Source organism: Phocoena sinus, chromosome 15 (genome assembly GCF_008692025.1).
Source record: "Phocoena sinus isolate mPhoSin1 chromosome 15, mPhoSin1.pri, whole genome shotgun sequence".
Taxonomy (NCBI): Eukaryota; Metazoa; Chordata; class Mammalia; order Artiodactyla; family Phocoenidae; genus Phocoena; species Phocoena sinus.
Window position 1 is genome coordinate 78,855,682 of NC_045777.1, and position 51,350 is coordinate 78,907,031.

The 51,350-nt window shown below is 55.4% G+C and overlaps 4 protein-coding genes and 1 non-coding gene across 14 annotated transcripts; 2 read left to right on the plus strand and 3 right to left on the minus strand.

Moving 5' to 3' along the window:
- The first annotated feature begins 10,074 nt into the window (after positions 1-10,074).
- On the plus strand, positions 10,075-26,729 carry STX1A (syntaxin 1A). 3 transcript variants are annotated; one of them, XR_004345776.1, is made up of 10 exons: positions 10,075-10,113; positions 17,878-17,955; positions 18,314-18,413; positions 21,233-21,307; positions 22,093-22,166; positions 22,264-22,372; positions 22,463-22,536; positions 23,041-23,178; positions 24,783-24,976; positions 25,289-26,729. XR_004345776.1 is itself a non-coding variant. In XM_032605149.1 (10 exons), exons 1-10 carry the CDS (start codon positions 10,084-10,086, stop codon positions 25,364-25,366), a joined length of 867 nt encoding a protein of 288 aa, XP_032461040.1. In that variant the 5' UTR covers positions 10,075-10,083; the 3' UTR covers positions 25,367-26,655. The 3 variants fall into 3 exon arrangements, 2 of the variants coding, with proteins under 2 accessions (XP_032461040.1, XP_032461039.1); XM_032605149.1 differs by having other exon boundaries at positions 24,866-24,976; positions 25,289-26,655; XM_032605148.1 differs by lacking the exon at positions 25,289-26,729 and having other exon boundaries at positions 10,081-10,113; positions 24,783-25,162.
- Positions 26,730-27,454: 725 nt separating this feature from the next.
- On the minus strand, positions 27,455-38,745 carry BUD23 (BUD23 rRNA methyltransferase and ribosome maturation factor). 8 transcript variants are annotated; one of them, XR_004345771.1, is made up of 14 exons: positions 38,613-38,745; positions 38,472-38,509; positions 37,025-37,120; positions 36,847-36,929; positions 36,655-36,751; positions 34,612-34,708; positions 33,334-33,384; positions 32,525-32,610; positions 32,247-32,292; positions 32,022-32,080; positions 30,002-31,441; positions 29,149-29,616; positions 27,915-28,004; positions 27,455-27,773 (listed from the first exon to the last, which is right to left on the minus strand). XR_004345771.1 is itself a non-coding variant. In XM_032605147.1 (12 exons), the coding sequence occupies exons 1-12, from the start codon at positions 38,658-38,660 to the stop codon at positions 27,719-27,721; spliced, it is 846 nt and encodes a 281-aa protein (XP_032461038.1). In that variant the 5' UTR covers positions 38,661-38,745; the 3' UTR covers positions 27,542-27,718. The 8 variants fall into 8 exon arrangements, 1 of the variants encoding a protein (XP_032461038.1); XR_004345772.1 differs by lacking the exon at positions 29,149-29,616 and having other exon boundaries at positions 31,200-31,441; XR_004345770.1 differs by lacking the exon at positions 29,149-29,616.
- On the minus strand, positions 28,408-28,539 carry LOC116741046. The gene has a single exon (XR_004346022.1).
- Positions 38,746-38,849: 104 nt separating the features above from the next.
- On the plus strand, positions 38,850-40,336 carry DNAJC30 (DnaJ heat shock protein family (Hsp40) member C30). The gene has a single exon (XM_032605151.1). The coding sequence runs from the start codon at positions 38,871-38,873 to the stop codon at positions 39,549-39,551; it is 681 nt and encodes a 226-aa protein (XP_032461042.1). The 5' UTR covers positions 38,850-38,870; the 3' UTR covers positions 39,552-40,336.
- Positions 40,337-46,648: 6,312 nt separating this feature from the next.
- On the minus strand, positions 46,649-50,594 carry VPS37D (VPS37D subunit of ESCRT-I). The gene is made up of 4 exons (XM_032605150.1): positions 50,353-50,594; positions 48,855-49,026; positions 48,299-48,381; positions 46,649-47,692 (listed from the first exon to the last, which is right to left on the minus strand). Exons 1-4 carry the CDS (start codon positions 50,488-50,490, stop codon positions 47,330-47,332), a joined length of 756 nt encoding a protein of 251 aa, XP_032461041.1. The 5' UTR covers positions 50,491-50,594; the 3' UTR covers positions 46,649-47,329.
- Between the last annotated feature and the right edge of the window lie 756 nt (positions 50,595-51,350).

The following is a 51,350-nucleotide window of genomic DNA, read 5'->3' on the forward strand; positions in this document are numbered from 1 at the left end:
TGTGGGTGGAGGTGCTGTGCTCTGAGGGGGGGCAGGCAGGGGAAGTCTCAGAATCTCAGTATCCCACACCCCCCCCTCGATGTGACCATTGAGCGCACAAGTAACCTCAAACGTGTAAGAGGGCCTCCCCATTGAGAGGCCTTTGCAGCAAGGTTCCATCTTGGGGATTAGACCCTCAACCCCACTCTAAATAGTACATACTTCCTCCAAGACCCCCCAGGAAGCTCCCTGCAGACATGACTCCTGGTTGTCTGGGTCCCACTCAGCTGGGTGCACCTCTAACAGCCAGACTCCAGTTTCTTTGGTTGAACCCAGGCAAAGAGGTGGAATTGAGCTGTACCCCCAAAAACCCCTTTTGTGGAGGAGATTCATTCATTGTGTTTCTGGAGGCTGGTGTATGTCATGATCCAGACAGGACCTCTGCTCTCGGATCTCTGGGGCTAGCAGGGATGAAGCACAGATATAATCAGAGAAGGGTGTCAGGGAGTCCAGGGACAGTGGGAGCGCAAAGGCCCCTCACATCCAGTCACGGGGGTTCCACAGGAGCTTGTCCAATAATGAATCCCGCAGGCCAGCAGGAGTCAGCCAGAAAGGTCTAACACTCAGGCCAGGCATTTCTTTTATCTTAACGTTTTACTTTGAAGCAATTTCAAACTGCTCTTCAATGTCAAAAAATACATATATATATATCCTTTTAGGGTTAAAGAAACTAATATGGTATCAAACATTGCACCCAGTTGTCACATCTCTCTGGTCTCCCTCAATCTAGAACAATTTGCAGCCTTTCTCTGAATTTTGACCTTGACATGTTTGAAAATTACAGGGAACTTATTTTGTAGATTGTCCTTCAATTTGGGTTTGTCCATTTCTTTCTCACAATTAGACCACTGTTATATATTTTGGGCAGAAATATCACAGAAACGATGCTGTGCTTTTTTTTTTTTTTTTTTTTTTTTTTTGGCCACGCCGCACAGCTTGCGGGATCTTAGTTCCCCGACCAGGGATTGAACCCAGGCCATGGCAGTGAAAGCGCTGAGTCCTAATCACTGGACCGCCAGGGAACTCCTGATGCTGTGTTCTTGTATTCAGTATCATTTGGAACCATGATGCCTGGTGCTGGTAATGTTGATCACTTGATCATAATTAGTAGGTATTGGGGAAGGGAGGTACTTTAAGACTATGAAACACCCTTTTCTTCATCCCACTTTCACCCATAGGTTTCAGCATCCATTGCTGTTTCTTGCCTGAATTAATTATTAATACAATGGTTTGCAAATGGTGATTTTCCAATTTTATCATTTCTTCTACATTTATTAGTTGGCCTTCTATTATAAAAAACTTTTTCTTCACCTCCATTTATTTATTCATTTACTTATCAGATGAACTTGTGATTTCCTATTTTATTCAATAGGTTATAATCCATTCCTGTCATTTATTTTGATGCTTAAATTGTCCCAGGATTGGTCAGCAGGTGCCCCTTGCTGACCTCTTGTCATTTTGATGTGTCGCATCATTCTTTGGACACGTCCATTCTTTTCTGGCTCAATAAGATATTCCAGGTTCATCTTGTTTTTCCCTGCCCCAGCCCTAGAATTAGCCATTTCAACAAGAATACCTGTTTCTTTTTGCTGGAGAATAATATTTAGAAACCAAGATCTGGGTGTTAGTTGTGCTCAATGCAATTAGGGTAACCTCTACTGCCAGGCCCACTCAGTAGACACGTTTATATACACACATAAACATACACATTTATACCTATGTTTATTCCTTTATCTGTGTGATGGTTAATTTTATACGTCAACCTTACTGAGCTGCTGGATGCCCAGATACCTGGTTAAATATTACCTCTGGGTGTGTCTGTGAGGGTGTTTCCAGAAGAGGTTAGCATTTGACTTGGTGGCCTGGGTAAAGCAGGTGGCCCTCCCCGATGTGGGCGGGCATCATCCAATTCATTGAGGGCCTGAATAGAACAAAAAGGCAGAGCAAGGTTGAATTCTCTCTTTCGGACTGTTGAGCTAGACTTGGTCTCCTCCTGCCCTTGAACTGGTACTTGCACCATTACAGCTCCCTGGTTCTCAGGCCTTCTGTCTGAGTCTGGAACTCCACCACCCTGCTTTCCAAGTCTCCAGCTTGCAGACGGCAGATTGTGAGACTTCTCAGCCTCCATAATTGCGTGAGTCAATCCCTCATAATAACACTCTTTCTCTATATTTATCCTATTGGTTCTGGTTCTCCGAAAACCCAAACTAATACAATTTCCATATATTGAAAAATAGTTTCCATTCAGACCTTAAATTCCAATGGCACAGGGTTCATCCTAGCTTTCCCCCTTTCCAGATTTTTACTTCCTTTTCCCCAATTGTCTTCAATATATTTTATAATTTGTTCAGTCTCCCTGTAGGTAGCTAATCCTCTGAGACAACAGGCTGCCCCCGACTTAGATGCCCTCCTTACATGGGGGTGGGTCTGGCAGGGCTGCCTTCCCATCCCACTCCAGTGCCATCTGCATGCATGGTCCTGGCTGCCACTGGGCTATCAAACATTTCTAAGACTTTTATATTCGTTCATTCTACAGATATTTATTGAGCACCTGCTATGCTTCAGGCATGTTTCCAAGTGACAGACATAAAACAGGAAGATAGACAAAGTTCCCTGACCACCGGAGCTCACATTCTAGGGAAGGGAGATAGACAATAAACAATAAATAAATGAGTATACCAGATGGTAAGAAGTGCTGTGAAGAAAAAGAAAGCAGGGCAAGAGAATGATAAAAGACTAGGAGATTGCTATTTTATATAATTCTGTACTACCCTAAGGAGATCACAAATATTAACCTACCACTGAGATGAAAGATAACCGTTCTCATGACTTGGAATAATTTTTCCAGCAACAGCATCACTCATGGATTCAAAAAGCTCTGGGTTCCCCTGATGGTTCAGTGATTAAGATTCCACGCTTCCACCTCAGGGGGCACGGGTTCAATCCCTGGTCGGGGAAGTTGCGCATGCCATGCAGTGCAGCCAAAAAAAAAAAAGAGTTCTGTATTTCCAAGCACAAGTGAAGATGACACATTCGAGAAAACTGTATTAGGGAACTCAAAGGAGATGCCAGGGATGACACATGACATGACAATGAGAAGCAGAAATACAAGTGAAGGGTTTGAATGAACTTTCACAAACTGTGAGCGTGGAAAAGAATTGTTTTGAAATAAAGTTATTTATAAATATATGTGATTTAAAGTATTTCCATTTTTAATGTTTTCACTAAATATTACTAGGGAGCCACTTACTTCATTTGCATCCCTAAATGTTTTAATTAGACTATTGAGCCACATTTCTTTTTTAAAAATCTTCTCATTGGGAAAAGGAGGGCAATGTATTCAGGTATATAGTCAATTCCATCACAAATACCTTAAATATCACACACTGAGCAGTGAGACTCATTCCCCAGCTGCCTACTGCCCGTATCTCCCTCCCCTGCTGCACCCCCAGGATGGCTGAGCCCAGGCCTCAAGACTGAGCTAGAAGATGGTGGGCTGGGGTTAGGGAGTCTGGAAGGGGGAAGGAGAGCTGCCTGCTGGGCAGGGCTGGACTTTGTGGTCAAAACAGCTTGGATTTGCAGGGCTAGGTGGCTTACAAACCATGTCACCCAACCTTCAGTACCTGGTTTGTGTTTACCTCTCTGAGCCTCATCGTCCTCATCTGTGAAATGGAACTAAAGGAGGGCCTTCCTGATAGGGTCACAGTAAGAGTGACCCTTACACAATGGCCAGCACTTTGTACAATAATGGGCCAGGGCCAGACTTCCCAGGGGAGGAGAAAGAGGGAGTAAATCTGCCAGAAAGCAGCAGAAAAGCCACAACAGGAGAACATCAACAACACACACGCACGCACGCACGCACGCACACACACGGACACGCACTCTCCCCAGCCTCGGAGCCTGGGTTGGCTGGCCCTTCCTGCTCTGAGCCCCTCACAACTCTGCCCCGGGGACAGAATTCCTGAATTCTACACTAGCTGCCTCCCCTTCCGCCTCCAGACCCCGAAAGCCCATATACTTCCACATCATTGTCTTGTCACTGTCAGGGTGTCTCTCACACCAGCCCGGGAGCTTCTGGAGGACAGATAGTGACTGTCATCATCCCGACCTGGGCACACAAGTGCTCAGCCGTGAGGGCGTGGGCAAGGCAACACCGGCCTTGCCCAGCAGGTGGCAGCAGTTCCCAATATTAGGGATCCCCACTCCCACCCTCCCAGCTGTTGGGATGGAAACCCCAAACTGTGCTGGGGCGAGGGTGCTCCCAGACGCCCAGCCTTTCCTTCAGTGCTCCTTTATAGGAACACGCCTCATTCAAGCATCCAAATGTTTACAGCTCAGTCTGCAAACACACTTTCTGTGCCAGCCCTGGGGAATCAACAAGAACGTGACCCCGTTCCTTCCCTTTATGTGTCCCCATCTAATGAGGGGACAGACACTTAACACACACTATATGCACACAGGACGATAGTGCTATAGTCGGGATAAATACAGGCCTTTGTGGGACCACGCAGAAGGAGTCCAAAGCTCATTCTTGGGTGGTCAGAGACAAATTCTTGGAGGAGGTGATGTCTAGCAGGGAAGGACTAGAAGTCATTGGCCAGCTGCATGGGGAGGAGAAAAGAGGGAGGAGAGGGCCCCAGGCGTGTGCAGGTCAGACATTAAGGCTGCTCACAGGGTGGGAGGGAAGGCGGCCTCCAAGAAGCGAGGCAGGGCCAGACCACAAAGGACCTGGAAAGCTATATTGTGGTACCAGCATTTCCCCGCTCCTCAAGGAAAAAAGGAAACCTGAACAAGTAGAGGGGTGCAGAATGCCAATGTTGGGGCACAGTGATGCCCCTTTAACGAGAGTGGGGAGAGGGCTCTACAGAACATTGCTCTGGACTGAATCTCCATCAATTAACCACATTAAAGAATGGGAGTGATGTGTGTTGTGGGGACTGCCTGGTTCCCACAGGGACGAAGCCCTGCTCTCTCACTGTCCATGTCCTTGTTCACAGTTTTGTCCCAGAATGCCCTTCCCCCATTCTCCACCTGGCCACCTCCTACTCATCCTTTAAGCCCCAAGTCAAATGCCCCACCTCTGCGAAGTGGTCCCTGATCCCAGGGAGGTGGCTGCTCGGGTACTCACGGCACCTTGTGCAGCAGCTTCTACTTTAGCTCCTGCCATGGTTCTGGCTCCTCTGTCTCTGGCCATCCCTCACCTGTCAGTTTCATCTTCAGCCCTTCACCTTCTTCCATAGACACAGACACACACACACAGACACACACATATGCACACACTTCCCTAGACTGTGGCCCACAACTTCCATTTCCACCCCAAGTCAGACTCCTCCTGCCTTCCAAGTCTCCAGCCTGTGTGCCACACTAACTCCTCATTGACTGTCTGCCTGTCTCCTCTGGATGTCAGGGCAGAAACCTTAAATAGTACACATCCTGGTCGAACCCCTCCCCCAGGTGCCGGTTCTGTCCTTATCTGCACATGGTCAGTCACAGGGCCTGTGGCTTCTAGTTCATAATATCTGTCACTGTTTTGTTTTGTTTTAAATAAATTTATGTATTTGTTGTTTTATTTTTGGCTGCATTGGGTCTTCATTGCTGCACATGGGCTTTCCTTTTAGTTGCAACGAGCGGGGACTACTCTTTGTTGCGGTGCACAGGCCTCTCATTGCGGTGGCTTCTCTTGCTGCGGAGCACAGGCTCTAGGCGCGCGGGCTTCAGTAGTTGTGGCACGTGGGCTCAGTAGTTGTGGCTCGCAGGCTCTAGAGCGCAGTCTCAGTAGTTGTGGCACACGGGCTTAGTTGCTCCACGGCATGTGGGATCTTCCCGGACCAGGGCTCGAACCCTCATCCCCTGCATTGGCAGGCGGATTCTTAACCACTGCCACCAGGGAAGCCTCTGTCACTGTTTTAATGTTTTACAACAAACATATTCTTTTCATAATTGAAATAAAGTGTAGTCGTATTAAATAAATATCTCTCTCTCTCTCTCTCTCTCTTTTTTTTTCTTGGCCACATGGCTTGCAGGATCTGAGTTCCCTGACCAGGGATCGAACCCGTGCCCCCTGCAGTGGAAGCACAGAGTCCTAACTATAGCTACTGGACCGCCAGGGAATTCCCTTAAATAAATCTCTTGAATGCCTTTGACCCTTCTCTCCAGCCAATGGGTCCTGCTCTTGTTCACACAGTCCCAGTCTCTCTCCTGGACAACGCAGCAGTCTTCCATCTGGCCTCCATGCTGCTATAGATGAGCCTCTTCCCTTGCTTTAAGACCATCTATGGTGGCCTCTTCCAGCCTGGACCTCTCCCACAAATTCCAGATTCCTATGGGCAGTGGCCTACTTGCCCTCCCTGGTGGGATGTCTAATGGGCCACTCAAACTTAAGGGTCCAAGCCCTGAATCCTATTACCACCTGCCACCCACCTGCCACCTGCTCCTTCTCTAGCTTTTCCTCCACCTTTGCAAATGGCAACACCATCTTTCCACGTATTCAGGGCAAAAAACTTGACTCCAGGCATCCTTGATGCCTCTCTTTCTCTCGGTTGGCTCTACCTTTAAAATGTATCCAGGGGAGCTCCCTGGTGGTCCAGTAGTTAGGGCTCGGCGCTTTTACTGCTGTGGCCCAGGTTCAATCCCTGGTTGGGGAACTAAGATCCTGCAAGCCACATGGCACAGCCATAAAATAAAATAAAATAAAATAAATAATAATAAAATGTATCCGGGATGTGACCACTTCTCATCACCACCATTGTATCACCTTTGGCCCAGCTGCCTGCGTGATCACAACTTCCTAAATACGTCCCCGCTTCCTCCCGTGTCCCCTTCCGTCTGTTCTCCACTCAGCAATCAGAGCAATCCTGCTGAAGCCCAAGATGGATCAGGTACCTTCTCTGTTCAAAACCCTCTGGGGCTCCCATCACCCTCAGAATCAAAGCCAAGGGACACACAGTCAATTCCAACGCCCCTCCCTCGAGTCCTCTGACTTCACCTCCTTGGAGCTCTTCTTCATCCACCACACTCCAGGCACCCTCACCTCCTTGCTGTCTCTCCGATATGCTAGGCACACTCCCTGCTCCTGGTCATTGCACTTGACGTTTCCTCTGCCCAGAATGCTCCTCCTCCAGAGACCTACATGCCTCACTCCCTCACCTCCTTTATTTATTTATTTAGAAAATCTTTTTTTTTTTTTTTTTTTTATTTTTGGCTGCATTGGGTCTTCATTGCTGTGCGCGGGCTTTCTCTAGTTGCGGCGAGTGGCGGTTACTCTTCATTGCCATGCGCGGGCTTCTCATTGCGGTGGCTTCTCTTGTTGCGGAGCACAGGCTCCAGGCGCGCGGGCTTCAGTAGTTGTGGCATGCGGGCTCTAGAGCGCAGGCTCAGTAGTTGTGGTGCACGGGCTTAGTTGCTCCGTGGCATGTGGGATCTTCCTAGACCAGGGCTCGAACCCATGTCCCCTGCATTGGCAGGTGGATTCTTAACCACTGCACCACCAGGGAAGCCCCCCTCACCTCCTTTATTATTATTTTTTTTGCGGTATGCGGACCTCTCACTGCTGCGGCCTCTCCCGTTGCGGAGCACAGGCTCCGGACGCGCAGGATCAGCGGCCATGGCTCACTGGCCCAGCCGCTCCGCGGCATGTGGGATCTTCCTGGACCAGGGCACGAACCCGGGGCACGAACCCGTGTCCCCTGCATCGGCAGGCGGACTCTCAACCACTGCACCACCAGGGCAGCCTTACCCCCTCACCTCCTTTAAATATGTACTCAAGTGGCACCTTCTCAGCAAGGCCCTCCTTGACCACCTGATTTAAAGCTGGAATCCTGCCTCAAACCCGGCACCCTACTCCTTCTGTCCTGCTTTATCTTCTTCATAATATATTATCACCGTCATGTATGTTATTTGCTTGTTTGTCATCTCTCTCCTCTACTAGAACCCATGGAGGGCAAGGACTTTGGTTTTCTGCCATGTCCCCAACGTCTAGAATAGTCAGCACATAGTAGATGCTTTTTGATTAAGGGAATGAAAGTCGGACCCTTGATTGCCTCCCCCCTTGTCTTCACAATGAAGTTTAACGTTCAAGGTCTCCCTCACTGGACTCATCTCCCACCCACGCTCATCCCCATACCTGAGCACTGCAGCAGGCTCCTGAGGTTCTCCAGTTGCTCTCCACCCTCACCCCAGCGTCTGGGCACACTCCTTCTGTCTAGAATGCCTGCACCACTGCCTGCTGCAATGCCACTCCTTCAGTATCCAGCTTGAATGTCACCGGCTCTGGGAAGCCACCCTGAATCCTTCACATATTGAAACCATGTCTGTCTCTCCCACCACTCTAGGAGCACCTTAAGTGCAGAACAGTATCCCCAGAACGTGCATTCCCAGGTAATGTTTGATGAATGAATGAATGAGAGTAAGACCTGTATCAGAAAGGCAGTTTAAGTTGAAGGGCACACATTCATTCTCTATTCATTTTTCACGCTACCATTTAATATTCATCTCAATAAGTGATGCTTGGCATGACACCAGGATTCTCTAAGGGCAGCAGCTGTGTCTCCCCTTCCTGCCCTCTCCCCACAGGGCCAGACACTGGGCTCTGGGGCTGCACCCATGGCTCACCCCACTGAGTCACCCTGCACAGAGGAAAGTACTCTGAACCAGGAATCAGCAGCTTCCCTGCCACCTGTTCCCTGTAACCCTGGGCAAGTCCCTCTAGCAGGTGAGTTCTGGTCTCGCATCTGTCAAATGGGGCACCACCAACACTTGCTCTGTGGGACACTCAAGGTTGAGGTCTGGACAAGTGGAAGGAGTGTGGCTGCCTCTCATGCTAGGCTACATCTGAGCTAGTCTTGGACCAGACTTTCCTGGGAAGGAGGGATGGCTGGAACAGTGTCTCCAGCCTGTCTGCCAGCCAGCTAACCTGTGCCCACAGTCTCGGAGAAGTGCTGGGCCTGGACATACTGGTCAGCAGGGGGCTGGCCCAGCTCCAGAGCAACACCTTGGCAGCCCTGGGGAAGGGAAGGGGGAGTGCTTGGCTTGAGGTCAGAGCATCTGGGCCAGGGCACAGAGGGTGCAGCTGGGGGGGTGTGTGTGTGGCTGCCGCTCAAGATGCTGGCAGGGACCAGAAAAGAAGCATCTGCTACTGACTAGCCCCCAGCCACCACCCCTCCACAGTATTGAGAAGACCTTCCCATTAGTCCAGAGGAGCTCGGCCCCTGCTTAGCTACTCCCAGCTTCTAGCTAGGAAGTAGGATCTCAGGCCCGGGGCTGGGATGCAGGACTGGGAATACAGGGAAAGGGGAAAGAGATGGGGCTATAACTTAGATCACCTTCCCCCAAAATAAAGGGGTGCCTGCATCTTGCTGGGAGTGGAAACTAAAGGAAAAGTGGTGGTCACTCAGCATCAGACTGTGAACTGAGGAATCCTGGGGAAAGAAAGGGCCAGAGCCTGAGTCTGGATGAGACGCTGGGAGAAGGCAGGAAGGGTAGGGGCTCAAAGGCTGGAACTCTAGAGGGTTTTGGCTCGAGGAGGCTTTTGGAGGGGGATGCTGGAGGTCCCAAGGCAATAAAATTAAGGAGGGAGGTGGGGTCTAACCTCTAGCAAATTCCCGGGGATATGAGGGGCCTTGGGGGTGAAGAGCCAGGGTCCAGAAGGAGGGATGCTGAGCGGCTGAGTCGAGGGATGGGAGGAGGGAGGACGGAGTTGGGACGGGAGGGAGCAGAGACTCTGGGAACCGACCCCAGGCAGGGATCAGGCGGGCGTCGAGAACGCAGGGGGATGAGGTCCCTGGGCTGTGACCCTTCGGAGGACCTGATTGGGTGTGGGGGAGGGTGGGCAGTGGGAGCGGGGAGCCAGAGTCCCAGAATTGGGCTCTAGGCTGGGACCCGCCAGGGCGGGGCGGGCGAGGGGCGGGGCCGGGCTGGGGGCTGGGGGCTGGGCCGGGGTCCCGGGGGCCGGGGCGGGGCCGGGCTGGCGCTGCGCAGCCGCGGGGCGGCCGCCGCGCATGCGGGGCTCACAGGGCTGCAGCCGGTGCCGCTGCCACTCCCGGGAGCATGAAGGACCGAACACAGGAGCTCCGCACGGTGAGTCCGGCCCCTGCGCGGCGCCCCTCGCCACCCGTGCCCAGCGGCCGGGCAGCTCCCCGACCACCTCTGGCGACCTCTGGGGCGGTAGTCCCTGCGTCCCTGGCCAGGGTAGGAGGGAGCAGTGCCGAGCCGGGGACCCCCATCCGGGTCCCGCCCCTTGGACCCTCTGGGGTCACGGGCTCGCGTGAGCTCGGCTCCGATGGTTCGCGGACTGACGACTGGAGCCCGGGGTCCTGGATAAACTTTTCGGCGCCCCCTTCTTTTCGGGGGTCGAAGGGGTATTCTGGAATACCGGTGGCGGGACCGAAGCCTGGCCTCTCGCTCGCCCCGCGGAGCAGGTCCCGACTCTCTCTCCCCACGGTGCCTCATCACTGACCCTTCTGCCCTCCCTCTGGTTTAGACCGACGGCGGGACCGGTGGGAAGGGGCCGCGGGCGGTCCGCTGTCCAGAGCCCCGCTGCAGGGCGCGCTGCGGAAATGGGGCGGTCGGGTGTGGCCGGGCTCCTCCGTTGGGCGCTGTCTCGCGGGGCGACCGCCGCCCCCATCACCTTCCATCACCTGTAGCTCCCGTCACCTGTGGCTCACCACCCGGTGGCGATCGGCATCTGCTGCCCGCCCTGGTCCGGGAGAGGTCAGACCCGCTCCCGGTCCACATTCCTGGCTTCCGGGCAGCCCGGGCCGGCGTTTCCAGACCCTTCCGGGGTTCCCTGGTCGGATTCCTACCTGAACCTATTTTTCCACCTGTGTTTCGGGGGCCCCTGGGGTGTGGCTTCTGGGGCGGGGTTCCGGTGGGGGAAGTAGAAGGATGCGCAAAGGTTCTCAGTCGGAGCCCGCCCTCTCCCAGCCCTGACAGAGACCCCTGCCGCCTGCTCCTCCTCGTCAAGGCCCCCCTCCCCTGGCCTCTGCTATTAACCAGGGTGTTCGCACCTCTCCCTTTAAAGATGGCAATCTTGGGGTGGGGGGGCTGGGGGGGGACAGAGAAGGAAGGGAAGCCTGCCTGTGGGGAGAGGGGCATCAGGGCTCTAGACCCAGTTGAGGCTCCTCTGATGCCCCGGCTGACCCCCGTACTGGCAGGCCCCCACCTGCTGATCTCTGTGGCGGGGGCGGGGCTAGCTCAGTGTCTCCCCAGAACACTTCCTGTGCTATCCACCTTAGAGCCAGAGACCTGGGTCCCCTTATATGGAAAGTTCCAAGGGTCCTTTGGACTTTTGATCCCGTGGCTTGTCCTCTCTGCCCATAGGTTCCCTGCATTTGTGCCTGGGTCTCCCACCCGTTGTACCAGTCTTGTCTCCTGGGCAGCATGGGGCTGGAACCTGTGCTCTCCTGCCTCCGTGTCCCCCTTGCTCTGGCTGCCAGCCCCCACTCTCCCGTCAGACCTGTGTTATTCCTGGCTGAGTGCCCAGACCCAGGAGTAAACCCCACGAGGTTTCAAAGGAAGAAGACGGTCCCTCATGTCGTGTATGGTGTCTGAACACTTCCCCCGCCAGCCCTTGTGGTTGCCCTCAAGTTTCCTGTGCTTGGTTGAGTCAGAAGGAGTGTGGTTATCTCGGTAATGAATGGCTGTGTGGTGCATTTGCTGGTGTTTGGGTGCCTGGTGGGTCAGGGGAGGGTGTATGTGGGAACCAGGTGATCAGGGAGAGCACAATCCTTTCCATCTGACATCCTCTCACTCATCAGCTTCCTTCCCTCTGCTGAAGGGAAAACTGAGGCACAAAAGAGATGTGGCTGGCCTGGAAGATGAAGTGGGATGGTAGAAAGCGGCTTCACCTAGTCCTAAAAATGGTCACACTCAGACCTGGCTGAGACCTAAGGCCTAAGAGATCTTGGGCTGTAGGAAGCTTGAAGCCAGCTCTTTGCTCTGGTGTGTCTGTGATTCCCCCCTTCCCCCCAGCCAGCACACATACACGCACACACACTAGCCAGAGTGGTCTTTAGGTGGTGAGGCCTGGCTTCTCTGAAAGAGTCTTCCTCTCCCGACAGGCCCCCGGTCCAGGCATTCAGCACCCATGAAGGCTGCTGTACTCATGGCTGGGTGGCTCTGCCCCTTGGGGGTTTCTAGCAGCCTTGAGGGTCCGCTGGCAGGAGCCCACACTGGGTGGGGTGGAACCATTAGTATGGGGCGCTGCCATTCCCACAGGTCTCCCTCTGGGCTGCATAGATTCCTATCTATGAAGCGGAGGTAGGAAAACCTAGAACCCAATTTCTCAGGGCAAGAGGGGTGGTCACAGGTCTCCTGACTCTGACTCCATATTTGGGGGAGACCTTGAACCCCAGGAGCCAGAACCCCCAGGAGCTGAGACTCCAGTGCTAGCTGGGCTGGACAGAGGGTGGCACTTGGGACAGCCACTTGCACCACAGCCAGCCTCCCTCCCTCCTCCTCCCCCCTCCTCCTCCTTCCCCACCACATTTGGAAGGAAGGCGAAGGGAGCTTATTTATAAAAGTCACACTTGGGGAAGGAGCTAGCACGTTTCCTCAGCGCTGCAAGCCAGGCCCAGCCCTCCAGCCTTCTCCAGCCCTCATCTCTTGTGGAGCTGATCCTCTCATGCAGAGGGAGGACGAAGGGGTCCTCGCGGGCCGGTGTGGGGACCTGAATGCTCTCCACAGCCCTCAGAGATCAGAAGGGCAGCCTGGAGGCCTAGGACGGGTGAAGACCTGGGTCACCAGAGTATACCGGGGAGAATTTGGGGACGAGGTGTCCCCAGGCAGCCCCGCCTGGCCTGCAGCTGCCTCCTTCCCCCAGTTCAGAGGCCTCCCTGGTTTTCTTTCCGAGAACTCCTTGGAGCCGACCCACCCCTCCCTGGGCCCAGAATGGTGTTTATCTACATTCTGGGCCATGTGAGACACAGGGGGGCCTGCGACAGTAAAGAGGAGGGAGAATGGGGTAGCCAGACCCAGGAAGAAACTTCCTGGAAGGAGAGGACTTGGGATGGCCCAGAAGGAGGAGTTGGATTTGAATGGGAGGAGGGAGTGTGGTCCATAAGAAGGGACCAGTGTGAGTAAAGGCGGAGGGGCTAGGATGCCCAACCCAGAGAATGGTGGGTGGGCCTGACATCTGGTCTAGAGCAGGGCCCAGCTCACCGGGGCAGCACTCTGCTGACCGGTTCCCTTTTTCTCTCTCACTGCTGGGAAGAGACTGGGGGTTCCCGGGGCAACAGCAGGCAGGTTGGTGCCTTAACCTCTCCATGCTCATTTGTCTGTACAGTGGAGCCAGCCGGCTTTGCCCTGCAGAGCAGAAGAAATGGGAGTGTAAGAATAGACCCAGGCTAGGGGCCCTCTCCTTCCTTCGTTCCCTCTGATCACCTCCTTGGAGTTTCCCCACAAAAAAAAAACCCCAGTGGATTTGGGTACGTGTTCATCTGAGGTACAGATGGCCTCCAGGAACTATCTAGTCCAACCTGCTATTTTACAAATGGAAAACTGAGGTCAGAAAGGGCCAGGAGTTTATCCAAGGTCACACAGCACCTGGAGGGAGGCAGAGCTCAGCCCCTCCCCACAGCCCGAAGCTGCCTCCCCGAGCTGCTCTGGGGCCCTGCTAAGGGGTAGATCCAGCTGAGGGCAGGGATCTGGGGGAGGGGGAGGTTTGCAGGATGGGGAAAGGAGGAAGGGGTCAGAAAGGAGAGCCCTTTCTTTCTGGAGACCCAGCTCGGCCTCTCGCACACCCCTGACTCAGCTCTGGGCCTCTCTGCTTTAGTAATACCGGCTTTGATTAGTCATTAAAAAGAACAAGGGGAAAAAAAAATAGCCCTCGAGACAGACAACAGCAACTCCTGCTCCAGCAGGAATGAATCAAGCCTGCCTGCCAGCCTGCCACCATCCCCCAGGACGCCCCGGAGGCTGCCTGGCCTCCGCACCCCTTGGAGGATTCACACTCTTACTTCCAGGAGGGTATCCTGGAATCCTGGAGCCTCTGCTTGGAGAGACCACCAGGGCTGCACGCGTGGTGGTTCTAGTGGGATATTCTCTCCCCTGTTGCAGCAGGTCCCTGTGGTGGGGCAGTGCTTTCTCACTCCCGCACCGATTTTCTTTTCTGATTGCTCAGGCCGGAGGTGATGATGCTAGAGCCGAGATGGCCAGCCGGCCAGAGAGGAGTGAGACCAGACCAGTGGTTCTCAATCCTGGGGGGGCTTAAAAAAAAACTTAACCTCACCAGCCCCGTCCCCGTAGATTCTCATTTGGTCTGGAAGCTGTTTTGTTTTGTTTTTTTAATCCCCCACCGAGGGACTCAGGTCCTGAGCCAGGGTTGAGAACCCGTGAACACTAGAACCAAAAAACAAACACCATGACAAATGGGATGTAGGTTGGATGTGAGAGGAGGAGGAAGAGTGCGGATGCTCCCCCCAGTTTCTGATTTGGGGGACTCTTGAGAACGGGGGTTCTGAGCAGGGGGGTTCAGAGAAGGGGGCTCAGGAGAAAGAGGTGGAACTTAGTTTTGGCCAGGTGGCAGACAGGGTGCCCATATGATGTCTGGGTGGGTTTGTCCAGAAGATGTTTGTACCTTTGAGTTTATAACTGCCTCACGACTCCAGCTGCCGCCTCCACGCTGCAGCCTCTCAAGTCCCCAGCTCTAGTCCAGCCCTCTTTCCGGAGCTGTGACTGCCACTTAGAGAGGGTTGGCGGATCCCCAAGGGAGCTGGGGCCCTAATCATTCAGGGCTTTGGCCTAGATGTGGATGAAGTTGCAGGGGGCAACAAAGGCATAAACCGTCAGATTCTCACAAACTGAAGCAAGGATCAGAACAAATGAAGATCCTTCCCTTGAGCCCAAAATCCAACCAAGTAAACAGGGTGGGGAAGGGCTTGGGGGCTTTCCTTGGCAGGAGGAACTACAACATCACTTCTGTGATCCCTGGCTACATTAACAGAGGTAGACTATGTAGAAAGAGGGAGGTGATGGGTCAGCGCTTTGGCACTGCTCAGGCCGCAATCAGCAGCAGGTTCAGTTTATATCTTCTACTGCTGGAGAAGACAGAGGCTGAGTGGAACAAGTCTGGGGCAGGGGCTGCAACTTAAGCCCTCTGGGAAGGATCTGAAGGGGAGGGAATGGTCAACTTGAGAAGAAAAACCCAGGAAGGATGTGGATGCTACCTTCAGATCTCTGGCACGGCCAGCCCAGGGAGAGGGCACCAACAGGTTCTTTACAGCCTGGGGCCAAACCGCAGGAAAGGGAAGGACTTTCTAACAATTGGGGCTGCTCCAGATAGGCAGAAGTGCCTGGGAGAGCTGGTGTGCTCTCCATCCCTGGAGGTGTGAAAGCTGCGGCTAGATGCTGCGGCCAAGGTGACTTTTCAGGTCCCTTAGGGCTCGAGAGTGTGTGCCTGTGGCTCCAGTAGGGATGCGAATAGGGTGTCGGGAACCAGAGGAGCAAGATACCCACCCCAGGGAGCTGGGGAAGGCTTCCGAAGGGGGTGGCATCTAAGGACGAGGGGAATGTCAGCTTCATGGAATTGGCACTGCCGGCAGAGGGAGCCACATGGGGACAGCAGGGAGGATAATGGGTAGATTATAGGGGCAGGGAGATGGTTATAGGTTATAGGCGGAGTGTGGTGAGATCAGATTTCAGACTGGGGCAGTGAGATGAAGAGGGGGGTGAGAGTGAAAAGGTCCTGAGGAGGAAGAAGTAGTAGCACTTGGTAAGGAAGGGTGCCCTTGGAGCATCCCCTCCATGTTTTGCTCAGAGCCACAGCTGTTTGACCCAGGCTGTGAGGTCAGGCCCTAAACCCTCCAATTGATAGAGAGCATGGAGGAGGGTGTGGCATCTCTCCCGCCACCCTTCTGTTGGAGAAGCTACTCAAGTCCAGCCTCTGTGCAGGGAGGCTGTGCAGGTAGCAGGTCAGAACTGGCTGGATGCCTGGAAAAGATAAGTCCATTTCACAGATGGGCAAGCTGAGGCCCAAAGGGAGGCATCAGCCCCGGGGTCCCTGGCAGTGACTCTCATCGGCAGTGACTCTCATCTCCAGTGACTCCGGCGCCCTTGTCTTTGGCTCTAGCTGGTCATCACTCCGGAAGGGAAGGGAGCTGGAAAATTCTCCTTCTGCCTCTTCCCATCCACCCCATCCTTCTCTGGGCACCAGAAGGACAGAGAAGCCAGGCAGCTGAATGGCAGGAACTCCTGGGGCCACTTCCCAACCTGGCAGGCTGCCGGGGAGGGGGCCCTGGGGTTCTCCAGGCTGCACCCTGCCTCCGCGTCCCTAGGGAGTGCTCCTCCTGCTTGGCTTGGTTCCTGGGCCTTAAAGTATGGAAATGGCTCCTAGATTCTCTGTGGCTAAGGGTGGGCTTGGTGGGGGATGGAGGCCACCTGGTGGCAGCCACAGGCACTTGTGGGAGCGAGGATTTATTTTAGCTGCTGGGGGAGGAGGTGTGATCTCTTGAGGAGGGGGGCCGCCTCCATAACGCTCCCAACCAACCCCCTCTCTTGGTTGGTCCCACTTTGGTGGGGTAGTGGGACCCCAAGAGCCCCAGGGCCACAGCCCTTTACAGAACATGCTGGGCTTCCCCATCCATTCTCAGCCCGCCTCCCCCAGCATGGCATCACTGTCCCCATTTCATAGAGGAGCAAACAGACCCAGAGGGGAAGTCCCTCAGCCAGTCAGTGTCTGTGCTGGGCCCAGAACTCGGCCCCTTCCCCAGCCAGCGGGGGCCCAGCCTCCCTGGCCCCTCAGCCTCCCCGTCCCCTCAGCCTCTGCCTGCCTCCATCCTCGCAAGAGAGCATCAGGGTGAGGGCTAGTGCCTCCTCCCTGTGGGGCGCTGAGAAATGAGGAGGCATGACCCAGCCCGAGAACCCAGGTGACCGTCCTGCCCTGAGCATCTGGGCCTTGGCTGTGGAGAGGGACCTTGGCCTTGCCAGCAGAGTGGGCCGACCATGGCTGATTCCAGGTGTGGGGCGGACAGTAATGAGAGTGGCCGGCATGCTGGGAAGTCAGAGGTGTAATCACCCCCACCTCCTGATGGGCTGGCTTTTGTACGGCTGCCCCTGGGGCCGCGGGGTGAGGCCTGCACCTGCAGCTGAGGCAGGCCCCGGGCCAAGTGGCAACATGACTGGCCTCTTGTGCCTGCCGGACCCAACTCTGGGCCTGGAAGGAAAGAGGATCAATGTCAAGACTAACAAGGAGGGAGAGTTCCCCGAGGTCTGAGGGAGCAAGCCTGGCGGATCCAAGGCCCCTCACAGGCAGGAGCTCTCAAGCCGGCCTGGGTGCTGTGGGGATGGCCCATATCTGAGCCATTCCACCTTTTGGCAGGGAGGTGTTCGTGGTGCCCAGGCCTCCCCCTGCATGGCCCTCCCCTGAGAGGGAGATTGGAACTCAGGACCAGCTTGGGAACTCCAGGAAACCTGTCTCAGGCGTGGTGTGATCTGGGGCCAGTGGCCGGGGGACTAAGCCCTGAGGTTTGTTTGCCTAGCCTGTGGCAGGGCCTCCCCAGCAGCACCCTAGGGTGAGGGGTGTGCTTGGAGGACCCCAGTCCTGTGGGGGAGGGGAGGCAGCTGAGCAGGGGAAGAAGTGCCTGGCACGGAGGTGGATACTTGGCCCTGTCACCAACTTGACAGGCAAGGCCTCTCTCCATGATCATGCTGGGTCCCCAGGGATCCTCCAGGTCTCACTGCGGCTGGGAGCTGAGGGCACAGCCAGGCCTTGTCCCTGCCAAGGGCCCTGGAGCTGCAGCCTGCGGGCCTGCTGTATGTAGGTGCTGGGCAGTTTGGGTGTCCCAGGTTCAGTGGGGCCCAGTGGTCCTAGCACAGGTCCGCTCATGTGTGCACACCTCTGTGCAGGCCAAGGACAGCGATGATGATGACGATGTCACTGTCACCGTGGACCGAGACCGCTTCATGGATGAGTTCTTCGAACAGGTGGGAGCAGCACACCTGCGTCTCCCCAAACACTGGCAGACCCAGGGTGGCCACGTCTCAACTCTGAGGCAGGCCAGGGCTCTTACACGCCTGCGCCTGGCTCAGCGGCCCCCAGGCGCCAGCTAATGAGCCCACTGAGGCTCAGAGGGGAGCAAAGTTTGGGCTGGCCCATTCCTCCCTACTCCTACCCCAGTCTAGAAGGATCCTTGGAGCAGCCCCACCTCCCCTCACCTACCCCCTGAAGCCTGGCCCAGTCTGGCCCTGAGCCCTGACCTCCAGCCCTACTCTGGGCAAGCCCTGGGCCCAAGAAGCCCCCTCCCTGGATTTTGCCCCCAGACCACCTGGCCTTGGTCCACAGGTGGAGGAGATCCGCGGCTTCATTGACAAGATCTCAGAGAACGTGGAGGAGGTGAAGCGGAAGCACAGCGCCATCCTGGCCTCCCCCAACCCTGATGAGAGTGAGTGCGTAGGTGTGAGGAGCCCCACAGGCCTCCAGGAGGGCGCTGCTGCGGGGAGGGACGCCCTTCATTGCTGGCCGGCTGAGGGCTGCCTGCGCCTGGCCAGGCTGGGGAGGGCTCCATGGGAAGCCTCAGGAAACAGCTGTCCCAGGCCCGGGGTGGGGGTGGGGTCAGTGCCCAGTACCACCTACCGGATGCCTGGTGAGAAGGGCGGGGTCAGGCGCCGGACCCGCCCTCCCCAGGTGAGCTGGCTGTTTTCTAAGGCGGCATGGCTGGCCAGCTGGCTGTAGCCCGGGGATTCTGGGAGGGAGCAAGGAGGGAGGCAGCGGCCTCTGATCAACAGAAGGCCTCTCAGCCCAGCCTCTCCCTTTCCCTCGCCTCCCCAGGGGAGCAGATGGCAGCTCTGAGGCATCAGCGCTGTGGGAGGGCAAGCCGGCCAAGCAGGCAGAGTTTCCGGGAAAAGCTGGCAGCCCTGGCACTTGGCCATTGGTACCCCGGAGCCGGGCATTCTCAGGGCTCCAGGAAGTGACCTCTCTCCCTCTGCACAGGGAGGCTGTGTGGGTCTGCATTTCACTGTCTCCAGACGGGTCCCACTGACCTGGCTGTCACGATTCCCGTGGAGGTGTTGATTACTACCACACTAACATGGGCCAGGCTGACGGCATGCAGGCCCGTGATCCCCTCTCATGGAGGGGGCTCACCCTCAGCCCTGGGGAGGCAGTGACGGGCTGGGGCCCAGGTCAGCCACCTGGACTCATCAGATTGGGTGTGTGCACTGCCTGCCTGTTCTTGCGGTTTGCTCACCTCCTCTCCCTTCTCCAGCTCCTTTGGAAGGCGCCAGCCTATGGGGCCCCAGGACAAAGCACGGGGGAGGGTCCGGCTGCCGCCCAGGTGTTCATGGGAAAGGACCTACGGCCCATAGCCCACCACCCAGGCACCCAAAGCTTGATTTTGTTCTCAACTCCAGCACTGCCTCCCTATCCATGGCCTCTCAGCCCCAGGCCCACAGGCATCCTCAAGCACCCAGAATAAATCTCTCCACGGCCCCAAAGTGTGCTTGAACTTGAGGCCAGTGCTAGGCCCTTTGAAGGCAGAGTGAGTCAGCTGGGAGCCGGGAGACTAGCCCAGGAAGAAGTGGGAAGGAAAGAGGGACACCCCAGAGCAGGGCATACATCCAGTGCAGCTGCTGTGTCGTCGTGCTTTGCCCCTTTCCCTAGAGGTTTGTCTGGGACGGCAGTATGTGATGTGGTTTGTCTGTGGGCCCGTGGGTATCCGGGTCAGCGCGTGTCCCTGGTGGGTCACTCCTGGTGAGGCGCAGGAGGGGGCTGACTGTGGGGCGAGACTATAAAGAGCTGGGAGTTGGCCTCTCACCTGCTGGAAGGTGGGGCAGGCAGGGGACAGAACTGCCCAACTCCCCCAGCCTTGGCTGCCTTGTGCCACCTTCATCAGACAGCACTAGTGACCAGTTTAGAATTGCCACCCATGAGCTGGGCAGTCAGGACCCGGCTGACGGTCACTGACATGGGCTAACAGGCACTCCCCAAGAGGAGGGGGCTCCCCATTAAGGGTTCTAGGGCAGAGGCAGAGCAGAGCTGAGGGGGCATCACAAAGAAAGTTGGCAGTGAGTGGGGGGCTTTCCTGGGCCAAGGCTTGCTCTGCCTCCTCTGGGGGCTGCCATCCAGGCTGGGCTATTCTGGGTCTGAGCAAAATAGGCTGTGACGTCAGAGCAGCTGGTAACCGAGTTTGCCTTTGTTCCTACAAACAAGGCCTCTTCCCCTGCTCCTGGAAGCCCCCCACTCCACCTCATTCACATTCCACTTGGGAAGTGGCCCTCCCACTTGACCAGCCACTGTAAATGCCCCTCCCGAGTCCCCTATGGGAGAAGCCCCAACCCCAGAAGCAAGCACAGGATGGGTGAGAAAGGCTCCAGCCAGGAGCTCAGTCCTGGTTTCTCCAGGGGGTGGAGCCATGGGGGGCTGCCCTGAGGCTGGGCTCCACCCAGCACCCCAGAGGGAAGCAGCCATCTTGCCCCACTTTGCCAGACAACCCCTCGCAGGGAGCAGGGCTAGCTGGGCACCTCCATGGCCTCTGCCAGCTTTACAGAGATGGTCCCAGTTGGAACAAGGGCCAGAAACTATGCCACAGCCCTCCCCCAGCTTCACCCCCTCATAGCCCCACTCCATGCTACCTCTAGAGCTGACTGTACCGCAGGGGCCCACCTCTTTGAAGCTCTTCTCACAGCTCCCACCCGGCCGGGTGCCTCCAGCCCCCATCCACCTGCCGGGCGCTCAGCAGTTGGCCTTCACTGAGCTCAGCACCTGGGGAGGGGGACTTTGTGAAGAGAACAGGGTCTGCCCCGCCCAGGGTGCTTGATGGGGGCTGGCTTCTGCCTCCTTGGCCCCTGGCCCGCATCAGCCCATCAGCTGGTTGTTCACCCCCAGAGCCACCAGGTAGCGCTAGGTGAGCCCGCACGTCCACCTTCGACTCAGGCAAGTTATCAAGTAAACGTTCCCCAGTGCCACCTTCAGCATCACCAGCTGCTCCACAATTACTTCTGCCTTAAATTTAGCCCCATCTGTTATCGGCAGGGGGTTGGGGGGAGCCAGCGGAGGCAGAAGGGAGGCTCCTTGGAAGGCACACGAGAAGGGGTGAGGCTGCAGCTGGTGTGGCCCCGGCCCGGGATTGGAGGGGCAGGTGGACTCTTAGCCAGGGGACAAGGGGAGACCCAGGGTCTGCCCAGAGCCCCCTCGGGCCTGAGCGTGAAGATCAGGCATGGGGGAGCCCAGGGTGTCTACCCGCCACCCCTTCTACCTCCCCAGAAACCAAGGAAGAGCTGGAGGAACTCATGTCTGACATAAAGAAGACAGCAAACAAAGTTCGCTCCAAATTGAAGAGTGAGTCTGGGCTCCAGGCCTTGTCTGGGATATGGGGGGCACTCCAGGCCTGCTTCCCCAACACAGCCCATGGAATTTCACTGACTCTGAGGGCTACTTTGGGTCTTTCTCTCCTTCGTGAGGGTGCCATCACGCGCCATTTACTTAGCAGCTACCTGGCAAGGCCTGTTTGTGCCAGGCTCTGGGCTGGGCCTTGGGACACATGCCTGAGGCTCCGTCCAGGGAGTGTTCCACTCTGGACACTGTCAGCTAAAGAGAGTTAAAGGAGTGGCCAGCAGTGCCTGGTCCCACACAGGAGCCCCCACGCGCTCACGTGAGCACAGGCATGCAGGCTCTGGAACGCACAGGCCTAGGGGTCCCGTGCCCTGTGGTTATGGCCACCTAGCCCTGCCCACCCCCCGACCCCCTCCACGGCACGCTCCACTCCTCGCTCCATGCACAGCCTTCCTGAGCAGGAGAGAGACAGGGTGGGCCTGAGCCACCAGGCCTAGCACATAGTAGGTGCACACACACACAGATACACAGCTTGGTGTGTGCCTGAGGCCTCACAGGTGTGTCTGTGTGTGTGTGTATGCACGCACCCACACACACATCATGCCTGGAAGAGCCCTTGTCGGCCCCTCCTCCATCAGTGCCTGGAGCTCCCTCTTGCTCTGCTTCCTGTGTGACCCCACTCAACAGACAACACACGTCCCCCGAGGGGAGGTCCTGAGCCAGATCCTGGGTGTGTGGGTGGCGAGGCAGCGGTGAATGGGGCAGGTTATCAGCAGCTGGCTGTTCCCCAGGCATCGAGCAGAGCATCGAGCAGGAGGAAGGCCTGAGCCGCTCGTCTGCTGACCTGAGGATCCGAAAGACACAGGTGTGGGTGGGACCTCTGGGGCGGGCAGCCAGGCACCTGAGGCTCTGGGGCCCGGTGGGGTGGGCCTAACACCTGCACTCCCATCTCGGGCCCCCAGCACTCCACACTGTCCCGGAAGTTTGTGGAGGTGATGTCAGAGTACAACACCACGCAGACTGACTACCGTGAGCGCTGCAAGGGCCGCATCCAGAGGCAGCTGGAGATCAGTAAGCTGAGGGGGTGGGGCCAAGGGGCGGGGCCGGGCTGCTGCTGACCACCCTGGGGAAGGCCGGGCTCAGCGTGACCCCTGCTCACAGCCGGCCGGACCACGACCAGCGAGGAGCTGGAGGACATGCTGGAGAGTGGGAACCCCGCCATCTTTGCCTCCGGGGTGAGTGTGGACCCCTCCCCCTGGGGACCCTGTGGTGTGCGTGCAGAGCGCCAGATCTGGGCAGTCTTTGGACACAGCCACCTGTGCGGCAGGTTTTAGAGAAGAGAAGGCCGAGTCCCAGAGAGTCTTAGGGACCAGGCAGAGGTCACACAAATGTTAGGGGCAAAGGGGGAATTAAGACCCGTCTCCCGGTTCCTCCCAGTCGGGTCCGCTTCCTAGCTACCCCTGCTTATTTGCCACCGGCTGGGGGCTCCTTCCACCAGCCTCAGGACCTTTTACCCAGGTCTCAGAGAAGTTAGGTAACAGCTAGTAAGCGCCGAGCAGAAAGTGGGGGGAGAGCTGCGGCTGAGGAAGAAGCCTCAGGCTCTGCTGTCAGAACGTGCTGCTCAGGCCACGGCCCATCCCGGTGGCCTGCTTCCACCCTCGGCTTCTTGCTGTCCCAGTCCCCACCCCCGCTCCCTTCAGCTGGTCCCTGGGTCCCAGCCTGCTGCTCCCACCCTCTAGATCATCATGGACTCCAGCATCTCCAAGCAGGCCCTGAGCGAGATCGAGACGCGCCACAGTGAGATCATCAAGCTGGAGAGCAGCATCCGGGAGCTGCACGACATGTTCACGGACATGGCCCTGCTCGTGGAGAGCCAGGTGAGCGCCCGGGGCCCCACCGTCCCCCGCCAGCCCCCAGCAGCACCCAGGGCCGCACGACATGTTCACGGACATGGCCCTGCTCGTGGAGAGCCAGGTGAGCGCCCGGGGCCCCACCGTCCCCCCCCCAGCCCCCAGCAGCACCCAGGGCGGCACTAACCCTACCCTCTCTGCCCGCCACGCTGCCCTGCCCGGGAGGGACCAAGTCTTCAGGTAACTAACCACGTGCTGTTGAAACTGCCCTTAGGGTCCTGCCCACCTGAAGGATCCTCTCTGCATGGCTCCGCTTGGCCTTCCAAGACCCCAGGCCCTGCATGGCCCTACCCACCTTCACCCAGCCTTGTCCTGTCTTGTTCACCAGCTGTGTGTCATGTGGGCACTGTGGATGGGCACTTTTCTAGGAGCCGGAGGTATAGCCGTGACCAGGACAGCTGAGGGCCTGCTCCCTGAGAGCTAATGTCTGTTGGGCAAAAGGGCAGCATAAGTAAACGATGAACGGCATATTCTCCAGTTGTGCCAGACGCTAGGAGGCGACGTGACAGAGCAGCGGTTCTCAAACTTTAAAGTGCTCCAGGGCCGCCAGGAGGGCTTGTTATACGTTCCCCTATTCTGGTCCCCGTTCCCAGACATTGGTAGGTGGGGTGGGGGTTCATAAATTTGCATGTCTCACAAGCTCAAGGGTGATGCCGACGCTACTAGTCCAAGGGCCCCACTTGGAGTGACACAGTCACCGCAGTGGCCACTTTGGACGGGGTGGTCAGAGAAGGCCTCTCTGAGGAGGCGGCATTTGAGCTCTGAAGACTTCCCAGGGGAAGAGTGAAGCAGTTGGCCCAGGCAGAGGGACCAGCAGCACCACAGTCCTGAGACCAGCAAGAGCCTGACTTATGTGAGGAGCAGAAAGGAGATCCGGGCGGCTAGAGCACGGGGAGAGCTGGAGATGACAGCGGTGGAGTCTTGTCAGGCGGTGCTGGGCTGCTGGAGTCTCTTCTAGACTGGAGGGTCTTAAGTGTGGGATCTCTTCTAGACTGGAGGGTCTTAAGTGTGGGAGTGGCATGGCCCGAGTTAGGAAGCAGGGAGGCCTTGAGGAGGCTGCTGCCTCCACTGGGGCGAGAGACCATGGTGCTGTGGACGCCAGTGGGAGCAGTGGGCTTGGAGAGAGCGGCCAGCCCTCAGCACGCTGCTGCTGGGAGTCCTGGGCATCGTCATGGTCGAGTGGCCTCTGGGGGCTTCCTGGGACCAGACTGCAGGGCCATCTTAAAGGTTGAAGACCAAAGCCTGTCAGGGCTGGACGGAACCATCGTGCCTGGGGAGGATGGAGTGGGGTGCTCACCGTCGTCACTCTGGCCAGACTCCAGTCCACCCACTCCCGCCCCTGCCTTCCTCTGCCCTGTGCTGTCCTCTGCCCAGCCCCGGGGTCAGGGCCCTTCTGAGCGTCCTCTGCATGGTCCCCGCCACCTTGGCTGAGGCTGCATGGCCAGTTCCCGCCCCAGGACGGCTGCATTTCAGGGAGCTGCGCAGGGTGCCAGGGTGCCTGGCAGAGGCAAAGGGCACGGGTGAGAAGCTCTGCCCCATCCCCCTCACACTCCCCTTTTCTCTAACCTCAGGCTGCTTTCCTGAAATCCTGCCCTGGGCCCCCTCGTAACCCTGAGGGGGGCCCTCTGGAGCTCGGGTGCCCCTGGCCCTGCAGGGAGAGATGATTGACAGGATTGAGTACAACGTGGAACATTCGGTGGACTACGTGGAGAGGGCTGTGTCTGACACCAAGAAGGCCGTCAAGTACCAGAGCAAGGCTCGCCGGGTCAGTAGCCCAACCCCGCCCGAGCCCACGTCCTCACGCACGCACAGAGCCCCCGGACCATCACAACCCCCTCCGTGCTCTGCCTGCACCCTCCCTCAGCTCTGACCAGAGCCTCTGGTGCCCAGTTAAAACCCCACCCAGACATGTTCCAGGCCCTCACTTTCTCCCTCATTCAATCCCCCACTCTCCAACCCTCATCCCTCACCAGAGCCCCTCCCCAGCCACCCCACAGCCTCAAAGCTCTGCCCAGAGGCTCAGCCTCCCTCCTGGCCCCACTTCCGCGCTGAGGCCTCTCCTCGCCTCCCTGTGCAGAAGAAGATCATGATCATCATCTGCTGTGTGGTCCTGGGCATCGTCATCGCCTCCACCTTCGGAGGCATCTTTGGGTAGAGACCACCCCACCGCCACCGCGCTCTGGATGGCCCACCCTGGGAGGCCGCCTGGCTGCTGCCACCTTCTGGCTCGGGCCCTCTCCTCCCCACCCCATACCGCTTTCTCTGCACAGGGCCCCCGTTCCCACCCTGCCCTGAGCCGTCGTGTGCATGATCCTTGTGACAGTGTGCGTCTGTACAGAGGAGGCAGAGGGGAGCCAGGCTGGGAAACAGCCAGCCTGGTGGGGATGGGCCGGCAAGGGACAGACTCAGGCCCTGGCCCAGGCCGCTCCCCTTATAGACAGGGCTGCCTGGGGTAGTCAGCTATGCTCCCCTCCCCCAGCCTTCAGTAATTCCACTCCAGCCTGGGGTCTGCCCTCTCCTGGGATCAAGGCTCTCTGGACCCCAACCTTGCCTCCTACTGACCAGCCCATCTGCCCCATCCTGTGTCCTCTCCAGCTGTCCCCATAAGCCAAGCCCCCTGAGGGCTGGGGACCAGCTGGCCACATGGTGCTGCTTTTCAGGTTCGGGGAAGGGTGGCCCTGAGAGACAGCCCAGCTCTAAGCCTCTAACAGCCAATTCACTGCCAGGGAGGCTCAGGGCGCCGTGGCCGGGTAAGGCTTCTGGCTTCTGGCCGTGTCAAGACCAGGCTTCCTCCCCTGCCTCGGGGCAGAGTCCAACAGGTCTTCAGCTGCCTCAGCCTCCCTTCCCACATTCCTACAGCCCCAGGAGCAACCCCTTTGGGCTACACCTGACCCCAGGTAATATTCTGGAAGAGGCTGACTGGTGCCTGGTCTCCAGCCACCCTCGGAGCTAGGGAGGCAGAGCGGGCCCCGGTCAGGCCTCTGCACTGGTAAAGCCCACGGCCCGGGCCAGCCACTCTCCCGGGCAGGCCCTAGTCGGGTCCTCAAGCCATTGTGTGTTGCATGTTTGGGACAGTGGTCCCTGCTCTCTTGTGCTCGGGAAGTCAGCATCCCTTCAGGCGCCCGCAATCTCGTCCTGCCCTTGCTGCCCCCCACTGACGTGCCACGTGGGTGTCAGGTGTCTCGGATGCAGTATTCAGCAGCCAGCCAGGGAGGGGCACCTCCCGCCTCCCCACTGTCTCGGGACTTCTCAAGTCTGAGATGTGCCCCCACCCAAAACCCCTGTCGCCCGTTGACAGGCAAGGAGCATGCATGCGAGCACATGCAGCAGGGGCTGGGGCCAGGTCTGAGCCCCGCCTTCCCTCGGCTTTGCTCCTGCCCAGTGACTGTGACCGCTGTCCGTGCTGCCTTCTTGAACAGCGACTCCCCTCCCCCTCCTCCACCCCTTCACCAAAGGTCTTGGTACAACCAGCTGCCCATTTTGTGAAATTTTTATGTAGAATAAACATTTGTACCTGTACCATGCCTCTGCTCTGGACTTCTTAGTGTCACGGCCTTAGGACTGGGGCTGATCCTACGTGGCACCACGGGGCTCAGAGACCAAGGATCCCAGCCGCCTCCCTTGGCCTTCACCTTCCAGACCCTCTGGCCCCTCCACCCCCGCCCGAACACCTCTCCACTCCTGCTTAACCCCTGACGCCTATTCTGTACTGTGGGCCCAGGTCGACCCCCTCTTCCCACTTTTCCCGGAGTCACAAGCCACCACTGGATCCCCTCTCATCACCCTGCTAGACAGTCCCCCCACCCGGGGCCGAACCTGTCCTTCTGACCACTAGTGACTGGAGAGAAGACAGGCCCCAGAGGCAACCAAGCGCTGGACTGGTCAGCTGATGCGGCAGCTCGGGGTTAAAGTCAGCCCAGGCCGCTGGGCTGGATAATGCCTTCAGACCAAAGGGAAACCAGAGACTGGGCAGAGGCCTCAGGCCAATGGGTACCACGGATACCTTTCATTTCATCCTGCCCATGCTTCCCAACTTTGCCTGGTGTTGTTATACATAATATAGTCTCATCTAAGTCACATATAAGCAGCCCTAAATTAATCTACCTTGTTCCTTGCAGGTTAAAAGAATGCTTTCATACATTAAGTTCTTTAGACCCTAACTGATAACCTGGGAATCAAGCCCCCACCAATAGAGGAACTTCGGAAATCTGTTTAGGATCACAGAGCTGGAAAATGCCAGAGCCGGAGTTCCACAGAAGTGGTTTACTGCTTTTAGAACAAAATAAGATGCTCTCAGAACTTTTTTTAGTGAAGAAATTACTTTTAGAACTTTAAACTTTTTTTTTTTTTTTTTTTTTTTAGAACTTTTCTAAAACACTATTTTTGTCAGCTGATAAAGTAGGCACTTTAATATGCAGAAAACCCTCCAGAAGCAAGTGCCTGGGCTGGATGGCACAGCTCACAACTGTGTGGTTCCCGAGCTGTCCCACTGGACGCGGCCGCCTGCTCAGAAGCGGGGCTTGCGCTTGCGGCCGGTGTACTGAGTGTCAGGTCGGACCTCCCTGTGTGAAGAAGTAACAGGGGCGGGAAGAACAGAACCATCTCAGGAAAAACAACAAGACCCCCTGGGACCCCTGAGGCAGGTGAGCCCCCGGGCCCTGGGTGGCCAGAACCCCCCCACCCCCCACCCCCCCTGCACTCACTTGCCCTGCCGCCGGCGGCGCTCCTTCTTCTCCAGCACCCACTGTCGGCTCTTCCTCACCACTCCCCGCCTCGCCATCATGTACGGGACCCTGTGCAGGAGACACGACTGTGAGCAGGTCCTGTGAGCAGGACAGAGTGGCCTGGCTGGCACCCAGGTTAATCCCAGCAAGTAAGTGTGGTGAGCTTCCCCGGAGTCAGGTGGCCTCAGATGCCCCTTCCACAACAGAAGCCCCCATTCTGGACACCCCTTCCTGGTGACATCTGCTGGGGCCAGAGCGGTTGTTTAGGAGGCAGGAGACGTGGGGTACGCCCCTCGCTCGCAGGCATCCATGCGGTTGACCACGTGGTTAGGCATACATACCTGCCTGTGGGGCAGGCAGGGGCCAAGCTACTTTTGGGGCTCACAAGAGCCGATCCAAGGAAAGCAGGCCCTAGTCTGGCTGTGAGGCCAGCACGCTTGGTACAGACCAGGTTGGGGCTCCCAGCAACTACAGGTGTCTGAGGTAGGAAAACAAGGCTGCCCCACTTGTGGCAGCCCTGACAATGATCCTCAAGGGGTGATCTTGGCCTCCAGTCCTGGCTGAGGAGAAAAGGGACCTCCCACAGCTCTATGGGAGAGAGGCCCTGAGAACAGGGGAGCCTGGGCCCTCAAACCACATCCCCATCTGGCAGTTGGAATCCAACTGTTTTCAGCGTCGAACACACCACGGAGGCTGCTTGCCCTCTGAGTAACCATTCCCTGAGTACCTGCGTGCACGCCCCGTGGATGTTCCACAGTGGCTATGAACCAGCCCTGCCCCTGAAGAGTCCACGGCTGGGCTGTGGTAGCGACCACCCGCACGAGGCAAAGCAAGAGCAGGGAGGCCAGGAGCTGCTAAGGCAGTGATGGGGAAAAGGAGAGGGCCACAGAGATAAGCTGCTTCATGCAGAAGGCGGGCCAGCATTCCAGACAAGAAGCAATACGTGAAAATGAGGCACAGGGAAAGGACTGAAGAGGAAGGTTAGGGAGCAGAAGAGCCCTGTTGCCTGGAGTCATTGAGTGTAAGAAGGGGAAGGGTCCAAGTGAGACTCTGAGGGTCAGCTGAAGATTGAGTCATCCTCGTAAGTGTCCTCCTCGCCTGAGGACCAGTGGAAGCCGGACTGCATGACACACTCTTCCGGCTCCTACTTCTCATCTGTTCTAACCTAATAGTAAAAGTCAGATTAAAAAAAAACACCAACTCAGAATCCCACCTGGCTGGTCCAGTTCATGGAGGTGTGAACACCAACCAGCAAGGAACGTGCTCTCCCTCCAGGAAGCAGCGAGGCTTTCTACCACAGGAGGAACACAACATGTCCTAGACTCTGGGGTGTGCAGACAGCAGTTCACGAAAGAAAGTTAAGAGGGCCTACAGTGAGGGGGCAGGAGTCTGATGTGCCAGGTGCAAAGCAGGCTGCTGGAGATGCAGGACTAAACAGATGCAGGACTAATCCCCAGGAGTCTCTAAGGAAGAACGAGCTCTGGGGCAGCACAGTGAACAGGGGGCAAGATGTGAGCTGCGGGAGGGACGATGGGAAAGAGTCATCGGGGAGACAAAGGGAGCAGTGAAGACGGTAAGCGACCCCGACCACAGGTGCCAAGAGGAAAGCGGAGTCCACAGTGCAAATGCCAGAGGGGACGGAGCCTTTGGAGAGAGCAGCTGACGAGTGGTACGGTAGAGGCTGGGTGACGAGGATTAAGGAATACATAGGTCAAGCAAAGTTGTTGGGGGGCGGGGGGAAGAAATTAGAGATAAGTCAGGTAAAGGTTTAAAATACTTTTCCTTGATTTACCTATTTATTTACAGTAAGTGGCCTGAATGTGATCAGACAGAAGTGACAGCACCGGGAGAAGCCCGATCAGCCTTACAGTAGACAAAGGCCTCCTCCCACCCTCCTCAAATCCGAGGACTTCAAGAGGAAGAGCCTGTAGGGAAATGAGGTCCGCGCCAGGCACTGTGCCGAGTCCTGTACAGACATGCCCTCGACTCAACTCACTGCCCAAGAGGGTGGCACATCCCCCCCAATTTTAAACACGAGAAATGGACGATCAGGTCCCACAACTTACCTAAGTTTACAGTTAGGACACGTCGTCTGTAGACACCGGCGTTGAGGACAAGAGGGAGCCTAAGATAGACGGGAGGGGAAGCAGGAGACGGGACCACTCCCTGAGAGCAAGCAATGGGCACCTTAGAGCAGAAACGGCTAGGAGAGCCGCCAAGTCCCCACGGGGAAATGGGCTGAGGAAGCTAAGGGAGATGACCGCGGAGGGCCAATGGGTCAGAGGGCATCAATCCACGGTGGACAGGAGGACCGCACTCATGATTTTCACCACAGGTGGGCCTTCCTAACTCATCCATTCTCGGCTCATTTTTCCTCTTAAACGTCTTAAGAGTCTGAAAACCTTTCACCCCTACTAATCAGAACTAAGAAATCACCTCCTTCTTCACTACCTCATAATCAATTGTTCCTTCAACAAATACTGAACACCTTTTGCTAACAAGACACGATTCTGGTTTCAGGGATACAGTCAAGTCCCCACCAAGTTTTCACTCTAGTTGGGGACAGAAGTAATACCAAGTAAACGAATACTTATGATTTAGAGCAGTGAAAGGTGGTAGGGAAAATAAAGGTAACAAGAACTCAACTGAAGATACTGAACAGAGAAACGGCAAGATATGATTTACATTTCAAAAAAGTAAAAGAAAAAGGGAAGTCTCCGTCTTGCTGCACAGCAAATGAATTCAAAGAGGCAAAGTCAGAAGTAAGGAGACAAGTGAGGTAGCTTTCAGTAATCTAGGCAGCAAAGACAGAGACTAGGTAGGAGTGGGGAAAAGGGATGGAGTGACTAGATGTAAAATGTAAGGAAAACAGGAAGGGCTGAGAATGGAAAGAATGGAGGGAGGAAGTTCGGGGATGAAGACCAAGAGCTCTGTTTTGTTCCAGAGACCCGTGGGAAGTCCAGGTATGGATATTTAGGAGGGGAGGTGGTTTGGAAAGCAGAGGTGGGATTGAGACCAAGCACAGAAACCTGGAGGTTCTGAACCTGTAGCTGGTGTCTAAGGCAGCAGCACAGAGAGAAAAGGGGTCCAGGGTGGGCCCCAGAGTGGACCGAGAAGGAACAGCCAGTGAGGTTAACAGAAAACCGGGACCGTGGGTGGGAGGCCAAGTGAGGAAAGCGTTAGGGGAGCGATCGGCTGCATCAGCTCCTAATGAGCAGGCAAGTTACAATGAAGATGGAGAAGGAAAAAAGACTGGGAAGTGACCATGGGTTTGGCGAGACAGCCTGGCGGTGGCCTTGATCAAGAGAGCCATCTGTGGGGCTTCCCTGGTGGCGCAGTGGTTGGGAGTCCACCTGCCGATGCAGGGGACACGGGTTCGTGCCCTGGTCCGGGAAGATCTCACATGCCGCGGAGCGGCTGGGCCCGTGAGCCATGGCCGCTGAGCCTGCACGTCCGGAGCCTGTGCTCCGCAACGGGAGAGGCCACAACCGTGAGAGGCCTGCGTACTGAAAAAAAAAGAGAGCAATTTGTGATGAGACAAGCATGAGCCAGAGGAGAGGAGCGAGAATGGCAGAGGAGACAGTGTGAGGAGTTCGGTCATAAAGGGAAGCCGACGAACAGGGTGGCCGCCAGGAGCTGTTACGGGGTTAAGGCAGGACCCTTTCTGAAGACAGGAGAAATCGCGCAGGATGTTTGTGTGCTGATGGGGATGACTCAGGAGGGTAAACATGAGGATGCGGGAGAGGAAGGAGAGCCACAGGGGCCAAGTGGGGATGGGGTCCGGGATGTAGGTGGAGGAGGCAGCCTTGGGAGGAAGGGACAGCCTGCTGGGTATGGCAAGAGGGCAGGCAGAGAGGAAGGCTGCCCACAGACATCCGGAGGGGCTCCACTAGCTCAGCCGGAGGCAGGTGCAGGCACAGGTCTGAAGGGTTCCCAGGTCCTATTTCCGCCTTGGTGTCTCTGCCACACCGGACCCTGACAGACTTGGTGAAAGCAGAGGGAAACGGAGGAGTCGTGCTGCTGTGTCCAATGAACCTGGTGGCAGGAACTGCCTGCGCCTTAGGCAGGGCTGACGGACAGCCTTACCTCTCAACCGTGAACGTGGACTCCCTGGCCTCCTCTTCCTCATCATCTTCGTTCTGGGCCTGCAGGAACCAAAGGGCTCTCAGATCACCCTGGAGATCTCTCAACCCACCTGCCCCACCCCAGAAGGCCTGGCACCCAGGCCTGAGCCCTTCTAACAGGTAGACGGCCCGGCCCCAGAAGAAGGGAAGCCAGAAGAGATGGGCCTACAAACTCAAAGTCCCTCACCATTGGTATAAAGGTCGAAGGTCCAGAAAACAAACAGAGGTAGAACCTGAAACAAGAAAGTGCAGAGTGAGGGCTGGGCTCAGAAAGGCTCACAGAGCAAGACAAGTCCTCCCCCTCTCTGCCACAAACAGATACAGACACAGCCAGGCCTCTTGCCTGCCCGGGGCCCCAGTGACCCAACTCAGCACTGCTCTGGTGCTCACATCAGCGGCCTGCGAGGGCCACACCGCCACCCTCTCTCCCGCAGCACGGGCAGCACCCTGGCTCCCGGCACTCACTTCTTGGCTCTGGCGCTGTTGGGATAGTCCACCAACACACCACCAGTGAAGCCGGCCCTGGTGGCCTGGGTCGTGATCAGCTCCAACTGGGGAGAGAAGAGCGTGCAGTCAGGCAGGGCGGCTGGGGGAGCAGCAGCTTCCCGCCCCCTCCCCTGGCCCCGCTCTGGTCCCAGAATGGACCTTGTCTGGGAGAAGTGAGGGTCTTTATCAGACTATTCCCAACTCTGAGTCCCCGAAAGCCATGCAGAGAAGGTGCAGCCTAGAAGCAGCCACGGCAGATACCTCCCTCGGGGGATTACAGACCAACCAAGTCCCCCTGATTCTGGGACCCACCTCCCGACTCAAATCTCAGGAGATGAATGGCCACCAACTGCGAGGCAGACTCATTCATGTTATTAGTCAGGGACAGCTCGCCACTTGTCCGTCAGGGTCGGTACCTCCTACCCCTCACTGCTCATGCATCATACTCCATAGAACAGACAACTGGTGACGTCCTCTCCCCACCCCCGGTTATGGAAATCAGTAATATCAGATGATTTCTCTGTCAAGAGAAGACAGACTCCCCCACCCCGCCCCTCGCCCCAGGTACCCCTCCCTCTTCCTTAGGACACTAGGTCATAAAATGTGCCAGCAGGGGCCACGGGGACCACTCCCAGGAGCTCAGCCCCTCCCTTCCCACCAAGCAGCCTAAGGTTGCTTGTTCCGTCACCTCCCAACAGCAGGAGGGCAGGTGGGTGAGGAGCAGGACGATGTTGACCTATTCTGGGTCCCTCCCCCTTCCCTGTACCTCCACTAGCCAAGGGGTTCACCTGCTCTGAGTTCTCAGGGTACAGCTGCAGGACAGCCCGAGCTCCATGGACCTGCAACAGAAACATGGCTATCTTTCAAATATCCCATGGGGTCAGAACCCAGACGCTCCTCCTTTCCTTATTCACGAGATGCTTATTGAGTTCCCATTATGTGCAAGGTATACTGTTCTCAGGGCTGGGAAACAGCCATGGACAAAAGAGAGAGCCTCCGAACTTCTGCAGCTCACATTTTAGTGGGTGAGGTAGCTAATTTACAGTAGTGATTAAGTGCCAAAAAGAAAAACAACTTAGGACAAGGGATGGTGCATGACAGCAACTATCAAGTTTACTTCTGGCTCAAGGAAGGCCTCTCTCTGAGGGACGCTGGAGCAGAGACCGGAATGTAGTAGACGGCTGGGCTATTTAAATGTCTGAGGGAAGAGCATTTCAGCAGAGAGAAAACCAAACACAAAGGCCGTCAGAACTTCAGGGTTAACCCCAGGACCTGAGAGGAAGAGAAACCATATAACGCACAAGACGCAGCTATCTGCCAGAACAACCCACTCTTAGAAAGCCAGGGTGAGGGGGACTAAGGGGACCAAGAAACACCTGGATCCAAAAAAAAAAAATGTGAAAGAACTCACTTTTAGGACTTAGAATCGCAGACTATCATCTAATCCTAGTAAACAGTGGAAATCAACACCATCACTTCTAAAGACAAGATAGGGAATTCCCCAGCAGTCCAGTGCTTAGGACTCAGCGCTTTCTTTGCAGGGGCCTGAAGCCGAGCGGTGTGGCCCAAATAAATAAATAAACAAACGAACAAATAAATAAAAGACAAGAAAAAGCTAATAAAGGCTCTCTCAGTGGTAAATAACCACCCTGCTCCCCATCTGAGCACTGGCAGTTGGTGGAAGGCAAGGTGGGAGTTGAAGGATGTGAGCACTCTAGAAGGTGTCCTCTGTGTGGCCTCGAAATGCTGTCCCTATCCTCCCTCTGTGGCGTCCAGGCCCCCAAGCCAACTTCTGACTGGTATTCAGCAGACTGGACACAGGAGTTGTGATCAGTCTCAGATTCTGACATCAATGTCTTCGCATTTCACTAGAGCGTCAGCCCCCTGAGCTTTCCTTTTTTGGGGGCTGAAGACTTGGACCGAAGTAGCCAACAATGAGGTCCTGCCATCCCGTGTGGTGCCATCTAAATGGCATTCCCACGGGGCACCTCCACTTCATCATGCTACCTGCAGGGCAAGGGAGGGACAGGCAGCCAGCCCAGGTGGGAAGGAGATCTCATACTCACCAGAACAGAGTAAAGAGCAGAAAAGAAGCAGTACAGGCGCTTGGCAGGAATGTCGGACTTCTTGTTAGCATTACAGAGCCACTGCACCGCAGAAATGCTGAAAAGAGGAAGGGACCTAGTCAGGAAAGGGAGCGATACGCAAGGTTCGATCTCCAGGTGAAACCCTCCTGCCCACGACTCTTTGTTGGCACGTGCAGGTCCACTCCAGGTCACTATTCTACAACGTTGGACCAAATAGGGTCTACGAAGGTGAATGTGAACTTCTCGTGGCCAGTCCAAGGAAACATTTCCTTAACCTTGCTTCTGCACACATCTCAAGTTTAGCATTACTCAGCAGGTCAAGGCTCTCCCTGCCACCTACCCCTTCATTCCCTTCCTCCAATCAAGGGAAATATGCTTTGGACTTACACAAAGCCATTCGCTCTCCTCCTAAATCACTTCCTTCAACTGTACCTGCTAACTGTCTCCACCATCCCCAGATTTAAAGCCTCAAGCAGCTACTATGTTCTCCTTTCCGACACTCCCCTCCTCACTGCTGTGCACATACATCTACAGAACCCCAAACCCTGCTGGTGTGTCCGACCGCCTCTTCCAGCTTTTACGATCCTCCACTACTCTCCTTGGTCAGCACTCATTACCGCCTCCATTGCTTCGACAACCTAACTTATCTCTCCTCTCGCGTCTTCTCTCTTCTTTTAAATAATCCTCCTACAACACAGACCCGATCTCGTCACTCCCCAGCTCCCCATCAACTACTGAGTAAAACCCAAACTTCTCGGGATGGAGTTAAAAGCCTCTAGGAACCGACCCCACACAATCTCATCTTCCGTAGAATTTCTCATTCCTCCCTACACCTATTAGACTCCTTTCCCCACCCACTTATGTGCTTTTGCTCACACTGTTCCTTCACTCTGAAACCCTCTCCTTGACTATCCAAATTCCTCCCAACCTCAGGGCCCAGCCCCGGCCCCTCCTGCTTTCCTGTGCTCTTACTTCTCTTCATAACTCTGGTGGGTCCCATGAGTCCCTAGTACACACCCCACACTGGGGCTCACGTTTAGTAACTTGGTCCACATCTTATAGCACCTAAAAAACCATGGAGTCTTAAAAACAGGGACCTTTATTTCCACAAACAGCACAGCACCTTGGACAATTTCTTGCAGGTAACAAATGCTGAAAAGAAAAAGCCTGCCATACCACCCCTCCTCTTAAAAACAAACTAAAAATGACTATTTACTCCTGAAACATACAAGACCAAATTGCTGGCCTTTGGTTTTCTGCAGCTTAGAACATCTCACCTGATCATTACTAAAAAGCAATTGCTATCTTTGAAATGTTTTTTCTCCCCTCCTGCTTTGTTCCCACATGTAAACTAAAAAACCCTTCAAATCCAGATTTGTACTCCTCACCCAGATTCCTACTGTGTATAGCTACAGCTCAATCTATTATCACAGGAGCTCTTCCCCCAGGTAATGATTAAACTATGACTTCCTACCCTAGCCCCTACCTCCACCCCACCAACAAAACACTAAACCAAATACTAAACAGAACTTACCACAGAAGACAAAGAACAACTTGACGTTTCTAACTGTAATTTCAGTGTTCTAAGATCTGTTATCAAAGTACTACGTACACATTCAAAACTTGAACCTGACGCCACAGAAACGACTCCTAAGCCACCGAAGAGATTGGAGCAATTGGGGTCACTCTCCACTACAAAGTCCTTTGAAAAGAAGTCAACAAGATGGCTGCTGGGACCCACAAAATGGCTCCTAGAGGCTCAGAAAACCACCCCTCCACACACACCCCCACACACAAAGCAGAGAAACTTATACCATGGTGCCTGAACCTGGCAGTGCAAGATAATCACAGGAGTAGTTTTGAAATACAAAAAAATACATATTTGGGGGCCTTGCTCTGACCTTATACATCTGAAAATCCTGGGGGATGTGTATTTTTAAGTATTCTGTGTGATTCTGCTGCACAGCCAGGTTTGAGAAGCACTGGCCTGCAGGACTAAAAGCAGGACCTGAAGACTCTCACCTGATACAACCATCAAAGGAGCCCGGTTTGAAGGGGATGCCCTGACCCATGTCCCCCAGAAGCAGGTCTCCCTCCGTGTCTCGGTCCAAGGCCACATCTACATTGGAGAAGAGTAGGTGAGGAATCAATCTGCATCACTGTTCCATACTCATGCAGGGGAGTCCACTCCAGTGCTAAATAGGACATACTTACCCAGCATGGCAGGGCTGATGTCAATGCCCACCCAGTAGTGCCCCTCATCTGAGAGGTAATCTCCACTCAGCCCAGAACCACAGCTGGAAGACACAATCAAATGGGGACTCAACACTGTGAGTAGCAAAGACACCCCACCACCTACCTGGACTATCTGAAGTGAGCCCCAGGATCTCACCCAATATCCAACAGATAACAAGGTTGACCCTCAGGCAGACAGAGGAGCTCCAACGCTCGCCCAGCCATCTTGGTTTGGACATCAATCATCCGTGAGCTATAAAAAGGCAGAAACACAAGCAAGTGGTAAAGGAGCTCTGGGCTAAAACCTCACCCAGACCAAGAAAAGCCAAAGAAAGAGAGAAAGAAACAATCATCCTGAGGTACCCTTTCCCGGTCAACAAACTGGACTACAACTATTTAAAAGTGACCCCAGAAGTCCATGTAATACAACGTGTTATTTTGTTCTGACACAAATTAAAACTGTAGTAGCTGCAGAGCTAATGTGAAGTTAACATATCATTTATCTAATGACCAACCATTGGGTATTTTCAACTCTGCCAGGCTTTGACATTGTATTACTTAAATATATGTCTTCTAGAAGAATTATCCACTGTAACTACTCCCATATAGAAGGGTGAAGACGACACAGTAAGAATTATAGCAGTGCTGTCCATGAGAAACATAACGCAAGCCACTTGGGACATTCTAGAAGCTACGTTTAAAAAGAAATTAAATATGTAAAGTTAACTGTAGTAATAGTTAACCCAACATATTCAATATTACACTTTATTTAATCCAGTATACTCAAAACATCATTTCAATACATAACATAAAAAACAATAAAGCATTCTACATTTTCTTCACATGAAGTGTATCAGATGAAATATGTTTCAATAGATGGCTGACGACTACTGGTTACCATACTGAACAGAAGAGGTCTAGAGTGTATCTGGCTTTCCCAAGATCCAGGGAGAATCACACGTACCAGTTTTCAAAATGCCTAACACAGGGCTCTGCAACTAGAAAAAAGTTTCTATTTGCTACATAATGACAACTGACCAAAGGGTTTTTGCTGACTCTGTCTGATACTCCAATTTGAACAAAAAAGAGAAAAGAGATATCTGCAGAACTTTCTTACAGAATACTGTATCGGAAAAAAAGGTTTGGAAGTCCTTGCTCTAGCCGTCATCTGTTAACTAACTTCATAATTATACAAAAAACTCTCCTCTACGAAATTCAGATACTCTACCAACAGCTGTCCTAAGGATTTACTGAGATAATGTAACCTGCGGCGTACAGTAAGCATTCCATGAATATTATTTCCTTCCCCCCAACAGCACTGATCCCTTACACATCTCCACTGCGTCCTACCTGTTTTATCACATGCTTAAAATAAGCTGTCGTACGAGAGAAAGTAGGCGTGATCCCCCCCATTCTGATGCTAAGGTTACTGAGACCCATTCTTAAGTTTAAAATTGACTCTTCCAGTGTCAAAAGTGGGATCAACTCAGGTCTCTTCCTTCCCCCACCCCCAAATTCTGCGTGCTTTCCAAGCAACCTCCGCAACCAGGGCAACTTGCCGGTTCCCGACCCCCGACGCCTCGCAACATCCAGGCTCCACTTACTTGCGCACGTATTTCCGGGCTTCATTCTTGTCGTAAAACTGCAGGAACGAGAAAAAAAAAAGGGTGGGGAGTCGAGGAAGAAATTAAGACGCGGAGGCCCCAGAAGAGGAGAGAGGGGTGTCCGCGGAACACAGGCCTCACCAGCTCCGGAGGCCCGCTGCGCTCGGGTCTCTGCCCACGTGCCGCCATCCCCACGCCTCAGCAACAGCACTCGCGCGATTTGTTTCCGGTGTCCGGCTTTTATGTCCTCGGCCTGGCGCCCGCCTCGTAATAGCATGCTCCACCCATCTCCCCGCCTTCTCTTTTACTCGATTGGCTACAAGGGCCGACTGGATGCGAAAAAAACGCACGCCTCCCATTGGCCAGTTCATCTTGCACCGCCCGCCTGACTCATTCAAGATGGCCGCCCAGCGCGATGTGAGATGGTCACGGCTATTACTGTGGAGGTTGTGGCGGGCCCGGGGGGTTCCACAAAACTTGGGATTGGGCTTGGGCCTAGAAGCGAGAACTTATTCTCGGAGCGACGGCCCGTACTCGCGCATGGCGCTCTATGAGCTGCTCGGCGTCCCCTCCACGGCCACGCAGGCGCAGATCAAGGCGGCTTACTACCGGCAGAGCTTCCTTTACCACCCGGACCGCAACGCCGGGAGCGCCGAGGCTGCCGAGCGGTTCACGCGCATCTCCCAGGCCTACGTGGTGCTGGGCAGTACCACCCTACGTCGCAAGTATGACCGCGGCCTGCTCAGCGACGAGGACCTGCGCGGCCCCGGGGTCCGGCCCTCCAAGACGCCCGCCGCCGACCCCAACTCGCCCCGCACCCAGCCGCCTGCCTCTCGGACCCAGGGCCGCGGTCAGGCCTCGTCGGGAGCCAACCGCACCATGTTCGACTTTGACGCCTTCTACCAGGCGCACTACGGCGAGCAGCTGGAGCGCGAGCGGCGCATGAGGGCCCGGCGGGAGGCCCTTCGCAAGCAGCGGGAGGACCGGGCCAAGAAAGGCTTACGCTGGGACGAGACCCGAGACACGGCTTTATTCGTGGTTCTGTTCACAGTTTTCATCATCATGGGTTTTCGTTTTTAATTGGAGAGCGGAGGGAAGGGGAGCAGCCGCGCCACCGCCCCCCCAACCCCCAAGAAAACGGCCTGTCTTCTTGAACCCGTTGCTTCCATTGTCTGCTGTTGTCTACCTCTACTGGGGTCCGAAGGAACTGCTTTCCCCTTTCCCTTCCCCACCCGGCCAGCTTAGCCATTGACCTGCATATCCCTACCCCTCTGGTCCAGAAAAGGAGGCTTTTTGATGCCCAAGAAAATGGCTCCCAATGAGGAGTCCCGAAAGCCCGAGAGTGAGGGGTTACCTGGAGGCCCTGGGGTGCCTGCTTCCAGATGTTGTCAATTTCTGGAACACTTGCTGTGGCTTTCCTGTAAAGCTCCGAGCAAGACTCGTCTGCTCCTGCCCCACGTGTGTAGCGTGGGGCTCCTCTGTAACCTTGAAACGTGCAATGTGACCAATTGTGACTGCCAAAAGAAAAATTCTGGGGTGATAAGAAACTTGTCTTTCTGTGAGTTCCCCAAGCCACAGGTGAGACGCAGTGCAGCGTAAGGATGTGATCTGTGGGAACCTGGCCATTCTTTGGTGGTCAGACCCCACTCCGCCTTCTGTTGGTGGTGAGTGTGAGTGGGAAAGAAAGCAAGGTCATGAGCGTAAGGAATGAGCCTTCCTGTTCCCATGCTTATCTAATGTATGACCTCGGAGAGGTTACTCTGTGGGCGTGATGGCAGAGGAGCAAATCGTTTGCTCTCTTTCGGTCTGTCACACTTGATTATCCATGTTCTAATAGGCTCAGTGATTAAAGTATGATGCCAGGGTCTTCCCTGACGGTCCAGTGGCTAAGACAACGTGCTTCCACTGCAGGGGGCGCAGGTTCAATCCCTGGTTGGAGAACTAAGATCCCACATGGTGCAGCAGCAGGGGGGAAAAAGAAAAAAAAAAAAAAATATATATATATATATACATGCATATATATATATATATATATATATATATATATATATATATATATATATAGTGCCAGTAGAGTCAGGTTTGTCCTTGGGACACTGTGCCTGGCGCCTGGTCATCCCTTGACCAGCCAGCCCCATTGCTAACTGTGCAGCTCCTCCCTTCCCAAAAATAGAGCAACAAACTGGGAGTTTTGAGTCACCTGAGTGTGGCCCAGCCTCCTGTTTCACTGGCAGTGCTTATCGCAGGTCCTACAAGCCAAGTCCTTGAAACATGGCTACTTGAAGCTGTGGGAATTGGGGGAGTTTGAGTAGACCGGACTGTTGAGTGACAGGAGGCACAGGATGGAAGCGCACTTCCTTATTCAGAGCTGGCTGAGGGTTTTTTGGTTGTTCTTTGTTTCCTCTTTTCCTAATTGGTGCAGTGGGTTGTCACTTGGCTAGAGTTGTGGTAATCCAGTTCTCTTAACCGTGAATCACTGCATGTGGGGTGTGGCTTAGCTGTGAGATGGTAGGTACTCAGGTATGTACTGTGGAGCGTAAAGCTGTGGGGTAGGAAAACCTTTGCAGGAGATTTTCTGCAAAGGTAAGGGCCTAAGTAGGTTCTAAACAAAGCCAGAGGTGCTTTGCTATATTAACACCAGTTCCTGCACTCAATCTTTTGTGGCAGTCCTTGGATAAATTGGGAGAAACCCATAGCTAGTGCATCTTGGTCTCTTGGGAACCATTCTGTTTTCTCTAGCCTTGGAGGTTGGGGGCAAACTCTTAGTCGTGGCTTTGCAGTGACCATATGATTCAGTAGTAAAGATTTAAGCCTACTCTGGTTCAGACATGCTGGGCTCATGAAGCCTTGGTTTGGGGGAAATGGCATATATACTTTAAAAAAGAACATTTAATGTTACTATGTTTCATATCTGGAAAACAAGAGGGAAAGTCTTTTCAAAACACAAACTACAGGAAGTGAAGCTTAGTAAAAAGTACAGAGGCTAGTGATTTTCAACCAAGGAGTTGGGGCATAACAGTGTCCTTGGGGCAAGATTCTATCAAAGTTTCAATCAAATGGAGTTGGGGTTCCTTTGGGTCTTGTTTGTGAAAGCACTAGTGGTCTGTGATAATCTGGGATCTTTCTCATGGTCTCTTTGACATAGATCTCTCAAGTTTGTTTTCTCTCCGTGAAAATCACAGTGAAGAACATTCCCTTGGGTCCCAGAACATGGAGGTAGACCCAGAAGGTTTGGAGTAGTGGGGTCCAGACTCTGTGAAACTTCTGGAACATTCCATGCAACTCCAAACAGGGTAGTCGATAAAATTTATTAATCATCCAACTCTAAGCCTCTCCTTAGGCCTAGAACTAGGCCCACTCTATTCTATAGTGCCATCCTGCCTGCCTCTGTTTTTTTTAGGCCAGAGCTAAACTCTGAGAGATCCCACTCCCTACCATCCCTGAAACTCAATCTGGGCTCTTCATGGGAGGGGAGATGTGTGGGAGGCTTTTTGAAGGACCCTCCCCAGCTTGTTCCTATTACATCATTTCTCCCTTTCTGGCCCCCCTGCAGTTGTCCTTTTTCAACTTCTTAGCTGTCCTGGGGAGGAGAGGCTAAACCAGGCCATGGACATTAGCCCCTGCCTTCTAGGGGCTGCTCCCTAGTTCCTGATAGAGGAGGAAGGCTGAGACATGGTCAGCTTCAGTCCCTTTTCTCCCTTTGGTCACAAACTGAAACAAAACTATAAGTTTGGACCTAGGAAGAGAGACTTTGGACAAGAGGGGCCCAGCATGCTCCATGCTGTGCTCATTGGGTAAGGCGTGAAGAAGAGTGCCAGGCTGAGTGAGCGGCACACACAGATCCTAATGGGGCGACGCGGACAAGAGCATAGGAATCAAGGTGTACATGTCTAGGCAATTGTGATAGTGTCTTTGGGCTTGATCAGGACTTCATTTTATTCCTCCTGAGCCTGTTTTCCCCTCCATTGTCCTTCATTTATTGCAGGGTGAAAAGATCCTTTACACATCCCAGTGCTGAAGGAGTAAGATTTCTTGCTTCCTTCTGCGGTTCTGGCATCTCATTCGCTGAGTGCGCCTTGCCCTCTGTAATGGTCCCAGCATGAGCCAAGATGAATAAGAATAGCCTACCTTAGGCCAGTGAGTTGTCCGGTGGTCATTACTGACCATGTATATATATCTCCATCCCTTATAGCCACAGCCTGAAGCTGAGACGCCAAGGGTGGAGCCCAAGTGAGTGGCCACCACACCTGCTTATGGAAAATGGCGAGGAGTAGGGGTCTTGTCTCGGGCCTTTGGGCTTCCAGGAATGTCACCAGATCCCATGAAGGGAGGCTGAGAGAAGGGACAGCTGGTAAGTAGCGGTGTTACTTCACTCCCTGGAATTCAGTGCGCTCTCCTGGCCTTTGCCCTCTCAGTTCCTCAGCCCTGTGATGAGGTCACACACTGTCTCTTGCCTCTGAGCAGGACTGTAGAAGGCGCGCCTTGCCTGCCCTCAGCGGCTTGGCTCTCAGGCCAGGCTTGGAGACCTGGGGGCCATCGGGTTTGTGCAAAGCACCTGGGGTCCCTCTGTTAGTGTTTTAGGGTGGTAGCAAGACCTGAGTCTGGACCTCATGAACTTGCATATGCTGGGGATTGCTAGGTGCTCTCATCCTCCAGAAGCAGAGAGCTCACCTTCACCATCTGTTGTAAGGTCATAGCATCACTATGGATCTAGCCATCTCGCCACTGTCTCTTAAGGCTATACAAACCTGGGGCTCCGTCGCTAGTCTTGAGATGGGTTGGCCCTCCCATCCTGCCTCTGCCCTGTCAGTGTTCACATCCTCGGTCCTGGGAGGGGACTGCTGCTAGACAAAAGAAGGCCTGTTTCCAGAGGACGAAGAACTGACCGAGATTCGTGGTTCACAGGCCACAGCTGACCTGCACACAGCATTTGGCTGTGGCTAGCACAGTGTCTTAACTTTAGGCAATATTCAAAACTTGGAAGACTTTGCATAAAAATCTAGATTTCTGACTCCTCTCAAAAAAGTGAGAAAATGTGCCACCATTGAGCTTCCTTCCATACTTCCGTGACCGCCTGGGAGAAGCTGTAAGGTCTGCCTTTCAGATAGGACCTTGCTCCCTGGTCCCCTGCACTCTCACCAGCAGAGGGGATGTGTCAGAGGCCGAGATGCACACACCTGCACCATTTTACTCTTAGAGAAATCTCTCTGTGTATCCCGTGTCTATTCAGAGGAAAAACAAAGAAGGGGGGCGGATCATGCATTTCCAGGAAAATGGGGAAGGGTGTACTTTGTGGAAACAGAGCTGCTTTGCACTGTAACCTTCTGGCCCCTACAGGCATTTGAATTTGCAGATCCCTAGGTTACCTCCTATGTTATTAAAAGAGCTCACACTTTATGCAGGGAGGCAGAGTATAAGTCTTATTTTCATTGTGGGACAAGAAGAATCTTTTGAGAGTTCTACAGCAGTGGCAAGGTCCCAAACAAAGCCAGAGGTCCCTTGGTACAATAACACCAATTCCTGCACTCAATCTTTTGTGTAAAATCCTTGTATAAATTGGGATAAACCCTCAGCTAGTCCAACTTGGTCTCTTGGAAAGCATCAGATTCTCTAGCCTGGGAGGTCAGGGGCAAGTTCTTAGCCATGGCTTTGCAGTGACCACATGATTCAGTGGTAAAGGTTGAGCTCAGTAAGCCTTGATTAGCAGGCACACACAAAAGTACATTTAATGTTACTATGTTTCAAATTTGGAAAACAAGGTGGGAGGCTTAGGAAAATATGCAGAAGCTAGTGATTTCCAAACAAGGAGGTACACATAGACTTTCTTGAGGGGGAGGAACACCTTGTTTTTATCAAAAAGGAGTGAGAGTTTTGTTATTTGGGCAATTTTTTTTTTTTTTTTTTTTTGGCTGTGTTGGGTCTTCGTTGCTGTGTGTGGGCTTTCTCTAGTTGCGGCGAGTGGGGGTTACTCTTCGTTGCAGTGCGCAGGCTTGTCAGTGCAGTGGCTTCTCTTGTTGCAGAACACAGGTTCTAGGCACGGGGGCTTCAGAGTTGTGGTTCGCGGGCTCTAGAGCACAGGCTCAGCAGTTGTGGCACACGGGCTTAGTTGCTCCACCACATGTGGGATCTTCCTGGACCAGGGCTCGAACCTGTGTCCCCTGCATTGGCAGGTGGATTCTTAACCACTGAGCCAAGAGAGAAGCCCTTTGGGCAATTTTTTGGTTTTGGTTTTGGTTTGTAAAAGCACTGGTGGCCTGCAATAGGTAAGACCTTTCTCATGGGCCCCTTGAGGGTCTACCTCAAGTTTATTCTCTCTCACAGAGGATTATAGCCAGGAGCATTCCCTGCGACCCCAGACTTGGAAATACAAAGTTCCAGAAGTGATCTGGCAGGAGAGCCCAGACTGCCTGGAACTTTCCAGAATATTCCATGTACCTTCAAGCAGAGGGGTTAATCAAGTTTATTAACCATCCAACTCTAAGCCTTTCCCATGGCCCAGAACTAGGCCCATTCCACTCTGGTGGTATCTATACCCACCTGCCTCAGGTCTTTGGTGTTTTTCATGCTGGAGCTGAATACAGAGGGCCTCACTCCCTGTGTGCTCTAAAACTGAGTCTGAGCTCTTGAGGAAGGTGAGGGGTGTGGAAGGCCTTTTGAAAGACCCCATCTGGTTCTCACGGTAAAACTTTTCTCCCTTCCCAGTCCCTCCCTTGCCTGGGTCATTCCTTCCTCTTCTTCTTACCTGCCCTGGGGAGGGGAGGCTGAACCAGACTGTGGACATTAGCCTCTGCCTTGTAGAGGCTGCTCCCCAATTCACAATAGTGGAGGGAGGCTTAGGCATGACCACCATTAGCCCTTCTTCCTTTTGGTTACATACGAAAAACTCCCTAGAAGCATGGACCAGAGTGGGAGGCCAGGCCGAGAGGGGCCCGGCTTGCCCCAGGCTGTGTGGAGAATGTGGGAGGTCTTCTGGGGATGTTCAGTCTTCTGTCATCTCAGGCAGGCACCTGGTGTCCCCTCCAGCGTCCCTTGTCTCCAGCACGTCAAGTGCTAGCAGTGAGAGCAGGAGAACCACGGCCACTGTGGGATGAAGCTTCTCAAGTGGGCACTGTCAGTGCTTTGCCCCTGCTGGGGGTGAATCCGACTGGACTTGGGCTTCCAAAAGCTCGGATGGGCCAGTCCCTCTAACTATTGCCTGTATTTCTTAAGAGCTCATCAAGCAGTCACTCAGGTGCCGCTCACTCATCTTTAGGGATGGGGACCAGCCTACCAGCCGCGGCGCCCGTGGATCAAGAGCCTCATACTGAGGCAGAATCTGGCTCCCAGTGGTTTCCACCCGTTGGTCTTGACTCTAACGTCTTGCTCTATGTGAAGCAGTCCTTTAGAGACTCGGAGGCTAGCCATCACATACTCGTGTGTAAAACAGATCCCTCAACTGTTCCGTAGGGGACTTGGCCCCAATCCTCTTTCTCATTATACTCCAAAGGTGCTGTTTTGGGGTTCCCTTAGAGTTTAAAACTTCAGTAAAAAGTAAAGCCAAACCAGCACTTGCCTCATTCTAGATGGTTATAGCCCCACTAACATGGACCAAGATCACGTTAGCTTCTACAGCACTCTGACTGTCCCCTCTTACCTGCAGGACCTCCTGTGACTTCCTGTCAAACTTCATCTCATTAGACTTGACCTAAGCTGATCCAAGACGTATTCCCACTCTCTCATCTTCTTGTCCACAGTCATCGGCCAAGCTGGTCACCTAATGTTTACCCAAGCTGAAGACAGGTAGCTTCAGCCCTATGGAACCCTCTCCATCACTCAGTGGGGGTGGTCATTTGGCAGGCCAGAGAAGGAGCAGGTACCATCCTGACTGGGCTTACAGGCCACCCAGGAAAAGAAGGTGCATACAGGTGAGGCAGTTGGAGAACAGTGATGGAGCAGAGTGTACTTCTGGCCAGAAGTGCTGGGAAGTTTAAGAGTTAGGGAAGACTCCCGTGGGTTGGTAATCAGAAAAGGCTTCATGGAAGAGGCAGAAGCAGTGCTGGGCCTGGACAGCCAGGCTTTGGATGGGCAGAGAGGAAAGGAGGGCATCTCAAGAGTAGGAAGCACAGGAGCTGAGATGTGGAGGCTGCAACAGCAGAGTGGCTGGATGAGGGAGCAGAGAGAAGTCAGGCAGCATCGTCATCCTCATCATCACATTTATTGACGGCCCCTGGGAGGCGGGGCTGGGGACAGAACATACAAAGACAAGGACCTGCCCTCAAAAAGTTTCCATTCTAAGGAGACGGGGACAGAAAAATACAGAATGGTCTTTCCGGGGGGAGGGCCCACTCTCACCTGGTGCAGGTCAGAAGCCCCTGGCCTACCTTGCCCCAGGGTCTGGAGCATGAGCGGGGCCTGACCACCTGGCTCCTAGGTGGTGGACCCCAGAACTGGGGGAAAGGTAGGCTCAGGACACGATGGAAAACACTCCTGTCAGCCTTGGCATTGTGCAAGCCTAGTGGAGTGGCAGGGGGCGATAGGCCCCCTAGGCAGGGCCCTTGAAGGAAGTGGGCATCTTCCCAGGCCCCCATGAGTAAAGTTCTTTCACTGGGGCTGGCCCATCACCCGGGAGGCCCCAGCCGGGGAGAAAAAGGCAGAGTTTCCTCAGCGGCAGAGGCATAATACCCTGCCCACCCCACTCCCGGCCCTCTCTCTGGGCACCTTCCAGGTGACCCTCCTCCCCAGTTCAGCCTCCAGGGCCAGGGCCTGCCTAGGGCCAGGGGGAGGGGCCTGCCCCTCCCCCCACCCCGGCGGTGGGGGAGGAGGAGGAGCCACGCATCAAGTTTGTCTGGGCCCCCCAGTGGGGAGCCATACCCTGGATCCTACCGGTGGGGGGGCTCTGGCTGCGAGGGCCGAGGGCTCAGCAGAGGGGCTGGGCCTAGAGGGCACCCCGGGGAGCCCTTCAGCGGGGGCACTGGGCGGGAGTCCAAGGGGGGCAGGCTCCGGGGCACTGCTGGTGGCCCCCGGGCGGCCCCAGTGGGCAGGACAGCGGCAGCGGGGAAGGATTTGGGGGGATCCGCAGCAGCAGTGGGGGCTGGCTGGCCAGACCGCTCCCGGCGCCGCAGCAGCTCCTGCAGCTTCTCCGCCTGGGTCCGCCTCAGGTGAGCCAGGGCACGGCCTCGTTGGAAAGCGGGCAGGAAAGCCTCCAGGCTCTGCTCCCCCAGCAGCAGCTGCTCCATGTGCTCCTGGGACAGGAGGGAAAGGACAGTTTGGGAGGAACATGACTTAAAGACTGAGGGCTGGTCCTCTCTCCTCCCACCCTGAACCCTTCCCGATGGCGACCACCCACAGCTCGGGCATGGGGCACCTGAGTTCCAGCCTGGGCCTGCCACAGTGCTGAGGATGAACGTCCTCTACTCTCAAGCCTTGATTTCCTTACTATCACCAGACCTGCTGGGCCAGGGATGAGGCGGGATCAGAGATGGAGACACACTTGAAGTAGACAGGTGTCTCTCATCAGGGCCAGGGCCCTCCTCCTCCACCTCTTCAACTCACTGAGCACTGTGCTCCCAACCCAGCACTGAGACATCTGTCCCAGCTCCTCTGTAGACCCAGCCTAAGCTGCCCTGAGATGTTCACAGGAAGTTGGGGGAAAAGTTACAGGTGGGGACGGTGGGCCTTGTGTCCAGTGCGGACAGCAATGCAGCGGGCACTCCTGGGAGCCAGGCACTCAGGGCAGGCTTCCTGGAAGGGGGGCTCTCAAGCCTGCAATGTAAGAATTGAGGGGAGGGGCATGATGATAGGATGGGGCCCCCCTCCCGGTCCCCAGGCCCAGCTGCCCCTTCTCTCACCTCAGCCTCCTGCTCAGCTTCCTCCAGCTCAGCCTGCAGCCAGCCCAGTGCACAGTGGGGGCTCCAGCGGTGCATGCTCTCCTCTGAGGGCCACAGAGGAACAGAGTGAACTAGCCCCTGCCCTCAGGGCCTGTCACTCAGGGCAGACAGACCAGAGCCCCAGGGCCCAGACCTGACTCTCACTGACCCTGTGTGTGATTCTACGCTTCCCCTCCCCTCTCTGGAGCCTCAGTTTCCTCATCTGCACAACGCGCCTGCCGGATCCATTTATGCTTCTCCCCCCAGTCCTAGTGCGAAAGAGGGAGCAGGGGCTTTGTCTCCTAAAGCACCCCAGGCCCTTGGGCTGTGGGCCCCATTTTGGCCTCTCGAACCCAGCTCTACCCATCGACTGCTCACTTTCCCAACTCGGTAATTTTCCAGCAGTAGCACCCCTCAAACTTGCCTGGGGAATAGGTCTGCCCAAGTCCCAACCTTCAGAGCCTGGCACTTCCCAAGGCCACCCAGCCAGATGGCCAGCTGCCCCCCACCCCAGGCAGTTCTCCCGGCCGTCCCTCACCCAGTCGCTGCAGCTTGTCTGCACAGCTCTCGGCCACCTCCCGAAGCTCCTGGTACTTGATGGCCAGGGCAGCGCGGCCCATCTCCAGGCGGGGCCGCAGTGCCAGGTTCTCCTTGGCTAGAGCGTAGTTGGAGGCCAGGCATGCCTCACGCTCCAGCTGCAGGCCCTGGAACTGCCGGCAGGGAAGAGCCCAGAGGCCCATTCAGGGAGTCTGCCCATGGCCACCTACTGCCACCGTGGGCGACAGTGCCCACGGGCCAAGCCGAAAGCTTGGCTTTCCTGCCCCAATCTCAGGATGGCGAGCCAACAGGTGGAGGAACGATAAGAGCCCAGACCCCACTTTGACTCAGTTTCCGCTTCCACAAAGTGAGCTAAAAACATCTACCTTATAGGGTTGTTGTGAGACTTAAGTGAGGAAAACTACGAAGGCCTCTACAAATGTTAGTTAATTTTTAATTTTCAATTAACATGTCTGCTCAGGTCCCCGAGGAGTCCCCCTCCCTCCTCTGTCCCATTTTCCATGCATGGGCAGCTTCCCTCTCATTCCAGGCCTTTGTCTGTTTCCTCCTCAGGTGTTTGTGCCGAAAACACTCCCACCCCCTGCTCTTACTCTCCAGTGATGTCTTCACCCTGTCCCTGAACAGCACCCCCTCAAACCCCCCTCTCTTCCCTCGCACCCCCTCCTCTGCCCTCCAGTGGAATCCCCACACCCCAAGGAATACACACCCCCTTTTCCTCCCTGATCCCGTAGCACCTGCTCCCAGCTTTCCTTCTCTTGCAGCAAGCAGACCCCTTTCTTTCCTGGCCCTGGAGATCCTATTTCCTTCTGTTACTAGGCGGGCCGAGCCTCCACTCCCTGCCCCTGGAGAACGCACTACCCTCCATCTGTCCCCTATAGGATGCACACGCCCCTCCTGCCTGCCTCCCTCCAATGTACACTTTCCCTTTCCGCCCCCCCGCAGACAACCAGCCCGGGCCTATCGCCTGTGAAATATACAACTTTCTCTTATGGTGGCCTATGGAATACACGCCTCAGCTTTCAGTACCCCTCCCCACCGGAAGACACAAAGCCCCCTCTTACACCCCCAGACCACGGAAGCCCTCCCAACGGCCCCCCCCAGGTGTCACACAGGCCCGTAGTTCTCCCCATGGAAGGCGCCTCCCCTTTCTGGCCCTACAGACGTGGGTGTGCGAGCCAGGGCCCCCACAAACAGCCGCCCCCCGCCCCCCGGAACACACCTCCCTGGAGCAGCCGCTGTAGGACACGCCTCGCGGCCATCCCGGGGGTGCACGGGCGCCTCCCTGGGTCTCCGGCGCCCCACCCGCCCCAGGCCAGCTCAGGGCGCCCCCTCCCCCGGGGGCGGCTACACCGGGCCCACTCGTACGTGCCAGGCTCCGGAGGCTCCTCGGCCCGGCCGGTGCGGCCCTTCGGTCGGTCGGCAGGTCCGGCAGGCCGCGGCCCGTCCCCCGAGCCCCCCGCCCGCGCCCCCCGCGCTACCTTCCTGCTGAGCCGCACGATCCGGTCCAGCTTGGGCTCATCCTGAAGCAGGTCCCGGAGCTGCCCGGTGCTGAGGATCCCAAAGCGCCCCGGGCTGCCGGGCTCCGGCCCCGCCCGCGCCGCCCGGGCCCGGTACATGCCGCCCGCCCGCGCCCCCAGCTCGGCTGCTGGCTCGGCCCGCTCGGCCCGCTCCGCCCCGGCTCCGCTCCGCTCCGGCTCCGGGATCCGGCTGGGGCTCTGGCTCCGGCAGCGCGCGCCGCTCCGCCGCCAGAGGGCGCCCCGCCCGCTCTTAAAGGGGCCGCGGCGTGGAGGCTGGGGGTGGGATGGGGAGGGGGCAGGACGCTCCTCTTCCCACCCCGGCCGAGCCGCGCCTTGCCGCGCCTCCCGCATCCGCAGATCGCCTGGCAACCCATCCTCCTCACGGAGTCCGGATATCTAAGGCGCCTCTCCTTTCCTCTCCTCCCGGCCATCATTCACCACACCCCCAGGCACGGACTCTCCCACCCCAGGCCTTTACAGTTTGCAAGGCTATTTCACATTTACCCCGTGAATTCGCACAATTTTCTGGATTTGGCCGGGTGCCAGGAGCTCCTGCCCGCTGCTAACTTGGACAAGTCATTCACTTCCCCCAGCCTCAGTTTTCCTTTCCATAAAATAGGATGATGATAACACAACGTGAGGATTAGAGGTAGTGAATTGTTGAGTCCCTTACCTGTAGTTAGATGAATACCTAATACGAGTTATTGTTATTTTAAAGATGAAGGAACAGATTGTCAGAGATGATGTCACCTCCCCAAAGTCACATTACAAGTAAATAACAGACAATCTCGGTTCTTCCTGTATGTGCAGTGTCCACGGAGCACACGATACCTCCATGCTGGGCACTGGGCTGGGCCCTGTCAGGGCATTGTCTCTACCTCTAAGAGCTCATGGATTAAGGCAGAGTCACACTCTCACTCAGCTTACTTTAGTACAAGACAGAATGGTGGGTGTCATGG

Bases quoted from the DNA above. Each gene is read 5' to 3' on its own strand.
- STX1A (XM_032605149.1), top strand. From the start codon at position 10,084: ATGAAGGACCGAACACAGGAGCTCCGCACG. The intron at 18,414-21,232 runs GTGAGTGCGTAG...CTACCTCCCCAG, and splicing joins CTCCCCCAACCCTGATGAGA to AAACCAAGGAAGAGCTGGAG. The intron at 21,308-22,092 runs GTGAGTCTGGGC...GCTGTTCCCCAG, and splicing joins AGTTCGCTCCAAATTGAAGA to GCATCGAGCAGAGCATCGAG.
- BUD23 (XM_032605147.1), bottom strand. From the start codon at position 38,660: ATGGCGGCACGTGGGCAGAGACCCGAGCGCAGCGGGCCTCCGGAGCTG. The intron at 37,121-38,471 runs GTAAGTGGAGCC...GCCTTTTTATAG, and splicing joins GCCCGGAAATACGTGCGCAA to CTCACGGATGATTGATGTCC. The intron at 32,611-33,333 runs GTGAACCCCTTG...TTCTCTCCCCAG, and splicing joins ACCCTGAGAACTCAGAGCAG to TTGGAGCTGATCACGACCCA.
- DNAJC30 (XM_032605151.1), top strand. From the start codon at position 38,871: ATGGCCGCCCAGCGCGATGTGAGATGGTCACGGCTATTACTGTGGAGG.
- VPS37D (XM_032605150.1), bottom strand. From the start codon at position 50,490: ATGTACCGGGCCCGGGCGGCGCGGGCGGGGCCGGAGCCCGGCAGCCCG. The intron at 49,027-50,352 runs GTAGCGCGGGGG...CCCTGCCGGCAG, and splicing joins TCGTGCGGCTCAGCAGGAAG to TTCCAGGGCCTGCAGCTGGA. The intron at 47,693-48,298 runs GTGAGAGAAGGG...CTCCTGTCCCAG, and splicing joins AAGCTGAGCAGGAGGCTGAG to GAGCACATGGAGCAGCTGCT.